We start from the raw sequence: 60,948 nt of genomic DNA on the forward strand, positions 1-60,948 counted from the left end.
AGAAACTTGCTGATGTGAGTAGTATATAACTAGTATTATTGATCTAGGCAGATCCTGGTGTTAGATTTAGACATGACATGTACAATATAAAATGAAACTCCACTGATCTACAAACACACAAAAAAATTATAGTACCTGATCATCCTCATCTACAATTCTGCAACAGCATTCCACAACAGATCATCCTCATGTTTGTCTTCTCCCTGCAAAATTGAAGTACCACGCTATATTATTGTATTCAGTTTCTAGAGTGCCTATGTTGATGCTTAAACTGAACTACATACATAGACAAAAAATAGAATAACACAAGTAACTAATGTACACATAAATAAATTTTTTCTATAGTTAGAACATAAACAACTTTCTAGAGCATGCCAAACAAAAAACCCTAACAAAATATAATACAAATAACTCAAACAACTCCTGGCAGAATCATACTTATCAAATTATCTACAGAGAGGGCTAGACATAAACTTTCGAAAAGGAGGTACAGGTCCAGTAGAATTTTATGAAGGTAATTTGTTTAGCATTTAGTATAACCGGTAGTACTTTTTTTCCTTATACTTGCAAGATCAATTAGTGTGAATTATTGATATATATCAGACAAGTGATAATATAATTGAAGTGCAAAGCACTAAGAGTTTCAACTATGGACAAATAATGACAATTACTTCTTCATAGGTAACATAAAAAAAATACTAATTGCATGTTCCATAGTTACTAATTGCAGTGTATCCCAAGTGAAATTTTTATAAATGTAATAAGTAATTTTTTATCATATATATATGTGTCTAACAATATCCCCTAAAATTAGTAGTAACACTTTTATAAATCAGTGAACAAGTAATTCAAATGGTGAGATAATACAGTCACAAGTCTCAACAAGTTATACTGCCCTTTTGCAACAAGTGAAAATATAGTCACAAGGAATGGAACATTAGCAAATAGAGGTAACAACAAAATCAATTATAAACAACAAGTGACAACATACAACTAACAAAGGCAATTTGAACTTATAAAGTGAATTACTTATCTTTTGTACCTTGATATACCAATGACCAGCAGCTACATGCAACTGCTACAAGAATTAATTGCCTATGAGGTTAGATAATCTAGTGTATAAATTCAAACAGTATGGGACAAGAACATTATGATCTATAAGTTGACATATTTTTTGAAATTTTACTTTTTCGCAGGAAAACAACTTGTACATGACAACTAGCAGAATTGATGAGCAACTACAGTTGCAAGCTGATTACCTACATAACATGAACAAAAACTTTCACCAAACATATTCACTTACAGAAGAAACATACATTGACTATGTTTCATCAGAAGCAGTAGCCGAGCAGATTTATGGATTAGAAAATGAAGAAATGACAGATCACAATGAGGGAGAAGAACCAAGAAATGAGGAAACTGACTCAGAAATAGGTGATGAATCAAATGAAGTGTAGGCTCTAGAACTAGAAAGCCAAAGCATTGCAGCAGTAGAAAGGTTATCACAAGAACATGCAAGCAAGCATGTCCCTCAGTCAGGTATGACCTTCAAGATAGACAAAGAGTCGCATAGTTTCTACAATGAATATGCATTCATAATAGGATTTTTCATAGTAAAATGGTCAACATACCCTTGTCAAGATAAGAAAGATCCAAACTATTGTAAAATAACTAGGAGGACTTACAAGTGTAACATGTTTGGAAAAAAAAATTACAGATCAAAATAATTCTAAAGCTACATGCGTTCAGACATTAGGAAAAAGTAAAAAGAGGAAGAATGCAACACCATCGACACCAAAACTAGTCCCAAACAAAAGGAAGACAAGTGCACTGATACATACACAATGCCTAGTAGAAATGATTGTTACACTATCAAGAGTGATGTGGAGAGTCACAAGGATTAATCTAGAGCATAACCACCCTTTTGTAGCTAAAGATCAAAATAATTGTTTGTGGTCACAAACAAAAATGACTGATATAGAGAAGAAACTTGTGAGAACATTCAATGAAGTGAACTTGCAAAATAGAAAGATAATGGCTATCTTGTCTTATATCAGAGGGACAACGACACCATATGACAAGAAAAATGTTAGCAACTTAAAGACAAAGATTAGGAAAGAAACATCAGATAATGATATGGAACAAGTGATGCAATGATCTCAAGTTTGTACCTTTTGTTGGAGTGACTAGCCATGGAGACAATTGCCTTTTCGGTTGTGCATTCCTGCAAGATGAGACAATTTCAACATTTGAGTGGTTGTTTTCAAAACTCTTGGAATGCATGGGAGGGAAACATCCAAAATCTATGATAACAGACCAAGATCAAGCAATGAGGGCTGCTATAAAAAACAAGTTCCCAAACACAAATCATCGGAATTGTTACTTTCACATAGCTAAGAAAGTTGAAGAAAGATGAGGAAGGACATTTGCAATGGAAAAAAATAAATATCTACACGATGATCTATTTGATACACTATGGAATTCTTTGACATAACAAGAATTTGAAGCCTTATATATAGATTTGCTAAGAAAATATGATGTCACAGGATTCAAGTATACGGAGGAGATATGGAAAATTAGAGAAAACATTGTGCCTGTCTACTTCAAGAAGGAGTTATATCCATTTTTCAACTCAATAGCTAGAAGTGAGGGCACAAATGCACTATTCAAATTGGATGTCGGACCTACGCACAACGTTACGAGGTTTATGCATGAATTCAAAAGAATAACAGCTACAACTGAGAAGAACCAGAGGACACAAGGTTACAATACAAGGAGAACAATGCCATTCCTCATGTCAGGATATGATTTTGAGAAACAAGCTACATGGTTATTGAACAGAAAAATATTCTTAAAATTCCAACAAGAAATTAAACTGGCAACTATATATATATATATATATATATATATATATATATATATATATATATATATATATATATATATATATATATATATATATATATATATATATATATATATATATATATATATATATATATATATATATCTGTGTGTGTGTGTGTGTGTGTGTGTGTGAAGAAATAGCGAAAAACAGTAGATATGCAGTTTTCAAAGCACCACAGCATAGAGAAAAAGATTTCAAAACAAGAAAGTTTATAGTGACGCTAAACTTGCCTCAAAATGATTACAGATGCATATGCTGCAAGTTCCAAAAGGATGGACTATTGTGCTCCCATGTCTTTAAAGTATTACAGAACTTGAACATCTATGTGCTGGATGACAAATATTTCATAAATAGATGAAGACTAAAGGAGAGAAAAGAAGACAATAGACAAATAGTTTTACCAAAAATAGAATTAACTAGCAACCAGCTCAGGTTCAACATATTGTTAAGAAGACTATATGGAATTGCATCTGATGAATCAAAATCAATGGAAAAATTCAGATTTGTGCTACAAGAAGCTCAAAGACTGGAAAACAAGTTGAATGAAATGATAGATGAAGAAGAAATATCAGAACCTACCATCAATTCTGCTAGTCCAGCAACAGTCATTTTAGAACCTACCATCCAGATTCAGGACCCAGATTATGCTTAAAAAAAGGGAAGACCAACAGTTATTAGAAGGAATGTCGGATTACCAGAGATTATGAGAACAAAACAAAGAATTCACTACAGACATTGCCAAGGTGACTACCATAATATAAAAACTTGTGGCAAGCTACATCTACCACCTGTACATCAAAAAATAACAAAAAGAAAAACAACAACCACTAATAAAGGTAAATAAGTAAAAGTATTTGATTAAGGTAAATAAGTAATAGTATTTGATTTAAGGTAAATAAGTAAGAGTATTTGATTTAGTACACAGCACAGAAAGCACACTAAGCTACATGAATTTGATTTGCAGGGGGCACATAACAACCACCACCACCACCAGCAGTAGCATTAAAGGACCAGCAAACAAAAGGAAGACTACAACCCAAGAAAAAAAATTTAGATGAACCATTTATATACTAGATGTAATGAAGCATAAAAGTATATTTATACTATTGCGGATTTTTCCAGTACTCATAGATTATGCAAGTTATGTCAATGATTCAAAGCAATGATAGAATATGCTACTATATCAGATTTTTGCCTTATCACCTAGCCAAAACACACGCATTGTGTTGCAGATAAGGCATTTACAAAGTCAGGATAACACTACTTACAACCTCAAAATCCTAGTACAAATTGAACCACAACTAGCAAAAAAGCCTATGAACTAACCATGGTTCAGCACAAAACAGCAAAAAGTAATTACAAGTCATCAGCAAAAAGTAAAATCGACAAAGTACAAAACAGATAAGCATAATATTTAGTACAAAATAGAATCATTGGCAATTGCATCAAAATCTAAACAAGTATATGACTAGTACCAACCATCAGTCCATCACAACACTAGAACAACATATTTACAACCAAATAAGCGTAGTATTCATTACAAAATAGGGTCATTAACCATCGCATCAAAATCTAAACTTCTCCACTGAAATGACTAAATTCATTACATCGACTTGTCTTGGAAATATTTAGCATAGACCTGCAAAAAAAAATTAAATACATTAATTTATAACAAAATTCATATAGATGGTGAAAATAGGTAAATTCTTGTCGTTAACCAAACATCAATACCTTAGAATCATATCGTTTCACTAAATCAATGGCACCATGTTCAATATAAGAATTATGAAAATCATCTCATTCATGTGCTTGATACAAATGTCTGGTATGTCTGATTGAGAAAACTTGTCATTAACCTTGACTAATGGTTCTCAAAGCTCTAGGAATTTCATGATGAAAATGCCAACATCATCTCTGAATGAAAGAAAGTGGGAAATTCTATGAAATGTCTAGTAGAGAAAGCTTGAATACATACAAGAGATGGAGAAGAGAACATACTCGATAGAATGCTACGAGGCAATAGCAAAAATAGTTTGATATCCATGGAATCCCATATCCACTTTTGCAGTCTCTTCCCAAATCTTAACGAAATTAGGAATCTAAACAGAATTTAAAAAAGTAGATACAATCACTAAGATTTTAGATTACCGCACAGATGAACTGAAAATAGTATAAAACAAAGAATAGCTTGAACTCACAAAGATGCCTTTGAATTTCCTATGGTAGCCTGAATACTCGCCAAAATCACACTGACATGAATCTAGAATAACAAATTTTCTATCCTTGAAATGCACTACAACAATGAACCAATGCCCTTCGTAGTGAATAGGGAAATACATCTGCAACAAAATATGCAAAATCAATTACATAAAACATAACAAGTCATAGAAGAACAAGAGACTAAAAGATATAAAGGCAATTCACAAATATCTATAGCTATTACATAAAACAATTCTATAGCTAGAACATATACAAATTTCTATTACATAAGGGGCAAAAATCCCTGAATGAGGAAAGAAACAAAAAACTAAAACACAGAAAATTTAAATTTAGATAATATGTAAGTTATACCAGATTTGAAGAATATAATCTCCTGGCCATTCCTGCACCCTTAAAGCAGTTGACAACATTCTCTTTAAGGTTCCCTTCTTTTTTTCATATGACAAATTATTCATCAAATAATCCTGAAGGTACAAAAAAGGTTGTGAACTAATAAGAATAATTAATAGCCAAATGATCCACACAAAAGAATATAATGCTATAAGGTACTTACACTAACTTTTGTAAAGAAGTAGTGCTTATATGATTCACGATGATGCATAGAATTGAATATCTTCTTGCACAAGGCACTGACTATAAAATACTAAATATTTCTACCAGGTTTAATAGAATCTGCAAAGGAGCTAAAGTTTACTTTGACTCCCTTATAGTCAATTGCTATTTTCCTATATCAAAAGAAACAAACTATAACTACTGACTACAAATAAATGAAAACTATATATAAGATTACACATATAAATTGAAAGAAGGAGAACTTACTGTTCATGTTGACTCTGACCTAGTCTTAAAACAATATTGTACACATCAACATCTTTGATTGATACTATTATCTTTTGACGTGTAATAATATAAGGAGGGCACTTAAATCTGCTAGGAATTTCAATTCTCTTTATAAAGAAAATATAATGACATATACTTTATAAAGAGAATAAAAAGAGAACAATCAGATAAACTAATCTCCTTCTCGTTGAGGTTATTGCACGACTGTTGTGTTGAATATCTATGCTGAGATTGACAAATGTCCATAAGTTCACCTTCATCATTCCGTGGACCTCTGATACAATGGGAAAACAAATGCCCTTCACCTTAAGGAAAATATTCAAAGCTAGTAGAAGGTTGATGCTTCAACATGAAAAATAAAAATTGTTACTAATTAAAATCAGTAAATGATGAGTATACCTAGAGCAAAGAAAGTTACAATTAAAAAACTACAAACAAAACATAGCCAATTGAACATTTACAGGAAAAAGAATACACACATTTGAAGTAGCATTAGCAGGATCCTTGAAGGTTGGAATGTTTGATTCTGAACTCTTAGCGTTCATAGAAGATGTATGAGAAATAGGGGGGCAACATAACTGATTGAACGGCTAAGATTAGAATCTTCTACAAAATTCCCAAGATCATCTTCATGATCAAATATGCGGAATGGAGGTACATATGGGGGGTTAAAATAAGGGCCTTTTTTACTTGAATGTCCTTGAAGTTTAACAAATTCACCTAAGTAAAGAAATATGTATAAAGAAAAAAGAGGACTAAAATGCAGGTAAAAGAAGAAAATGTTAACTTCAAAATAAGCAAGTGAAATACAAATCTAACCCTTATCTCTCAAATCAAAAGCAGTGGCCTTGTTCCGGGAACCAAATTTGGATACATCAATCTCATGTGATGCTACTTCAACCTTATCATTATCATGAAGATTAAAAAAAATAAAAATACACATATAATAGCTAACATGAAAACAACACTTGTGATAGTAATTTTTAGTATCATGAACAATCTCATGAGTTGATACAATAGCTAACCGTATCAGTATCATGAACAACCTCATGTGCTAGTACGTCAACGTTATCAATAACTGAACATTTGCATTAGGAGAATCCTGGGCAACCTCATTTCTCAAAGTAGAAGACGTGTCATTTTTGGCAAATACAGACTTGGACATTTCACAAACTTCATCAAATCCAGCTTATTTGCAACAGGAGTAGCACAACTTTGTTTAATCTTAGCCTTCTTAGAAATTTGACAATAAAAAAGAGGCACCTTATGGTAACAAAAAGAAAAAATAACAGATATACAAATTAGTGTCAAATTTTAGAAAAGAACTTATAATTTTAGTGCACCAATATTTGTTTTTTAGCACAATTATGTTCATCATGCATCATATCAACTTCATCTAATGCTTCTTTAATAGTTTGACACTTTTTGGGAACTTTTGAGACTCCAACAGCTGCCTCTTCAACAATAACTGGATTCTCTTGCCACCAAGCTACAGGGAAAAAAACAATTTGTAAATAAAATTTCACTAAATGAATAGAACCAAAAGGATTATATTGAAATTCACATGGACATATACATTACATAGATATAATGAAGTTCAAAAGGAACCAGCATCACAAACCTTATTGACAAGCTGGCTCAAAGGAGATTTCCTAAGTCTTTGAGAAAGTCGACGTCAAGTTCTAGAAGTAACAGATTATGAAGACTGAGGACTCAAACATTGTCTTTTACTCTTCTTTTTTGGAATAGAAACTTCACCTAAATCTGAATAAGTTATAAAAAAATAAATGATTAGTAAATTGATTTCAAAGAGTTGCAAACAAGAAACAAATGAACTGAAACAAATACTTTTAGATGTAGTGTTATTTGAAAGAATTACGACAGTAGCTTGAGAAGTACCATTATTAGCATCAGACTGAGCATATGTGCCATGAGATAAAAAGCACTTCAGTAGCGGTTGCTTCTCGCTCTTGCACTACATCTTTGTTCAAATTATCATTTGGCAAATTCTTATTTGGCATCATCAATAATATTTGGATGCCAATTACTGAAATTATCAGGAATAGATTCAGAGTTAGAAGGCACATTAACACTAGAATCATAAAGGTACTGGAACATAGCAAAAAATAAGTTGATAAGGACCATGGTCTGGAGGATGAAACTCATGATCACAAAAATCTTGGTACAACCCACAGAAATCATCTTTGACCTACAAACAAAATAAGATATTATATGAAATAAGTACTTAAGAATATATGAAAATATAGGGTTCAAAAAGATAGGAAACAAAAAATAAAATTGCACATTTAATATAATAGATTTGCACATAACAACAATAGCAATTATTAAAAGGGAAACATGCAATTTAATATTTACTATTGTAAACTATTGTAACAGTAAGTGGGACCATGCATGTCAGATTTAGTTTGTTTTTTCCATGTGACGCCCATCAGGGAGCAGTTTTTTTCATGAAGTCTGGTGATTCTGGTTGTATCTACTTATGGGACGATGCAGGCTACCGTGTTGTTGGAGTAGGTGCTATCAAAATTATGATCTATAATGAAGTTGTGTGCTTCGGGGAGTTAGGCATGTGTCAAGGCTAAAAAGGAATCTGATTTTGCTCAAGGAGACTATGTTGATAGAAGAGAAAGGTGGTCAGTTACAAGTGGAGTCATGGAGTCTGAAGTTGTAGGAATAGCAGAGTTCCTTGAAGGCGGTGAGTCTGAGTAAAACTCATCAGGAAGCTCTCGTTGAGCGGCAAAAGCGACAACTCAAGTCCGATATACATGGAGGTTCGCGCATGACGGCTTCAAGGTGGTAAATTATTCGCCAAGGTGGAGTTTGTTGGATATATGTCGAATAATTGTACGGAGTTAGTTACATATAGGACTTAGAGTTGTATTAGTGGTATATGGCGGAATCCTAGTAGGACTCTAGTGGAATCCTAGTAGGATTGCTGTAACCAGGCCTCCTCATAAATATAAGAGAAGGGCCGCTGTTTGTAACTATAACGGCATAGCGACAGGTTCACAGGGGGCAGCAAGTCTGCAGGAACCCCAGGAAGCGGCCGGTGTTGCAAGTTGGAGAGGAGCGTCCGTAGTCATACCCTGGGATGTAGACTTCGGCTGAACCTCGTTAACAAATATCGTGCCTCTGGTGTCGTCTGTGATCATGTGAATCATCTCGGTAGATCCATCCGTTACTTCCGCTTGTGGCTTAATTTTCTAACAGTTTGCACGATTTCCAACTTCTTAGACATGGAAATGTACATATATTCTTGGAGTTGAGGCACAAGAGCAACGCATAGTAGCAGTATGATGCTTGGGCTTACATGATGACGACTTTATGAAACCGAAAACTTTCAGATGGTTGGTGAATAGTATACATGCTGTGAGTTATGGTCATGTGTACACAATGCACAGATCCCTATTTAACCATAGAGTGTAAACAACACCCTGTGCATGTCCATTGTATCGAGCAGGCCAACAACCAGTCCCATCGCTTTTGCACAGAGCAGGAGTAAAAAATATAGGCATGTGAGAATGGTGAGTGTCACGAGTAATTTAGCTACCAATGTCCAATGGGATTGGGAGGCACTGAGAATACACACTGATGCTAGAGAGATGATAGCAGCAATCCTGCCTGAGAGCCGCTGCAACCAACAAACAATTTTGGGGATGCTGACGCAATTATGGCCTCAGTGACAGGTAATTTCGTAGATGAATCATTTTAACATTGCAAATTCCTCTTAGGTGGGAAACATCTGCAATATTAGATCTGTGTTGGTGCTGCTGCTGCTCCTTTTTGAGTAATTTTGCGCACCAGGAATGCTGCTTGCTGTGGCGGGCCTTCTATGGGAGGTGTCTCAAGGGACCCACAGGGTGTTGTGGCGGGGCTGCCTGTCCATGGTGACACCGCTGCTGCCACACATTGTTCCTGGCCTGTGCTGACTCCGCCACCGGCGGGCTCGGGGAAGGCTGCTAACCGCCACAGGGATGTCTGCTCTTCGTCAATGAGTGCGTTCGTGGCTGCCTCTTCGGCTCTGGAGCATGCGCCGGCACATATGGCTGAACAAGATGCGCAGAGCTTGATGGCTGCGACTCCCTTGGCGGTTGGTGTGGCTATGGTGGCGCATGAGGGCCGTGTGGTTGGCCCTGCTATGCGGTCAGGCAAAGAAGTTGCTGCATCCGGCGCGATCACGGCTTCCATGCCCGGCGCGGTGTTTGTTGGGCTGCCAGAGTCTCCTTCTGCTTCGCTAATGGTCACTCCAACGGTGAATTCGACTCTGCGGTCTTCTGCATGGCCGGTTGCCAAGAACAAACACATTCTGGATGATGGCTCTTGGCCAGCCCTACCTCTTTCTTCTTCATCTACAGGTGCTGCGATGAATAACAACAGCTGTGGTTGGGTTCCTTCTTCGCCCATGCTTGTGACTAGGGCACTTGCACACTCTCTGGTGGACACGGGTGATGTGGACAAGGGTCTCACCGTCTCTCAGTCAACCAAGGTGGCACCTGTGCTGGCCCAGAATGGTCCACGCTGAAGCATCCGCTTCAACGCGGTCTCCTCTCCAGACGATATCGCAGTAGCGGATGAAGATTCGATGATCAAGGCTATGAAGCGAGCTGCTGCTCGTAATCTAGACTCTCCGGTGTGGACTGTGTTGGCGACAGACCTGGCCAAGTCACCATGCTCTCCTATTACCACTTTAGGTACACTACAATCTACTTCAGACTTCTCTATAGCTTCTTTATCTAAGGATAAATTTACTTCCATTTTGGGTAAATTAGGTGTTTCTTTGGGTCATAGTAGCAATGAAATAAATCTTTCTATCAATACTTTGAAAAATGTAAAAGTAGATAGAATGAAGGTGGCTAAAAATGCCAAAGCATCAAATAAATTGCCTTATAATGGTCCCACAAAGGAGGTTAATATCTTTGACATAAGCGATGATGAGGACACCAAACCTGATGGTGCTTTACTCGCTCACTTGGTTAAGGACGTGTCGGAAGTTGACTGGGATGAGGCGGAGCTTGGCACAAAAATCTTTGACCTTATGGCTACTGCTAGAAAATCTAAATCATCTTTTAAAATAAAAGGGCGAAAAGCCACAACCTGCGACAATAAAACTAATAAAATTGTTTCCCAATGAAAGATATCTTCTGGAATAGCAGAGGTCTCTCCGACTTAGCTAAATATCGGTACATTGCTGATGCTATTAAGGAACATAATTTGGATTTTGTGGGCTTATTAGAGACTAGGAAGAGTGATTTGTCGAGAACGAATCATGCTCGCCTTTCAGTGGCTCTGATTTTGTTTGGATTGCCTTCCTCCTCATGGCAGGTCTGGAGGAATACTCCTTGGAACCAAAGCATTCACTATAGATTTGTCCCTGATTGCGGAAGGGGAGTTTTTTTTTTGTCAAATTCCATCTAAGCAACATGTTAGACAAATTTAAATGGATCCTAATGGCGGTCTACGGACCGGCACAAGATGATTTCAAATCTACTTTCCTAGCCGAGCTAGTGCGGGCCTGCCAACTTTTTTATGTCAACATATTGAGGAATAGTATCAAGAAAAACAATAATAGATATAATGACCGTTAGCCTTTTCTGTTCAATGCTATCATTGATAGCTTTGACCTTAGAGAAATTGCTTTAACAGGTCGATAATTTACTTGGGCAAATTCCCTTCCCAATCCCACATATGAAAAGTTAGGCAGAGCACTTATGACTATGGATTGGAAGTCCAAGTATCCGTTGGTATCTGTACACGCCCTGGATAGAGTTGTTTCGGACCACATACCCCTATTGCTTGATTCTATAACGACGGCTTTCCCAGGGAACCGGAAACAGTTCAAGGTAGAATTTAGCTGGTTCACTCGGGATGATTTTCATGACCGAGTGGTGAAAATCTGGAATAAACTGGTAAAAGGCCGTAACCATACCCAATGTTGGAATAACAAGATGAGCACATTGTGCAGACATCTCCGAGGTTGGGCGACCCACTCCAGTGGTACTTACAAAAAAGAAAAATGCAACCTTCAATTCACCATAGTTGAATTTGACATTGCCGCCGTGGTACGCGACCTGACCGACGTTGAGAGAGAGAGAGAGCAGTTGGCTCAATCTAGAGATCGGCTGGCCAGACTTCTTCGTGAAGAAGAACTCAAGTTATATCAGTGTGCAAAGGTGATGAATGTCTTACTTGGTGATAATGACACAAAGTACTTCCAGTTGGTTGCCAACGGAAAACATAGGAAGAAGCATATCTTTTGCCTAGATCAAGAGGAAGGTAAAATCGAAGGTGATACCGCCCTAAAGGCTTATATCACTAATTATTATAAGTCCTTGTTTGGCCCACCTGAGGACAATTCTTTCTTTCTCGATGAGTCTAGGACGGAAGATGTTTCTCAGGTCTCGGAGGCGGAGAATGAATTCCTTATGGCACCTTTTTCGGAGAAGTGAAGTGCGGGATGCCGTTTTTGAAATAAAACACAATAAAGCTCCCGACCCAGATGGGTTTCGACAGAATTTACCAAGATTTTTGGGATGTCATCAAATTTGACTTGATGAGTTTATTCCAAGAATTGTATGTGGGTGAACTGCCGTTATTTAGCCTCAATTTTGGAGTGATAACTCTGCTCCCGAAAATCAATGAGGCATAACGGATCCAACAATATAAACCTATTTGTTTGCTGAATGTTAGCTTCAAGATTTGCACAAAGGTGACCACAAATCAGATTAATTATGTTGCGGACCATGTAGTTAGTCCAACTCAAACTGCGTTCATGCAAGGACGAAATATCCTTGAGGGAGTCTGCATCTTACATGAAACAATTCATGAATTATACAGAGAGAAATTGAGTGGGGTTATTTTTAAAGTAGACTTTGAGAAAGCCTACGACAAGGTCAAATGGCCCTTCCTACTACAGACTCTTTGGATGAAAGGCTTCTCGCCCAAGTGGATCTCTTGGATTGAGACTTTTGTTTCGGGAGGTAGTGTAGCAATCAAAGTTAATGATGACATCGGACCACACTTTCAAACGGAAAAAGGGAATCTGACAGGATGACCCTCTTTCCCCGGTGTTGTTCAACATTGTAGGTGACATGCTAGCTGTTCTTACCAAAAGGGCCAAAGCTGACGGATACATAAGTGGAGTGGTACCTCATCTTTTGGATGATGGTATATCTATTCTACAATATGCTGATGACACGATACTCTTTATGGATCATGACCTTGAGAAAGCTCGTAATATGAAGCTACTGCTTTGTGCTTTTGAGCAACTCTCGGGTCTTAAGATCAATTTTCATAAGAGTGAGCTGTTTTGCTTTGGCGAGGCTCAAGCCATGACCGAGCAATACATCGAGCTTTTCGGATGCGACACTGGCGAATTCTCTTTGCGGTATCTTGGTATTCCTATTCATTATAGGAAACTGAGAAATGCGGACTAGAAAGGGGTCGAGGAGCGTCTGGAAAAGAGACTCAGTAGTTGGAAAGGAAAGCATCTTTCAACTAGCAGCCGACTGACATTAATAAATTCAGTGCTTAGTAGCCTGCCCATGTACATGATGTCCTTCTTTGCTATACTGAGGGGGGTCCTTAAAAAGCTTGATTATTTTCGGTCCAGGTCCTACTGGCAAAATGATGATCAAAAGAAAAAATACCGTCTTGTTAAATGGAACATCCTGTGCCGACCCAGAGATCAAGGGGGTCTTGGAATTTAGGATCTTGATTCCAAAAACATTGCCTTGCTAAGAAAATGGCTGTTTAAGTTGCTCACGACTGATGGAATGTGGCAACAACTGATACGCAATAAGTACTTGGGCTCAAAGCCCCTTTCGCAAGTTCAATGGAAAGCTGGAGACTCACATTTTTGGGCCAGCCTTATGAAGGTAAAGCGTGACTTTCTCCAGTTTGGAACCTTCACAATCAAGGATGGTACCCAGATCAGGTTTTGGGAAGACCATTGGTTTGGTAATTCAACTCTGCGAGAACAATATCCTTGTCTCTACAACATAGTTAGGGGCAAACAGGGTACTGTAGTAGAAGTCCTCCGAACCTTCCCTCCGAATGTTTCTTTCTGAAGGGACCTTATAGGTTAGTGGCGCGGAACGCTTTACTTCTTCGAATCGTTAATATTTTGCTCACTCAGGAGCAAGATGAATTTCACTGGAATTTTACCTAGAATGGGCAGTTCCAGGTGAAGTCCCACTATCCGGCCTTAGTTCATTGTGATGTTTCCAATGTAAACAAACACCTTTGGAAATTAAAGGTGCCACTCAAAATCAAGATATTCCTTTGGTACTTACCCCAAGGTGTAGTACTGACGAAAGATAATTTGGCTAAGCGTAATTGGCAAGGCAATAAGTGGTTTCAGGTCTTTTCAGATCTCGTAGCGTATCTGACATGTTTGGTACTTGGCTATGGGGCATTAGGAAAGATTTGAAACCATAAGTCCTGCTGGGGGTGGCTGCTAGTTGTTGGTCGCTATGGTTATGTAGGAATGATATGGTTTTTGATAAGAGAAATATTTCTTCTCCTTTGCATGTTATTTACCTATGTACTCACTGACTCCGTACCTGGGCCATTTTACAGAGGCCGGATTCTCGGGGTATGGTTGCATAGGCGTGTCAGCATTTGGAGCAGGTGGTCAGGGAGTTTTGTACCCAAGAAAATGAGTGGCGGTCTAGTTGGCGAATCGGCACGCTTCAGCAACTCCTGTTTCAACCGATGTCATTTTTTTTATGGTGTTTTCTTTCTCTTGTTTTGGCTGTGTGCATCTTAGATATACAGAGACCGAGAGTGTTCTCAGCCTGATTGTACCAACTCAATGTAATTAAGTGAGTTCAATAAAACCTTACTTTATTGAAAAAGGAATGCTGCTTGCTTGAGCGTAAATTGCCACACATCCTAACCAGCTCCAATACTTTGCTTGTAATTGTGTTGATACTTGGTCTAGATTCGAGCAAGGGGCTTGGATAATGTCGTGGACAGCTACTGAGATCTTCAAGGCTATTGGTCTAGATGTCTATCAGGCTTAGCTTAGTGTTAAAGAGAGTTTAGTTAATTGGTTGGTTCTCAGACTTGGCAGTCTTCTGTTTAGCTGGCTATTCTGCGTCAGTTTTTCCCTTTATCTAATTTGAGTTCCATTGTGTTATGCTAAATCCATCAATCACTTGGTAACCTGATGAAGTTCACAAGCCCGGGACGTAATATCTCCGGATTTTAAAAAAGAATCCCCGTACGTAGGTTTATGTAAAGACCGATGTTGTTCTTTTACTATATATTACAAGGTAGAAACATTCACGGGCACCCCACCATAGATACACATGATTTGTAGAGGACATTGACACGATTGCCACCTCATGGATCGCATACATTTGCTTTCCTAGTCAGACCACTTGGTTGTACATACCCGCATTTCAACCCATGTGGATGAGTAGCCTCGTACTCCAGCAATTCGAACTCACCAAGAAGTCGTCCCCGACATGAGCCGAAGCTAGATAAAAGGATATATGTCCTAGGGCCTAGTTTTATTCTAGTGTCCCAAAGGACTCTCACACGGTTGTGGTGGATAAGGCGTGCCAAAGAATTATTATTCACTTTACCCACAAATCTAGCTAGAACCGCGCATTCTTGGCCATTGGTCCATCTGAATCCGATCATCCTGCTTCTAGAAAATATACCATGTGAGAGCACAACTGATGGTTTGTGAATCATTTGCATGTTATATGCTGTGATATAATGTAGGTACACATCACCACCTCCATGGCCACCATGACAAATATGAAGCACAACTGTTTCCCTGCTGCAGGTTAGGAAGAATCCTGCAAAACAAATTGATGATCAGAGTGGAAAATGCCATGGCCATTCTCCTAGATCTGTAAGAGATCAAGTAGGAAATGGAGGCAACGGGAGTTTAGTGCAGGATCAGTGGATTCTCTTTGAGCAAAAAAGAACACTCAAATTGTAATCTTTTCCTTCTAAGGAGCATTATATTCCTGTAGTTGAGGCACATGAGCAACGGTAGCAGTCTGCCACTTGGCCTTAACAGCGATTTTACTCCAAGGCCAAAAAATTTTAGATAGTTGGTGAAAAGTATATGGTCTAGTGTAGACACAGATCCCTATTTAACCATAGATTGCAAACAACACCATGTGATGAGCACGACCATTCTATTGACCAGGCCAACAACTAGCATCTCTTTTGCACAGAGCACGAGCAAAAATAGAGAGGGAGGTTAGAGTGGCGAGTGCGGTGAGTAATTCAGAGCGATGTCCAATGGGAATGTGAGGCAACTAGAATTCGCATCGAAGCCATCCATCAGTAGTGAGGGTGTTGGCGCTATTATGGCAGGAATAAATCTATGGTATGTCATCGAATAACTGCTTAATCTACGATATGATAGTTAGGACTAACAACTTCATACATGGATCATATTAATAGTGTGAATTTCTCTTCTATTTTACATTAAATAAAGAGGTCAAAATATGCGCTTCACATTGAGGCACATATGTGATGACGATGACAATGACGAGGTGGTGGAGGAATTGATTCTTTATGGTGAAAGTGACAGTCTCTTGCTAAAGCCTGCTTCATCAATATTGCTTGGGCTTGATGTTTCATCATCCTCCACATCCACCCACTTTCTTATGCTTATGAGTGCCTTTTCTCTCTCTATTTTGAACTCTTCTCCTTAATTTTTTCCTTAAGCTTTGATGGATATATGTCGAATAATTGTATAGAGTTAGTTATGTATAGGACATGAGTTGTATTAGCTGTATATGGTAGAATCCTAGTAGGACTCATGTATCCAGGCATCCTCATAAATATAAGAGGAGGTCCGCTCTTTGTAATCATGATGGTATAGCGATAGGTTCACATGGGGGCAGCGTTTCTGTTGGAACTCTAAGAAGCGACCGGTGTTGCTAGTTGGGGAGGAGCGCCCATAATCATTCCCTGGGAATGTAAGCTTTGGCCGAACCTCATTAATAAACATCGTACCTCTAGTGTCATCTGTGATCGTGTACATCATCTCGATAGATCCATCCGTTGCTTCCACTAATGGCTAGTAACCTAACAAGCTTGTCATTTTTCGTCTTCTTGGCAAGATACGGGCAATACACAATGTAATGCTCTCTTTGTTTACAAACAATACACTTGTTGTTTCTTTGTTCTCTCCTTATGTGTGTGAAGGAGACATATTTAATTGTGATCGAGATTCCTCTAGAGATAATCTTCTTCAAATCTATCTAATTTGTTGATGATCTCAAAGACTTTTAGATCAACTTCATCTTCACTTGAATCATCATCATCTTCTTCTTCCTTTTCATTTGAAGATGATCTTGACTCTTCTATCTTGTTCATATTCATCTTTTGTTGCTTGAAAGAGACTGACTCTTGTTGCTTGATGAAAAAGTGTCGACGATTGGTGAACTATCGATCTTATAGATTTGTAGAATAAAGAGAGGATGCTTCGAGTGGATGAATCACAGGAACACACATAGGGGTTTTTATATAGGTTCAGATCTCCCTTAAGATAATAACCTTACGTCATGTTTATTTTCTATTGATTTGAGCCTATTACAAGGAGATGTATGGCTAGCCTAGATGGATCTAAACATAGTCGGTGACTTTCTTGCTCGGCTTGCAATAGCTTGTATCTCTTTCTATCGCTTGTCCTCTACAGGGTCCTGAGCTCTATATATATATGGGGGCATTGTACGTCCTCTAGAGTCTTCCTTCTATTCTTAGAGATAAACCCTGTTGATAAGATACCTTGGGCTCCTACGGGCGGTTTTCTTTCATTCAGGAATCCCTTTTTTGGAGATAAAGATACATTTCGAGAATTACAGGAAACCCTAGGATATCCGGATATAGTTGTTATCCAGTAGTCATCGTCAAGCCCCCCATCAGTACATGAAATAAGGCTTCGATAGATCAAGTATTTGGCCATCAAAGATAAGCATTTTGTCTGACCACTTCATCAAGTAAGACTCGGTTTCCCGATTAGGATGATACATCTAACCGGATTCTATTGAGATCTCGGTTCATCTACTCAGGGTTATGAATGCCTCCAAGTCCCCAAGTTAGTTCCCAAGAAAGTATTCCATCCGAGTGGGATTTTTTATTAGCCAAAAAATATCTTCCCTCCCCCATGGGAGGACAAGAATGAGAAGTATTGATACGGGTTAGGTTCAAAAGTTGGACCATCGCAACAGAGATTTCGGGTAGTGGCGAGAATCTTTTCCCTGCCAGAATATCATGATTATAGCAGCGACACAAGGTGCCGAGCTCCTCGGGTTACGGCGCCAACTGTCCTACATGCGCCAGATATTAAATACGACATGACGATAAAGCAGGAGATCATGACCTCGAGTCATGCCATGATGTTAGTCAAAGAGCCGTTTTTAAGAGCTCCTGATCTGTATAAAGGCAGAGGAAGAGCCCACTTCAACGTTCACCTTACAATCATCATTTGCTTTTAGTCATCCTCTTCGTGCTTCTTGCGCCTTTGCCTCCAAAACCTTCATTCTCCAATCCCTCCACCGCCATGGGAAAGAAGAAGATCGAGAAAGAGAGGTCCTCCACTGACGAGATGACAAGCATGATCCCGTCGTGGCAAGAGTCCAACGTTACAGAGGAGGTCCTAGAGAAGGTGGAGATCAATGAGGTGATTCCTCATCGGGCCCTGATCCCCTGCACGTCGACGGCAAGGCAACGATCCCAAGCCTGGATATGGATGGTACGGTGATCTTTCTTGATTTCTTCAGCTACGACTTCTGCTTGCCCCCTTCCAATTTTCATCTTGAGGTGCTTTGTTTCAATGGCCTGGGGTCCCTACATCCTGTTTGTTTTGTATTGATTTGAGCCTGTTACAAGAAGGTGTGTGGTTAGCCTAGATAGATCTAAATCTAGTTGGAGACTTCCTTGCTCAGCTTGCTTTGCTTGCAATAGCTTGTATCTCTATCTATCATTTGTCCTCCGCAAGAGCCCCAGGCTCCTATATATGTGGGGGCATCGTACGTCATCTAGAGTCTTCCTTACATCCTTAGAGATAAACTTCCCTGTTTACAAGATAACCTGGGCTCCTACGAGCTGTTTTCTTTCATCCAGGGATCCCCTTCTCGGAGATAAAGATACATTCTGAGAATTACGGAAAACCCTAGGATACCCAGATATGGTAGTTGGGTCAAGAATATCCCTCATTCATTTAAAACTCTAGTGCAGATAGATTCCTGAGAACCCTTGTGGGGGTCATCTCGCTTAAATATTCACGGTTGTAAAGGATGGTGATGATCTTGCCATATTTTTGACCTGAGTAGAACTTGAAGCATCTTTCTCACCACATCTTAATATTCTATTTGTGTCAAGCATATATGAAGGGATCGGTAATGTCCTAAGAAAGGAGGAGGGTGAATTAGGACACTTAGAATCTATTCGGCTCTAAAAACTACACAAGATAAACATATATCAATTTCTATCTAAATGTGATCTAAATTTATCTAGTGTGTCTACTCTACTGATCAAAGTACTTGCAACCTATCTAAGAAGGTAAATTGCAAAAATATAAATACGAAAACATAAATAAGATAGAAAGAGCAAACTCGACATAAGGATGTTTATCCTGTGGTATCGATGGCATGAATACCACCCCTAGTCCACGTTTGAGCTCCACAAAGGATATGCTCCCGGTTGGCACCCGGTAACGGCTCTTGAGCCACCAAGTCACAAAAATAAGACCTCAACTCAGATGAGCCATCAAGGCAAGGTCTCACCACTAACCTCTCTTCCAGTTCCTTACCGTCGTGATCACTTCGGAGTTTGAACCACCAAGACAAGGGTCTCCGCATCCATATACACACTTCTCGTCACCGCTCCACACCAAATCAGAGGGTCAACAAGTTTACCGGTGAGTCACCAAGACTCCGAGATACCAGCGTACTAGGAGGTCCAAGTTTGGATCACTCCTTGATCCAATCTCTAGACAACAATCACCTAGCATAATCCACTATTGCAGTGCATAATATATTACAAAAGAGTGAAGCCATGATACCGCACAAACACAAGGAGTTAGAGATACGGACAGAGTGTACTCACAAAAACTCCCACTCCGACGGACATAGATGTTTTCAAGTGGTACACCATTAGACCTGAACAACTGTGCCAACATATGGACTCTTGGATCATCCTTTGTGCATATGATCTTCACCATACTAAGGTGTTTGCAAGCAAACATCCTCCCTTTGTTTCTATACCTCTTCCCAATGCCTTTTGGATGTCAAAGCTCTTTTTGAAAGACAAAAAAATCAACTTCATTAACCCTCAGCTAAAATTGACATACTAACACATAAGCATTGAGATCCACTATGTACATGTACATACCATTTTAAGTTGAAGAAAAAGCTTCTCCAAATTAGGTGAATGCTGAAGTAAGCTAATTAATATGTCGAAGTCAGCACCTGTACTGATACACCACTCACCAAGGGCCAAAGTCTTCAAGTTGCTAAAAGTTGGACAACTCATCGATTCACTCCTCAGAACAATCTTCATATTTTAAATGGGAGTGGGTAGTTTAAAAACATATTGAAAAAATGAATAATAATAACAACACAAATGCAAGGGTATTAGCCCCTTCATGACTATCACTGTGTAAATGAATTTGTGTGTGGAAACTGTCCTGAGACTGGAATTAAGATTATAAGGTCATTCAAGTGGCATCAACCCAATATCAGCAAACCATATTAATCTTACAATTTTGAATTTTAATGTATACATAAAATGAGGATACCAGGATAAAGAGGCATTAAACAACATATTTCTTTCTGCTTGTAATCCCTAGCTATATTAATATATGCTCAGGATTGTATGCTGCACATCAAGGAAACAAAACTGTACAGATTGAATAGAAATATTTCAGCCATGAAACAAAGGACTGTACCTCTCCTGAATGACCTAATAGCTCCAGATTTTGAGCATTCGAAAGGCTACAAATAACATTTTGGCCAGATAATTTCTCGTAGTCATTGATCACATACTTTGCACTGCAACCATGATATTAACTGTCCTTACTGCAATCACGGCCAGCATCACGGTTTCCAAACTGCTTATCTTCATAGCCATTTGCAATCTCCTATACTCATAGGTGTCAGTATCACTATTGATGTCACTTCCATAATCATATTTGTCCTTGATGTTATCAGAATAGCCATCATAATAATCATCTGAAGAGCCATCATCACTGTCATCAGAAGTAGGAGCATATTTACCAATACGCTGAGCGTGCCTACTGTTGTTGTCATCATCTTCATCACTGGTTTGAGCAAATTCATCCTCCTCATGGTCCATTTTGAATTCACGACTCAATAAAGAGTCATCAAGCATGAAATTGCCTGTGATCAGCGACCCAAAGTTCATAAACAGAGGAACCCAGTTCTCTGGTGCAATGCGTCGCAGAGACACGAGGTTTGGAGCATCAACTGAGGGCTTCACAGTGAACTTGCACTTGACCATACTCAAACTCATCAGAGATGCAGATATAATCTCACTGCCCCCTACGAAGCAGCTCTTCAGCTCTAATTCTTCCAAAGAAGGGCACCGAGGAGAAAGCTGCCTGATGATCTTATCACCCAGCTCAGCATACGAAAGTTTCAAGATTTGAGGTGGCAAGAGATGAAGTCCATGTGATCCAATATCGCATACACGTGGATATCGCCGCTGAGCTGAATAACCCGAGCCTTCTGTTTGATAGCATTACGGATCCACATCTTAACATCGTCATCATCAAGATCCTCATCGTCCTTACCAGGCGAGCGCAGCCGGAGCGTGTCCACCGGCGTAACAATCTCCCGGGCTAGCAGCAGCCGGTACACGAACTTGGCGAGGTCCTCGGGGGCGTCGCTGTACCGCCCTACGCGGATGTCGATGCAGGGCGCGGATGCCCAGAGGCTGCGCCACCGCCGGGAGAGCACGCACGTGCGCACCACCTCCCATGCCTTCATGAACCGACATGATGTGGTGCAGGAGCGCGTCGGGCAGCGCGCTCAGGCGGTCCGCTGCGGTGCTCACTCCTCCTCCCCTGCGCCTGGGGAGGCGTTCCCCTGACCGGTTGACCGACACCCTCCGATTGGTGACGTTCGGGAGCATTCCGTCGAACGGGTGGACTGCGCGGCCGCGACGGCCAGGAACACCGGCCCAACATCAGAGCTTTGCGGCGAATTGTTGCAAGAAAGGTCCAGCGTGAAAAGGGAAGGGATCACTTACGGTGAGATCGGCTGCGACGGCGGTGGGTTCTTGATCCGTCAACGCAGCGGCGGCGGCGGCGGCGGCGGCGGGCGACCACGTTAGGGGTAGGGCGGCTGATCATTTGGGTTCTCCGAGGGGAATGGGATCTTTTACTTCACCCACTGGGAAATGGTAGCGATGCTTCAACGTAGGGTCATTAAAAAAGGCACAGCTTTGTAATCATCCAGGTACCAAACTACGCGATGGAAGTTGTAACCTTTTTAGCATGCAGGTCTCACATGAACTAGCAATGAACATTATGCTGCTCACTCTTTCTCTGCAGCGGCAAACTACAAATGGTGAATTCAATTATGTCCTCATTGCCAACTTACTATATGTGCACCCACATACTCCCAAAGACAGTGATCAAACAAATTGAAAAATATATAATACACTATTTATGGAGAGGAGCAGACCTTAATGCAAAGAAGCCACAAATGGCTGCATGGCACAAAGTGACTCGACCTAAGAAAGAAGGTGAGTTGGGTGTGATCAACCTCAGAGTGCAGAATGAAGCTCTTCTTCTTAACTTGCATAAATTCTTTAACAAAGCAGACCTTCCATGGGTCTTTAACAAAGCAGACCTTCCATGGGTCAGACTAATCTAGCAAAGGTATTATCCTTTTGATCAACTACCAGGAATGAGAAAGGTTGGATCCTTCTGGTGGAGAGACATATTTGAGCTCTTGGATACTTTCAAAGGCATTGCCTCAGCTCAAGTGGGAAATGGTAGCACTATTCTATTTTGGCAGGACCTTTGGGGAGGAAGAGTTTGTAGGGTGCACTTCTCAGAGCTCTTTTCTTTCTCTACAAACATAAACATCACCCTGAAGTCTCTTCTGAATCTAGAGGAGCTACATCAGCACTTCCACCTGCCACTTTCAGTCCAAGCTTTTGAGCAATTTCAAATATTCCATGACCTTGGTTATAGATTCAGATGAAGACATGTGGGCATATATCTAGGGTAACAACCATTACTCTTCAGTCAAAGCTTATGAAGTGCTCATTGGTCACGTTCAAGTGCATCCAATATTTCATTGGCTCTGGCAATCCTCGAGTCAATTAAAATACAAAATCTTTTTCTGGCTCCTACTAAAAGACAGAAAGACAGGCTGAGCACAAGAGGGCTTCTGCACAGGAAGAACATGGATCTACCCTTGCATACTTGTGACCTGTGCATTCTACAAAAAGAAGAAACAATGAAATATCTCTTCCTTCATTGCAATTTTGCCAGAGCTGGTTAGGCCTCCATCGGGTTGCAGACTTCTAGAAGAGTACAACCATTGCAATCTTTCAAATATATGAGATGCAAACTAGAAGTACCTTTCTTCATGGAGATTATCATCCTAATGTCTCGGAGCATATGGAACGAGAAATGATTGGATTTTTAATGACATAGACCTGACAGTTTAAGCTTACAGATCAAAGTACACTCATGAATTCGCCATGGTTATCCATAGAGCGAAAAGAGTTATTTCCCTCAGATTGAAGAATGGCTAACGGCGATCACTTAAAGTTTTGGTTTATAGTTACCCTCCTTTCTAACCCTCTGTTTTCTCTGTACTCTTTTTTACCTTAATATAGATTAACCAGTAGGGGCAGCCCTTCCTGTTCCATTAAAAAAACTAGCAATGAACATTCCATAATGGCAACCTATATTTCTCTTTATATGAAAGATTGGTTAATAAGTTTTACTTTTTATGTCAAGCAAATTCTGCAATATTTAAAACATTTTGCCATTATAGTGCTGAAGTAACAAATATGCTTGCCTTGATGCTGTATCAGGCAAAAAAACTTTTGGCCAAAGCCAAACAAAAAATGTCCATACAAAATAATAGAAAAATCCAACTCTAGGGTATTTACATTTTAGGACATTAAACTGTAAGTTAGGTTCAAAGTTCAGTAACAACAGTGGTGACTGAAAATGTTTTTGGACATTGAACACTTGTGCTACTATATTAGGTATTAGGTTCAATAGGATAGGCAACACATCAGTCATTGAATAGGATGGGTGTCATACTAACAAGAGTAGAAGGCAATAGAAAACACAAGAAAATTTGTCTAAGTAGCTATCACCTGAACTGCACATATCCAATAGGCTACTGAATTATTAGTAAGGAACTTCTTCATATTTCCATCAGAAAATTAAGATACGGACCAGCTGAAAGGATTCTGATTTAGGGTCTGTTTGTAGTTGTTGTGTTATGCTGCGTTGTGTATCTTGTGCCTGCAAAATTACTTTTAAACTGAGCCATACTTTTAAGAATTTAATCACCATCTAAACAACCAAAATTTCTTGTACATATCTAATTATTATATTAGCTCATTCCCATGCATAGCCATAACTGTTGAGAAGTATTGAGAAAACTAAATCCACTGTGCAGGAAAGCATATATATTTTTTTTTTTCAGAAACGGAGCCCACACTCATCTATTTGCAGAGGAAATAAACGAGCGCCCCGGGGGGGAGCGCCGGGGATCGAACCCGGGTCGCCCCCCTGGGAGCTGCCTCCAGGGACCAGTCGGGTCCGGCAGCCCCCCAATGCAGGAAAGCATATAAAAAATAGAACACATCTCTTGGACTTTTGCTCTCGCTTTTGGACTTGGAGAGGGCAACCAATTGAGGATGACAAGTATGGGACCCACATCAAATCTAACGGTGGGGCGACTTCTTTCCTTTTAAAGAACAAGTAGGGGATTTGTCTATTATATTAAAAAAGAGGAGTTACATTTTGATGGGCAATACACAATCCATGAAAGGAAAAAACACCACTTACAATAACACCCTAAGAAAAAACATATAGGGGTAAACACCGGACAACCACTAGACAACCCAAAAAGACATGATACATAGGACTATGACAAGCTATAACCACTAACAAAGAAACCCCAGCAACAATGTACCACAAAGGCATGGCCATCCAGACACAAGGGACTCTATGAGATTCTATGGCAATAGATGCTTAAGTTGATCCATGTAGCCCTCTATAACAATATCATCCAGCTCTCCATCCTCCCCAATAATGCCCAATCCATTCAACATCTGTGCAGCCCTAGATTTGACTGCACAAGCAGTTCCGCGTGAGGTGGTTCTCTAGGATGACAGCTTGGCTAGTGGGGGCTTCAGCTTGGGAGAGTGACAAAACACCTCAATGGCACCATCAACAGCGATGACCATGTGCAGGACTAGAGATGAAGACAACTGGAAAGCATCCTCCTGAAGATCCTCAAGGATAGCCTCAGCCTGCAACACTAGTGGTTGCTCGGAAGAAAGCTTCTTGTGTCAGAGGTCAGTAGGTAGCTTCTCAAAAAAAATGTAACTGGGAAGTATTCTATTGGCTCTCTGAGCCATCTTCGCAAGAGGCCTCATCTTGTGCCTAAGGATCGGTCCAATGCCGGTGCTGTTGTGTCAGATCTCCAAAGACATGTCCCATTGAAGATTTGCATCAGCGATGACATGATGCGACTACCTAGGAAGTAAGATCCTCACACAGGTGAAAGGAAAATCATGAGATTCTCACTTCTAGTTAGGACCAATGAAAGTCAAACAAGAATTCTGTAAATGAGGTATATTCCAAATACAAAACCACGCCCAAATTAGATTTTAGAGAGATAAATGGATAAATAATACTCCACTTAGAGAACAATATCCGTCACTTTACAATATTATGAGGCATAAAAACGCCACTGTAGCGGAGGTGATGAGCACAATACCGCTCAATATATCCTTCCGAAGACCTATTATAGGTGATAAACTAATAGCATGGCAGAGATTAGTGAACAAACTAGTAAACATATAGCTATCTCAACGAAGGGGTGTCTTTATATGAAACCTACAGGCATACGGACGATTCTCCGTTAGATCTATGTACCATCATATGACTAATAAAGGCATATCCTTTCCTAGCAAATTTTTATGGTAACCAAAAATCCCATTGAAGATAAAGATCTTTCTATGGTACTTGGCTAGAGGGGTCATCCTGACCAAAGATAACCTAGCAAAATGCAATTACAACGCAAATATCAAATATTGCTTTTGTAGTCACAACAAAAGTATACAACACCTTTTTTTTGTTCCTTCGCTAAATCAGTCAGGCGAGTGGTCAAAATAGCCCTAGATATTAATACACCAATTAACATTGCACACATGATGGGTAATTGTCTTAGGGGTGTTGGGCAAAAACAAAAGAACCTCATCTTTGTTGGTGTAACAATTTTATGTTGGGTTTTATAGTTATGCCGCAACGATATTACTTTTAAAAATAAAAACATTACTTCTTTTTCATTGGCACTCTTCAGAGGGACACATTGGCTTTGGAAATAGATCCTGCTACATAGAGAAGAGAAGAGGAGTGTTATATAAGGCTTGCCAATGACGAAAATCGTGACTATAAAAATCTTTGACGATAATGGATGGCAAATTAATAACAGACTTTGCGGCGCTTGATGGCACAATATTTATATTTATGTAATGGTTTATCTTTATGCTTTTCCACTACAAATGAAGTCTGCGCACCGCAGCATCTTATAATAATATACCAGGCTATGTGCACCGGACAGTGCATAGGCCAGAAACAATGTTTCCATTATCTAAAAAACTGGCATTATGCGACTCAATGGCCATATCACAAGTGCCAGTGGTGGTACAAGATCCCGACGAGGTGAGACCAATGGTGCCCTTCCAAGGAAAAGGGTCCCGGTGCTATGAGATCGATGACACTACCGTACGAGGCTTGGCTCGCAAATACCTCCACAGTGAGCGTGTCAATTGGGATGTGAAGCTTGTCATAAATTGCATGTGTAAAGAAAATAGTCATATTTGACCATATTTGTGATTTTAGTGATTAATGATAATATAGTCAATGGGACTAACATGTTTGCCAAGAATATATGTTAGTAGGTCTCATAGATGTAATACATGATGAAGTCACCGAAGTCGGGATAAAATTTAGTTGAATTGGAAAAAAATTCAGGAGAAATGAACTCACCGACTGGTCCGGTGTTCACATAGATGAACACACTGGAGCATTGTGTCCAGAGTCATTTGACCTCACCGGAAGGTCCGGTGCCAAGTGTTTGCTAAACACCAGAGTATTTCTTAGTGACACGTGTGCAAAATGGACACAAATGCTACGCCGGATGGTTCGATGCTATGGAAGTGCATACACCAGATAATGAATAGTGCAAAGAGGAAGAAGAAACAAAAGACCCCATCGAATAGTCTGGTGATTGATTTGAACACACCGGAGGCAAGCACTGGAGCATTGTTGAAAAAGGAGAGAATGCAGTGACCTCACCAGAAGGTCCGGTGCTCTGAAGATCATCTCACCGGAGTAATATTTTCAGAGAGTGTTGCACTATATCGGTTGGCCGAAGACAACCCACATGATAGTCTAGTGATGAAGATGTGCACATCAGAGGCTTCACCGGAGCAATTTGTGCAGAGAAGATGCAGATGCTCAGATAGCTCAGATAACTCACCGTAAAGTTCGGTGATAAAGAAGAAGTTTACACCGGAGTGTCTGGTGTTCACAATGGCTTGAGTGAGATTTCAACGGCTAGTTTGTGAGAGTGTACTTACTAGATGATCCGGTGTTAGTACTACTGTTCTCACCGGATCATCCGATGTTAACAGTTTTTCAGAGTCATTGGGTTAATGGCTAGTGCGCGGGACCCTTGCCTTTGTGGCTCAAGCTCTGAAGTGATCATAGCGGCGAGGAACCGAAAGAGAGGCTAGTGGTGAGACCTTGCCTTGGTGACTTGGTGACTTGGTGACTCATCCGGGTGGAGATATTGTCTTTGTGACTTGGTGGCTCAAGAGCCGTGACCAGGTACTAACTGGGAGCATATCCTTTGTGGAGCTCTAACGTAGACTAGGGGTGGCATTCATGCCATCGATATAATGGGGGAAAAAATCCTTATATCGAGTTTGCTCTCTTTATCTTATTTACGTTTCTGCATTTACATTCTTACAATTTACCTTCTTAGATAGGTTACAAGCTCCTTTGATTGGTAGATTAGACATACTAGATAAACCTAAGCACATTTAGATAGTATTGATATAGGTTTATCTTTTGTTATTTTTAGAGTCAAAATAGTTCTAAGTGTCCTAATTCACCCCCTCTTAGTCATCGATCCCTACAATTGATATCAGAGCTAGAGCTCACATCTAACTCTTCAATTTGTGCTAGAGCTTTACACCTTTCACAAGGTTTCGTCAGTTCAAGTGGCATTTGAGCCTTAGTCTCATTGTGATTGGTTGGGCTTCACCGCCTAGTGAGTTGTGACGTTCGGGATTTGGGATGGATTCCTATAGTGCTCCACTTTTCGATAACACAAATTTCCCGCGCTGGAAAATTATAATGTCTTGTTATCTGCAAGCGAGAGGCTTAGATGTTTGGAGAGTCACTGAGGAATGGATAAAATCTCGCATCACCAACAAGGAGAGGCAATTAGATGCATTGGCAAAGAGTATCTTTTTATCATCTATATGTGTTGATGCATTTAATCGTGTTTATTCTCTCACCAATGCACATGATATTTGAACTAGTCTCATTGAAATACATGCAGGCACAAAGGATATGCATAATGAGAAATATCATGTGCTTGTTACTAAGCTTAATGACATCAAGCAACTACCCCATGAAAGTGCTAATGATATGTATTTTTGTTTGAATATTCTTGTTAATGAGATCAATGGGTTAGCTTTGACGTCAATTGAAGATGATCAAGTGGTGAGAAGAATACTTCAAGCTCTTCTTCCAAAGTACAAGTTGATTGTCTCCATCATGTATAACAAAAACGACATCAAGAAGATGACTCCAAGCCAAGTGCTCGATAAAATCACCGCCTATGAGATGACAATGAACATGGGGGTGAAAGTTTCTTCCTCATCCAACGCCAAGAACTTTACTCTCACAAGCAAACAAGCTCAATGTCAACACATGAAGGCAAGGATGAGGAGACAAGAGCAAGAGTCAAGTTAAGTGAAGATTATGAAGATAAAGATGAAGAGAGCTATGAAGAAGATGAGAAAAGCACTTCAAGCGATGAATAGATGGATCCCGAAGTCGCCAAGCTCATCTCATAAGTGAAAAAGAACATCAAGAAGATCAATGCCAAGATTGATCACCTAATCTCCATAAAGGACTTGATCAAAACAATTGATCATATCAAGAATGAGAAGAAAAAAGACCAAGAACAAGAGAAATACAAGGGAAAGAGCCTAGGCATTTTCAAGCATAGGAAGATGGTAAAGCGAAGATGAAGAATCAAGCTCAAGTGATGAAAGCTTCACCATCCTCTCATCCAAGAAAAGCTCTTCCTCAAGGTCATCATCACACAAGTCATCTCGCAAACCATCTCACAAGTGCCTTATGACCAAAGGTATGAATAGCAATGTAAGTGATGATGAATCCGATGAGGACTCTCCCTCCTATGATGAACTCCTTTCTTTGATCAATAAGCAACAAAGGGTCTTAAAAAAACAATCTAAAGAACTAAAGAAATTCAATGCTCTCAATGATATTCTTGCTATCTTTGTTTCCAATTATAAACAATTGTTGAGCAAATTTAATTGCTAAACAAGGAGTATGAAGAGGTTAAGGATAAATTTGAGTGCATTAAATCTCAAACTAAGGTCACTTTGAAGCGATATACCTCTATTTTTAACTACAATCCTAAGGTAGATGCTTCCACTTCTTGTGATAATTTATATATTTTATCTAGCTCACCCCTTTGAAATGAGATTTGTGTTGAGAATATTGTTGTAGAACAAATTAATAAACTCATTGCATAAGAGAATGATGATCTCAAGCGAGAAGTGGAGAAGCTCAAGGAGGACTTAAAGGGCAAAGGACATGTCCAACCTCCTCAAGATAACTTTGCTTTCATGGTGAAGAAGCTTACGGAGAGGTCAACCATGACATGCTTCAAATGCCATCAAGAATGCAACCTTTCTATGCAAGCAAGTGAAGAAGAAGACTAAGGAGAAGAAGAAGATGACGAACCTCTCCAACAAGACCTCCAAACTCTACACCAAGACCAACTAAAAAAAAAGATAAAGAGCAACACTACAAGCTCAAGAAGAAGGAAGATGGCAAGGTAGTTGTACAAATGATTGGGAAGAAGGATCGGAGGTGGAACCAACCCATTTGGGTGTCCAAGGAAGTCATCACCAACATAAAACAGCCTCAATCAGTTTGGGTTCCAAAGAAGACTTGAAATCCTGAAACGACTATGGGAATTTAGAGACTTGGCTCACAAGATGAAGTAAAGTTCAAGCAAAGAAGCCAAGTGTATAAGATTGGACGCATTGATGAAGATAATGAACATCACATACCTAAATCCCCATTCAAAGGTAAAAGAGATAATAAAGTTAGATGCAAAATTCTTTTATTTGACATAGCTCTTTTTACCTCATTTAGGATTGCATGTGCTTATTTTTAATTTATTGCAATGCTTAGTGTAAGTCTCATATGGTAAGTTGCTTGTGTTTATCTTTAACTCATGAGCAACCTATATGGTTTATTAGTGGTAGATTTCTTTTATAGCACTAGTTTTACAATTGATATCTTTTATGTGCCATGATCCAATCCATAGGATAAAATTTCCATTGTCATCAATAACAGATGCATATATCTCATAAGTATTCAACATTTGTATGCACACATTTAGAGGGAGTGTATCCTATAGGTTATGATTTTGAGACTAACATGTGTTGCTAGTGACATCTTTTGTAGTATAATGAAGCAATCAACTTATCCCCGGAGGTACGCAATGCTCAAACTCTTCAATTGGTATCATTGTCAAATCTTTGTTCATTTAAACTACCTCCATGCATAATATAACTTAAACTTCCTATCTTGACATATTGTTTAGTTATGCATATGTTATATTCTCATCATATGTATGCAAACATATATGGGGAGTCCAGACTATATTGTGTGAGTTTTATAAATTGTGATCCATGTGCTTTCATATATTACAATTGGTATCATACCCTACAATTGATATCATTCATTTGTAATGATATCTATTCAACTGGTATATTTTCAATTGGATCATGATTTGTGAAGCACTCTCCCATGTGCTCTAATGTTTTTCTCTTTGAGTTCAACATGTGCATATAGTCCTTTTTAGAGATTATTGATAAAAATGGAGAATTTGGACGACCAAAGTAAGAAGCAAGTAACAAGGTAAAAGAGATTGTAGCAACAAGTAATATGGTCTAGGAATGCTGAAGTTGATAAAGAGAGAGAAGAATAAGATGCTAGAAGCAACATAAGACGCTTAGATCGATAAAAGAGAATCTCTTGCATAGGTCGATTAAGGGAGATAGTGGCAATAAAGAAAGGAGGAGCTACAATAAAAAGGGGCTAATTGGTAAGAACATACATCCAAGCAATATGGTAAGACTTTGTGCTTATTTATGATCTTTACATTTTGTATCATTTGTTATTTGCCATTTGCTTTGTTTGTATTGTCATCAATCACCAAAAAAGAGAAGATTGTAGGGAAAATAGTCTTATTAGGCTATTTTTGTGATTTTGGTGATTAATGAAAACATGTTCAATGGGACTAACATGTTTTCCAAGAATATATGTTAGTAGATCTCATAGACGCAATACATGATGAAGCCATCGAAGTCGGGATAAAGTTTGGTTGAATTGAAAAAAGTCTTAGGAGAAATGAACTCGCCGGATGGTTTGATGTTCACATAGATGAACACACCAGAGCATTATGTCCAGAGGTATTTGACCTCACCGGAAGGTCTGGTGCCAAGTGTTTGCTAAATACCGGAGTATTTCTTAGTGACACGTGTGCAAAATGGACACAAGTGCTACGCTGGATGTTCTGATGCTAAGGAAGTGCACACACCAGATAATAAATAGTGCAAAGAAGAAGAAGCAGAAGACCCACCGGATAGTCCAGTGATTGATTTGAACACACTGGAGGCAAGCACTGAAGCATTGTTGAAAAAGGGAAGAATGCAGTGACCTCACCGGAAGGTCCGGTGCTCTGAACATCATCTCACTGGAGTAATATTTCCGGAGAGTGTTGCACTAGGTCGGTTGGCCGAAGACAACCCATATGATAGTCTGGTGATGAAGATGTGCACATCAGAGGTTTCACCGGAGCAATTTGTGCAGAGGAGATGCAGATGCTCGGATGGCTCAGATAACTCACCATAAAGTTCGGTGATGAAGAAGAAGTTTACACTGGAGTGTCCGGTGTTCACAGTGGTTTGAATGGGATTCCAACGGCTAGTTTGTGAGAGTGTACTCATCGGATGATCCGATGTTAGTACTATTGTTCTCACCGAACTATCTGGTATTAGTACTATTGTTCTCACCGAACCATCTGGTATTAACAGCTTTTCAGAGCTATTGGGTTAATTGCTAGTGCGTGGGTTTGAGGCTGTAAATACCCCTCTACTCAGTCATTTGAAGATGTGGCATGCAGCTGGAGTCTAGAAAAGTTCATATGTACCTGAGAAGACATCCAAACCACCAAAGTGCTTAAAGTGATCATTCAAGGTAATTAAGTACAAGATTAGGGAGTGATTAGTGCTTATAGACCTAGAGAGTGTGTTGCTAGGTGATTGCTGCCTAGAGGTGGATCAAAGAATGATCCTAGTTTGTACCTCTTGGTACGCCAGCACCTTAGAGTCTCGGTGGCTTACCGGAAGGCTTGTTGACCCTCTGAATTGGTGTGGAGCGGCAGCAAGGCGATTGTGCGGGAACACAGAGACCGTTGCCTTTGTGACTCAAGCTCTGAAGTGATCATGGTGGCGAGTAACCGGAAAAGAGGCTAGGTGAGACCTTGCCTTGGTGACTTGGTGGCTTATCCGGGGGAAGACTTTGTCTTTGTGACTTGGAGACTCAAGAGCCATGATCGGGTGTCGATCGGAAGCATATCCTTTGTAGAGCTCCAATGTGGACTAGGGGTGGTATTCATGCCATCGGTACCACGGGAAAAAATCCTTTTGCTGAGTTTGCTCTCTCTACTTTATTTACGTTTTCGTATTTAAATTATTGCAATTTACCTTCTTAGATAGGTTGCAAGCTCCTTTGATTGGTAGAGTAGACACACTAGATAAATCTGGAGCACAGTTAGATAGTATTGATATAGGTTTATCTTGTGTTGATTTTGAAGCCGAAATAGTTCTAAGTGTCCTAATTCACTCTCTCCCCCTCTTAGGACGTCACCGATCCCTACAACATGAACAACTCCTTCCACAAGAATTGGCGAGCTAAGTCCATCAAAAGGCAGCAAGCATGGATCAGATGGTGGCGATTCTTTCATCCTCATGAGGCCTCTTTCTCTGAAGAAGAGATAAAAGAGCTTGTTTTTAGCTGTTATGTTGAGGGAGCTCTAGGCCCTGATGGCCTGCCTCTTCTTTTTTTATCAGAAATTTTGGGACGTAGTGAAAAGTGATCTGGTAAATATTTTTGCAAATTTCCAAAGAGGTAGATAGGATCTATATAGGTTAATTTTTTCTATGTTGACCTTGATCCCTAAAGAGAATGATGCCAGGAACATGAAAAAATTTAGGTGAGATGCAGTTTTAAGATTTTCTCTAAAATTCTAACTATCAGATTAGGTAAAATTTGTCACAGATTAGTTTCTTACCAGCAGAATGCCTTTATAAATAGGCATGTATATATTAGAAAGTGTGGTGTAGTTGCCCATGAGATAGTGCATAGCATTAATAAAAGTATGAAACTTGGAGCAATTCTAAAATTAGACTATGAAAAAGCTTATGATAGAGTAAGTTAGGAATTCCTTTTTGAGACTAGAGTCTAGGGGTTTTGGTCCTATTTGGAGGATAAATTGGATCAAACAAATAGTGAAGGGTGGTTCCATAGAGTCGATATAAATGGTGAGGAAAGCAGCTTCTTTAAGACTGAAAGGCTTTAGGCAGGGGGATTCCTGTCTCTCCTTCTGTTCAATCTAGTAGGAGATGTGCTAACCAGAATGCTAATTAAAGCTGCAAACAATAATTTGATCAAAGGTTTGTTAAATGATTTTAAACCTGAGGGTATCATTTTCCTTACAATATGCAGATGATATTGTGATTTTCTCTGCTGCTGCTGATTTCTACCTTAGAAATCTGAAATGTGTTTTGGTTTGGTTTGAAAATCTCCATGGTATGAGAATTAACTTCCACAAAAGTGAACTGATACCTATGCATTTAGATGAGGAACAAATTCATGGAATAGCTCATATTTTTGGGTGTCCTTTTGGGGCCCTTCCTTCAAATATTAGGTGTGCCCCTACAGTATGACAAGCTTAGGAGAGAAGATATCCAACTACTAGTAGACAAGATCATAAGAAGGATAGCAGGTTGGAGGGGGAGATTGTTGTCCTATAGTGGTAGATTAGTGTTAATCAAAACCTGCTTAGCAAGCATTCCAGTTTACCTTCTGTCTGTCATTAAGTTCCCTAAAATGGGTTATGAGAGAGGGAGGAATGTAAACTACCAGTACAAAATGGAAAAACAGCATCCAGCAGGTGCACCTCAGTGCCTCACTCATCAGTCATCACACATATATACAACAGTCAAATTTCAAGAACAGATTTATTCAGTAAGAATTACTCCATATGCATTGCTCCTCAGCAGAGGATATCTGGAGCTTGTGTTCTGAGTCACTAAACATTCTGAATTTTGGGTCAACCCTTTCCATGCAACCCAGTGCTGAACACATATGCAGTCATACCTATACAGCTATACTGAAATGTTGATGCACCACAAGAAAATGCATCACGAGTTCTGCCACCGTTTTTTGTTCAGAATACAATCTAAACTAGGCAACTCACTGACACGGTGAGACAGCAACAAGCTGGCCCAACTCATCATCTCCGCCAACACAATAGCAGGATCACATCAACTGACCCCCATCACCTTTACCTCAGCCGGGGCTTCCTCAGTCTCCTGCCTTCCTCTGCTTTGCTTCTCTCTTTTCAGCTTCACTTTGCGCCTTGCGCTTCGGCTGGGAACCTGCACCTCCATTGACATTACCAGTGCTGGCAGTTCGACGGACAGAAATCTTCCCATGCGGTATGCTATTTGCTCTGAAGAACTCAGCCAATTTGTGGACTATTATATCACGCTTAGAGCATGTGATCTTCACCATCTTCAGGTGGGTGCATGTGAATGAACTTCCCCTTAGATTGATGCCCACTCTGCTCTTGTAGGCCTAATGGAAAGCATTTAACTTGTTTTAGGGATTGATCATGCGCTTACAACTATCTGAACAAATATTCATTGGGTATGCGAACTTATACGCACCATGTCTAGGTGAAGAAAAAGGTTCTCTAAGTTTGGTGAGCGCTGAAGTATGGTTGCTAATACACCAAAGTCAGGAGTTATACACCATTCACCAAGGGACAGAGTCTTCAGGTTTTTGAAGTCAGTGCATGATTCCAATTCCCTCCTCAGCACCATCTGCACATTGTACACAAAAGTGCATTGTCAATTGCATTAGAAATAATTCAGTTATCCAATGCATTTGTCCTACCACAACAATCAGATACATGAGTTACAACACTATACAGCGATACTTCAACGTAGGGTCATTAAAAAGGCACAGCTCTGTAATCATCACAGGTACCAAACTATGAGATGGAAGATACTAACCTGTTTAGCATTCAGTTCACACATGAACTAGCAATGAACATTCCATAATGGCATTTCTCCTGATATGAATGATTGGTTAAGTCTATACTTTTGATATGAAAGATTGGTTAAGCTTTTTCTTTTTTTTTTTTACCTCAAGTGAATTCTGCAATGTTAAAGAGATTTTTCCATTATAGTGCTCAACTAACAAATATGCTCACCTGAAGCTATATCTTGAAAAAAAAAATTGACTGGCCAAAGCCAAAAATATAATGTCCACACATAATAATAGAAAAGATAACTCTATCGTATTTACATTTAACGATATCAAACTGTAAGTTAGGTCCAAAGTTCAGTAACAACAGTAGTGATTGAAAAGTTTTTGGACTTTGAACACTTGCGCCATTAGACTATGTTAAGTAGGATAAGAAACATAGTAGTAATTGAATAGGATGGTTGTCATACAAAGAAGAGTAGAAGGCATTAGAAAATACAAGAAAACTTGTTCGAGTAGCTAACTGTATTCACTTGAACTACACATATCTAATTGGCCACTGAATTATTAGTAAGGAGCTTCTGAATTATTAGTAACTGAAAGGATTCTGATTGAGTGGAGAACAATGCAATATCTTAGACCTGCAAAATTACCATTCTTCCATACTTCTAAACTAAGCCACATTGATTTAAGAATTTAATCACCGATCTAAACAACCAAAATTTCTTGTACATATCTAATTATTAAATTTGCTCATTCCCATGCATAACCATAACTGTTGACAAGTATTGAAAAAAATATTATCCACTGTGCAGCAAAGCATATAAAAAAGATGATTAAACTGTACCTCTCCTGAATGAGCTAATAGGTCCATTGTTCTCACATTTGATAGGCTCCTAAGCATACCATTGCCACCTAAATTAATACAGCCCTCGCCCCCAAACTTTCCTCCACAATCATTGCTGGGGTCATCCTCACTCTGATTATGGCCTTGGTTGACATACCAGGATGGTTGATCTTTATACTCCTCTGCAATCTCACCATAGCCTACAGTACAGTCATCGTCCTCTTCATCACCAGGTTCAGAACAACCAGGATCATAGTAGTCATCAGTATCACGTTCAGGATCAGATTTATTGTCGTTGTTATCATCAGAGTCTTCAGCGCCAGAATGCGCAAAAATGTTATCATCATGATCAGATTCATCATCGATGTTATCATCAGATTCACCATCGCTGTTATCATCAGATTCCGCAGCGCCAGCATAAAAAAAGTCACCATCATGATCAGATTCATCTTGGTCATGCTCATCCTGTGGCCATTGACGATCAGGAGGCAAGCAAGAGTCATCAAGTACAATACTTGCTGTGACTAGGAATTCCATGTTCCGGATCCAAGGAACATATTGAAAAGGTTTGATGCAGCGCAGCGAGACAAGGTTTGGAGCATGAACCCCAGATTCAATAGCGAATTTGCAGCTGTTCAGAGTCAAACACCTCAGCGAGGTGGATCGAATCTCCCTGCCGTCCACCAAACAATCTTTGAGCTCTAGTTCTTCCAAAAAAGTGCACCTAGACCAGAGCCGCGTGAGGGTGGTGTCATCCAGCTGGACACGCGAGATCTTCAAGATCTTGAGGTTGCAAGAAACGAGGCCGGGGCAGTCAGGGTACTTACGTGGTGCCCGTTGCTTGATATTGTCTGCTCCTAGTGGTCCCAAGTTCTCGATCCAGGGAACATATCCAAAAGTTCTGCTGCACCAGAGCGAGACAAGGTTCGGAGCGTAAACTAAGAGGCCTCTGGGGATTTCGCACCTGATCATGGTCAAACGCTTCAGCAAGGTTGACTGAATCTTCTTGGCCGGTATGCGACAATCCGTAAGCTCTAGCTCCTCCAAACAAGAGCACCTAGAACAGAGCTGCGTGAGAGTGGTGTCATCCAGCTTGAGATGGATAAGCTTCAAGGTCTTGAGGCGGATCTTGGTGTAGTCGTCGCAGGCAATGAAGCTCATGTACTCTGGCAAAGGGTACACGGCGTGATGCTTCCCGGAGAGCTCGATTTCCTTCGCGCCGTGCCTGAAGGCGTGGGCAATCCAGGTGTTCGCGTCGCCGTCGTGGGCCTCGTGGCTCCAGCAGAGGCGGAGCGCGTCCAGCGGCTGGAGCGAGCGCCGGCGGAGCAGCAGGTTCTTGACGAACGAGGCGAACGCCTCTGTCCGGGGCTCGCCCAAGCCCAGGGCCATGGGGCTGCGGCAGCAGCACGGCTGTCGGATGTCGAGGCGCGACGCATAGGCCCACAGGCCGCCCCACCTCTTCGAGAGCGCGCACGTTCGCACCGCCTCCCACGCCTTGAGGTGCGACAGGATCCGGATGAGGGTGCGGTCCGAAAGGCCGCTGAGGCGGTCGCTGCAGCCGCCCCCGCCGCTGGACGCACCCTGCGCTTCTGCGTCTTTCGGGGGCATTTCGTCGAACGGTTTACCTGCGAGAACACGGCGACCGGCATGAGCACCTCGGGATCAACAAAAAAAAAACTCCGCAGCGGGCGCGAGAAACCAAGAACCGCAAGCGGCTGGTGGCATTCCGTCGAAACAGATTCACATCCAAGAACAAGAAGAAGGGGCCGCAAGAGAATTTCGCACGGATCAGCAATGGAGCGGAGGAAAGAGGAACTAACCGATATGTTGAGGGGGCTCGCCGGATCGACGAGCGAGTTCTTGGCTCCTTGCTGCCTCTTCGCCAGAAGCAGAGCAGCCGCTTTGGATTTGCGTCTCGTTTTCGTTGGAGGAGGGAACCAAGGAGGAAGTTGACGCCCAAATGGGAGAGGCGGTGGCCACCTTGGGCCGGAAAGTGGTAAGGGCCTTATATAACTGATTTTACGGGTAAACTGTTAAAAATACGATTGCAATGTCAATTTTACTCCCTGAATTCCCCTTTCGTGGAAATGATCTAATCGACCTACAAGTATCCTTCTGGCTAGTTCTTGAAGAACATGTGAAGCCAATGGTGAAACATTGGGTAGGGAAGGTGTCGCCAAAAGTGTCCTCAATGTTACCTGCCACGGATTTAGGTGGTACTCCTTGGGTTTAGAGGGTTAACTTATAGCGTCTTATTTTAGAAAAATATTATATTTTAAAAGTATTTTTTTAAAAAATCTACACGTATAATTTTTATGTTTTTAAATTAAATATTTTTAAAAATTATCGATGGAAATTTTGACGGATTCTCGGTTAAAACGATAAGTATTTACTATAAAAATGTGGATTAACAACATAGAACTAAAGATGGAATGTTACATATGCCCGATGTAGATTTGGAGGGGAGCAGCCAATAGGCACCTAAGAGATGGAGGAAGGTGGGCCCGTGACAAATCTGAAGGGAATCAACTGTCACACAGCAGGATTCGTATCCTCTGACTTTGCTTCGGCAAAGTTAGAGGTGTCGCTACGAATTACTGTAGCACCTCTGACTTTGCCAAAAGATACGGATCCCACGCAGCAACACAATGTCGTCCATAGAGCTTCTATCGGAAAAGGCCCTTCTACGACGGACTATCGGTCAGAAAAAAATTTACACGTAGAAAAAGATCCCGGTCTAAGTCTTGTCAGAAAAGGTTTTACCAACCAACATATTTTTGCCGACCGATAATATGAAAATATTCCTATCACCCAATTGATTTTTGGTCCACAGATAATTTGTTGCCAACAAAAAAAAGTAGAAAAAAAATCTAATTACTCCCCTAAATTATTCCTAGTGTCCGGATAACCATTCAAACTTTAAAACAGTTTATTTAATCTTCAAACTTTAAATATCATATCACATAACCTATTAGAATGATTTTTTTTAGGTGGTTTTGCTGATATGACGATGATTTCACTGATATAGCAGCCTACGATATCATTTTCGTTGACTTAGCAATATACACGTGGCAAACAGGCTCACATGTCATATTTTTCTTGGGCACCCTCTCCTGCCAGCCTCTCTCTCCCTCTGGTCGGCCTCTCTATCTGCCTTTCTCTCCCTCCTACTGGCCTCTCTCTCCCTCTCATAGTCCTTTCTCTCAGACCGGACGACTCATAACATATGCGATGAGCTCTGCCGGTACCCAAGCTAACTCGGTTTCAAAATATGAGAGAGATGACGTGATAGCCACATAGCAAAAATAGGTGATGTGATAACCACGTCATCAAAACCGTTGTTATAAACTACTTTAAGAGGTTATGTGATCTGATATTTAAAGTTTAGATGTTAAATAAATGGTTTTAAAGTTTAGAGGTTATCTAAATATTAAAAATAGTTTATGGAGTAATTTGAACTTTCTCAAAAAAAAATAATGACGCGACATGTTTATCAAGTACTCATTAATCAGTAGTGCTTAACCTGAATATGGTAGCAGGTTGCTTCCTCGAGCTCCGAGACAGACGGCTCGGTGTCGCCATCGATCGAGGTGTTCCCTCCTCACGCCGGAGTTCAACCCCAAACCCGTCTGCGTCGTCATCGACGTCAACGGCCTCGTCGCTCAAATCCTCATCATCGACTAGCATCAGCAAGGCGGTCGCCGCGATTTGATCATGTGTGTGTGTCCCTGGTGATCTTTTTATGCACGCAAGCTCGTCTATGCATGATTGTTCGATCGGTCTGCGCCACTTGCATTGCTGCATGGTTTGAATAAATATTGCCATGTCCTCTGCTCAACGAGTCTCACCGGATGTTGGTGGGCTCTGCCTGCCCTCAGGTACTTGGGACGAGACGCCAACAGAATCAGAGGGATATAAAATAGTAACTTTTCTAGTGAACTGACAATATAAGATGACCTCGTGGCCTAATGGATAAGGCGCTCGCCAACGGGGCGGGAGATTGTGCGTTCATTGTGGTAGTGTCTATTTTTTTCTTCCTTTTCCCCTTTTATTATATAGTCCCGGCAGTTAGGGTTGTCCATATCCTCACCATCCAGCACTGTATCAAAAATACAAGCTAAGTGTTAGAAGAAAAGAAATACATATATTAATACGACTCATTGTACATATAATGGCCAGTACAAAATAAAGAGATCGGTCCTCTCTCTCCTCTCATTTCTCCCACCGGCTCTCTCCTCCCTCTCACCTCCTTTGACTATCTTGTTCTCCTCTCCATAGTGCTGAGCTTGCCGCTGGCGAGCCGGTAAAGAACCATGCAAGAGGAGGCGGCACAGATCCATGGTGGCCACGGCTGTCCACAGCAAGGCCAGTACAAGGAGATTGTCGTGGGCCATCCATGGTGAGGCCAGTACAGGGACCTCGTCGTCGGTCAGATCTGCACCGCCTCCTCTCCGTCAGCCATCGCCAGAGTACCTGACGGCCAGATCCACCCCTCGCCTTGTCGGATCCGTGCATGGACGGATTGGCTCCTCATCGGTTGCCATGAGGGAAGGCTCCAACGAATTCATGCAAGACAGCGTACCAGTCAACCAGATCCACCCCTCCCTCTGTTGAATCCGTATGGGATGAGGTGGATGGGGACTGGATCCAGCGAGGTGAGGGACATCGCCAACTTATCCCTTTCTCCCTTCCCACTGCAGCGCTCCAAGCTTCCTGCTCCCATGGCATCCCCGCACCACACGTGACCTCTCTCTCCCCCTCCTCTCCTTGCCCGGCCTTGTCTCCTCTAGAATCCGAGGTGATCTTTTTGGGAGTTTCCTTGCCGGGCATGTGGTTCTTGTTGGAAAATAAGGCAAATTTAGATTTAATTTAATCCATAAATAATTCATGGGTAAACTGATATGATCATATCATCAAAACATAATCTAAACATGTATACGAAAGCACAATATATGACTAGATCTACTATACTCAAAATTAGAAATAACAGGAAATAAAGTACGAGTAATATGGTTTTTACGTACTGGTCCTGCGTTGTGAAGGTTGCTGAAGATGCTGGTTGCACTGTGTTGACGACACGATTGATCCTGCTGGTGATGCGACAAATTTATTGATGATGACGGTGGGCAACGCCTAAGCGACTAGGAAGACGACCCGTGGCGAAGAACTTGAGCAGTTGCACGGAGCGCTTCCAAAAAACCTTATTCACCTTCTCCTGATATAAGATCTCAAGAGCGAGGGTTTCGGAGACCTGCTCTCCCATTCGTCGGTGCACGCCGACGCTAGGATGGAATAGACTACAGCGGTAGCACAACTAAGAGAGAAAAAGGCAAAACTCTAACTCTTATATAGACTCACGTAATAAGAGCATTCCCAATTTTAGAGTTACTCTCAATTAACAATCTATGTTGTATGCGTACCTAATGAGGTGGGGTCCTTACATATATATAGGGAGAAAAACCCACTACCTCTACCGCCATTAGCAATATGATACAAATAGAGGGTGGGCCTCGAAATGGACCACCTCTTCACAATATGGGCCTTTAAGATTTATTAGGAATTATTACATGGACTAGTCCCAATAATTCTAACAATCTCCCACCAGATCTCAAAGTCCTATAGAGAATTGCCAGTTTCTCACTATTGTTTGATATACCGGTGTTTCAGTGGAGACTGTTAAGTTGAACATCCAACTAGAACATCAAGCTACACTCATTCACATCTTGAACAATGGACTATACCTTAAATTGCAAGTTTTGTGTAAACAAGTTTTACTTAAAGTGATAACTGATACTTGGCTACCAGTAGGCTACCCTGCGGGTGGAGCATATAAGTCCTACTCTATGGTCTCTTCATGAATTTACTAGAGATCACCCAAATCTCATAGACTGTGACCAACAGTCAGACTCATATAGGTGTGTTCTTTTAAGAATACCTTGTAGGTCAGCATCTTAGCTACTTAAAGTCAACAAAACACATTAAGGCAATAACTAACCTGCCTTACAGATTTCTGAGAGTATTGCATCTTCACTCGAATGGATCAAACAACAAAGGTACTCTCCTCTAGTTAGATCAATAGCTTGTTCTTCCTAGGTCCTAATTCACGGCATCTCCGATCACATAGGTTGGGTTACCACTATGGTATAACTCACATGGGTCTTATACACATTTCATTTGATGCATTATCTATCACACTCCGTGGTAGTCCCTTTGTAAAGGGATCTGCCAGGTTCTTATCTATTTGGATAATCCAAGGTTATCACTCCGGAATCCCTCAATTTTTTGACCGACTTCAATCATCTCTTTACATGCCTTGAGGATTTGTTATTATCCTTATAACTGTTTACTTTGATAATAACTGTCTGATTATCACAGTTCATAAGGATAGCCGATACTGGTTTCTCAACCAAAGGTAAGTCTATCAACAACTTATGCAACCATTCTACCTCAACAGTGGTTGTGTCTAATACAGTGAGTTCTGCTTCCATAGTTGACATCATCAAGATGGTCTATTTGCAAGACCTCTATGACACAGCAGCACCACCTAGAGTGAATACATATCCACTTATAGCGTAAATCTCATCAGCATCAGATACCTAGTTTGAATCACTATAACCCTCAAGTACCGATAGGTACCCAGAATAGTGAAGATCATAACTCATAGTACCAAGTAAATAGCGCATGACTCACTCAAGCGCACACCAATGTTCATCACCCGGGTTAGAAGTAAAATGACTCAATTTGCTCACAGCAAATGACATGTCAGGCCTTATAGCACTAGCTAGGTACATGAGTGATCCAATAATCTAAGAGTATCTCAGTTGGTTCCTGCCACTTTTCTTATTTTTTTGAAGTATCATACTGGGATCATAAGGTGTTGGAGAAGGCTTGCTATCCTGGAAGCCAAAGTGGCTCAAAACCTTCTCAATATAATGAGCTTGTGTAAGAGTAATCTCATTCTCTTCTTTGATTAACTTCATGTTTAAAATTATATCAGCCTCACCCAGATCTTTCATATCAAAGGTTTAAGATAAGAAAGATTTGACCTCATTAACCATATCAATGTTTGTCCCAAATATTAGTATGTCATCAACATACAAGCACAATATAACCCCTCACCCCCACCATGATGATAGTACACATATTTATCTGCCTCATTGATCAAAAAGCCTGCAGATGTTAAAGTTCTGTAGAACTTCTCATGCCATTGTTTAGGAGCTTGTTTAAGGCCATGCAAGGACTTTAACAACTTACACATCATGCCTTCTTCACCTTTTACTACAAACCCATCAGATTGTTCCATATAAATTTACTCGTCCAACTCTCTATTAAGTAAAGCTGTCTCAACATCCATCTGATGAACGATGAGACCATATGAGGCAGCCAAGGAAAGTAGCACTCAGATAGTAGTCAATCTCACAACAGGTGAATAAATGTCAAATAAGTCTTCACCTTCCTTTTGGGTATAACTCTTGGCCACAAGCCAAGCCTTGTACTTTTCAATAGTACCATCGGTCCTAAACTTCTACTTGAACACTCACTTGCAACCCACATGTTTGCAACCATATGGTCGTTCTGTGATCTCTCAAGTCCCATTTACGAGGATGGAATCCATTTCACTTCGAATAACCTCCTTTCAGTAGTCTACATCTAAAGATACAAACGCTTCTGAAATAGACTTAGGAGTGTCATCCACAAGATTTACAGTGAAAACATCACTAAAAGACTTTGCAGTCCTTTGTCTCTTACTCCTCCTAGGAGCATCACTGTCATCCTCCTCGGGATCTTGCTTATGTGTTTGTTCAATAAACTCAATAGGTGGAGTAGGTTCAGAAATTATCTTAGAAGATAGTCTAGATATGCTATGTAAATCTTTCATAGGAAATATGTGCTCAAAAAACATTGTATCACGAGACTCCATCATTGTATTGATATGCACGCCAGGTACCCCAGATTTAACTACTAAAAACCTTTAAGCAATGCTCCTATAAGCATATCTCAAAAAGACACAATCCACTGTTTTAGGTCCAAGCTTGTGCTTTTTAGTTATTGGTACATTGACTTTCAACAAGCATCCTCAAGTGCGCAAATAAGAAAGTGATGGTTTCCTCCCTTCTCATTCTTCAAATAGGGTTTTCTCCTTATCCTTGAGAGGAACTCTATTCAGGATATGACATGAAGTCAATAGGGCATCCCCCACCATGCCTTAGATAATCCCACAATGTCTAATATGGCATTAACCAAGTCAGTCAATGTGCGGTTCTTCCTTTTGGCAACCTCATTTAACAGGGGTGAATAGGGAGGCGTCCTCTTATGAATAATCTTATATTTCTCATAGAATAAATCAAAATCACTAGAGAAATACTCTCTACCACGATCCGATCTAATTCTTTTTATCTTTCTCTCTAGTTGATTCTCAACTTCTGCCTTATAAATTTTAAAGTGATCTAGAGCCCCATCTTTCGTTTTCAACAAATAAACATAGCAATATCTAGTCAAAGCATCAATCAAAGTTATAAAATATCTTTTTTCACCCTTCAACAACACGTCTTTTATTTCAAATAGATCTAAATAAATGAGTTCTAGAGGTGCCAAATTTCTCTCCTCGGCTGCCTTGTGGGGCTTACGAGGTTGTTTTGATTGCACACAACTATGACACTTACAACCTTTGACCATGGAAAAATTTGGAATTAAACTCATGCTGGAAAGTCGAGTCATAGAACCAAAATTCAAATGACATAACCGCGAATACAAAACACTAGCATCATCGTTAACATTGCCACAAATATGGTTCACAGACTTATTGCTGAAATTAGAAAGGAAAAAACGAAACAGGTCTCCGCACTCATAGCCTTTACCAATAAATTGTCCATGCTTGGACACTACTACTTTATTAGACTCTAATGCCACCTTAAACCTGTCTCTACAAAGAAGAGAGCTACTAACTAGATTCTTATTCATTATAGGGACATGCTGCACGTTCCTCAGCTGCATGATCTTTCCCTAAGTAAACTTCACATCTACTGTGCCAACACCATGAACTGAAGCATGTGACCCATTCCCTATTAGGACAGAAGAATTATAGATGACCTAATAAAAAGAGAACATTGAGATATCAACACACACATGAATATTGGCCTATGTATCAATCCACCAATTAGTAGATTGAAATACTGAAAACATTAAAGGTAAATTTTTATACCCCGTAGCTCCATTTCAGCTTCTCCAATGACCACCACATTAGCAGTCTTTAAGTTCTATTTTTGTGGAGCCTTTCTTCCTTTGCGGTCTAGACAATCTTTAGCGAAACATCCAATCTCACCGCACTCAAAGCAAGACAATTTTACTGTATTTATCTTCTTCTTCTTGAATGTGGTAGTTTTGTTTGGCTCATTATATTTCCCTTTGTTGTTATTGTGGAAGGGTTTTTACACCATATTGGCGCTAGTCTGTCTCTCGCCTCCTTTTAGATTCACATCTTTAGCCCGAGCTTTCTTCTCAACATCAAGAGTCGCGATCAAACTCTCAAAAGTAATCTCTTGTCTCTTGTGCTTTAGAACAATGGAAAAGTTTCTCCACGAAGGAGATAATTTGGCAACGATGTCTCTAGCCACAAACTTGTCGTGTACATTGATCTTGAGGAGATCGAATTTCTTCACGATGCACTGAACCTCATGAGCCTGCTCGATAATCTTGTAGTTATGATACTGCTCCATGATATACAGTTCACTTCCTATATCTGATGCACCAAATTTAACATTCAGTGTATTCCACAGCTCATTCACGCTTTGTATGTGCATGTACATATCACAAAGACGGTTACTAAGAACGTTAAGAATGCATCCTACAAATAGTATATTGGCATCTATGAATGACTTTTTCTGCTCAGTAGTAAGGATTCCTTTCGGCTTACCATTAGCCACCCAGTAGATATTCATGGCTATCAGTCATATAGTGATCTTGACTTACAATCTCTTAAAGTGCACATCAGAAAACTTGTTTGGCTTTAGTGCATCAACAAATCCAGCTATTAATAAACCTAAGTGCCAACAATAAGGTTTTTGAATTGTTGGAAAAATAAGGCACAATTAGGTTTAATTTAATTCATAAATAATTCATGAGTAAACTGATATGATCATATCATCAGATCATAATCTAGACATATGTATGAAAACATAACATATGACTAGATCTGCTATACTCAAAATTAGGAATCACAAGAAATAAAATACGAGTAATATAGTTTTTATGTACTGGTCCTGTATTGTGAGGGTTGCCGAAGATGCTGGTTGCACTGTGTTGACAGCACGATTAATCTTGCTGCTGACGCGTCGAATTTGTTGACGATGATAGCGGGTAGCGCTAAGCGAATAGAAAGACGAGTCGTGGTGAAGAACTTGAGCAGTCGTACGGAGCGCTTTCCAAAAACCTTATTTACCATCTCTCGATGCAAGATCTCAAGAGCAAGGGTTTCAGAGATCTGCTCTCTCATTCGCCGATGCACGCTGACGTCGGGATAGAATAGACTATATCGACAGCACAACTGAAAGAGAAAAAGACAAAACCTTAACTCTTATATAGACTCACGTAATTAGAGGGTTTCTAATTTTAAAGGTACTCTCAATTAACAGTCTATGCTGTATACGTACCTAATAAGGTGAAAGTCCTTACATATATATAAGGAAAATACCCTCTATCTCTACTTGTATTAACAATATGATACTAATAGAGATTGTGTCTCAATATAGATCACCTCTTCGTAATATAGACTTTAAGATTTATTAGAAATTATTATATTGGTCAGCTCCAATGATTTTAACAGTTCTTGCACTGCTCCGCTGCCGCGCCGACGATGCGTTGCGTCGCGTGTGAACATGGGACGCGTTCCTCGTGTTGTCCATTTCACTTCCTTTTTTTCTTTCTGTTCTTGGCTTGCCCTGTTTCCGATTAGATCTGCTTTTCTTACCTTGTGTATCTTAATCCCTGCAGATTTCCTCTAGGGAGGCGATAAATAAGACCAAGTAAAAGGAGAAGTCCTGTTCTTGAGGCGATTGCGGCCAGGAAAGCCAGCGGCGTGCTCGCTGCGTCCTCGGCGATGAAGTACGTCTCCAGGCCGTACTTCGTCCACTCCTCGACCGCTTCGGCACCCTCGGGTACGCATCCGCTTCGTTCCTGCGCGATTCTAGTTCGTCTTGCTCTGAATCGGTTCTTGACGGGCTGGGCGTGGCTGCAGGGTTGTCGTCGACAATGAGACGCGCGAGGACTGCACGCTCGTGAAGGTTTGTTCTCAGAACAGGGTACAACATGGACAGAATCGGGTCAAGATGGGTTCTTTCCTTCTTCTTTTTTATTGATTCTTCGTGTTTCTGTGGCTTGGTTCCTGGTCTAGGTTGACAGCGTGAACCGGGATGGCAGATGGTGCAGCTGCTCACCGATCTCGACCTCGTCATCTCCAAGTCCTACATCTCTTCCGACGGCGGCTGGCTCATGGATGGCAAGAACTGGGTTTGACTGGGCATGCTGACTAAGCATGTTTGGCCGATGTGGCATGACACTTTAGCGGATTTACTGACGTGGCAGGGAGAGGTGGCATAATGATGTGGCTTCAGTGCTAACTGGACTTATGTTAGACACGTGGCAAACTTGTATTGGCTACTGAAAGGGTACAAAGAGATCTAATCTTGACCATCGAGTATATATCAGACGGCTCACCTTGCTTCTTCTTCTCCTGAACGAAGATGACGGTGGCGGCGGCTTCCCAAGTAGCGGTGACTCGTCGGAGACAGGCCGGAATCGCGTCGCCTACCTCCTTCTACTCCGGCGAGTGGCGGAACTCGGACTCCAGCACCTTGCGAACTTGGTTGGGTTACGTGTAGTCGTCGTCGGTCCGCAGTTGAAGCTAGCGACGGCGGGCGGCGGCTTGGAGCTTCGGCTCTCGTCCACAAGAGCTCTAGTAGTCGATTTCTCGACAAAAAGCTGTGGAAAAAGCTCGGGATGATTTGAAGGGAGGTCTAGGGGCACATATATATATATGCGGACGGCTCTCTCATCTCCAATTCGAGTCGGATTTGAAAAGGGGCGGCGGCGGCTATCCGAACTCGGTTCTAGCGACTCGAATGCGCTCGAGACTCTTCTCTTGGGCAAAAGCTCATGTATACCTCTTGGATTTTTTCCTCCTTTGATCCATAGCTTATCTCTAACGCATACTCGTGAATTTGATCGAGTTTCCATATGGCTGGCGGATGAACTCACGTGCACATCTTGTGATTGGCTCGGGCTCTAGCAAAATTGACTCGAGCTCTAGCTTCTAGATGCTTGGGTGATCCCATTGGGTAGTTGGGAGGTCACTCTCCGACTCGAACATGGCAATGACGGCACAGGCGGCGGCCGGCTGGCTGAGCTGCTGCTGCTGCGGGTTAAGATGGAGAAGAGAGAAGAGAGGGACAGGAGACACAGTAGGCTCGGTTGGGCCGGGTTTGGTTGGGTCGGATTGGAGCAGGGAGAAGAGAGGGAAGAGAAAAGGTGGGCTTCAGCCTTTTAGGACATAGAGCATTTTCTTTTTCTTTTATCTATTTCCTCTCATGTACATACACACATGTGTGTATATATATATATATATATATAGACACACACACACACGTAGAGCGTAGACACCACACATATATAATATATTAGCTCACATACTCAAGCAATCAAACAAACAATCAAATCATATATATTTAAAAATATTATTTTTATAGAAAGAAAAATAGCCCTCAAAGTATATGTGTATTTATACACATAACACACATATTCACATATATGCATAAACATATATAAAGACACACACACTTAGGGATTTTATTTAATTTTGCAAAAACTCTTTTATTTTCTTTGATTTTTTTTAATATACTTGGTTTTGAGAATTTGGGTTGTTACAATAACCTTTGCTATACAGCGATCAGACCGATCGTTCCAGCAGTCAGACCGTCACAACTCAGAAACCCCCCAAAGGTCGTCTTTCTTTGATTTCTCTTAAACTAAATTTCCCACTCTATATGAAATATAAGTTGAGCAATTGTGGCACTATAGATGTTTTAAGTAAACGCATATCAGACCCTCTTAATAGTATGGTACTTATCCTATCAATTCGGTCAATTTTCTTCTCTAATCTCCTTTGACTGGTAAAAAAAAAAAGCTCTACAATTATACCGTTGCCTTGAGCGAGCTATTTTCATATTTTCCATACATACTTCTTCTAAATTCACAATATCTTTGTGACTAGCCTTTTCATAACTCAAATAAAAATATTAGTCCATAAGTTTTTTATTATCATTAATTACCAAAACACAAATTAGAGACCTAGATATTTCAAAAACAAAGACAGAAAACTTGGAATCTGATATCAGATGTTATGGCTTGTGGATTTAAGAAGCTAGAGGAGGTGCTCACACAAGGAGGAGACTATGCACCTCCTCTCCCCAGAGCTGCAGATGGAAACCAAGAGACTAATAGGAGTTTTAACTTCTTGCTTGCATTATTTCTCATGCCGCATCCTCTCTATACAGAGGCGAATGGCAATGCTTAACAAACTAACAAACCGAATAATTAAGCTAACAGATTCGATATTTATCTACTAAACAAATCTGGTTGCTAATCCAAACTAACTAGATGATAAAGCAAATGATAAATCTTGAAGATATCGCCTACGGCGTAGTTGGCACGGTCTTCACGCGACGCCGTTCGTAGACGCACCCCCACATAACAGTATGATTGTGCTGCGCAGTCGATATACAATGTAGCTGGTGGTTATGTAAAGATTGCTTCTTTTTTGAAACTGATGATATGGCAGCTGCATATTTATCTATTCAGTATCATGTTCCTCCCAAAACTAGCTATTACTGTTAGTGTATCTCTGGCAAATAGCAAGGAGAAAAAAGTATGTTTATTTCTACTACTAGCATTTTTTGCAATCACACTCTAACATGGATCTTGACTGTCACCATTCAACGTGTTTAGCACTTGGAGCTGGCTATTCTTTCGGATTTAGTTACACTCTGCTGAAATATTCATTTTTAACTGCCATCAGGTGCTACTATGAGTTCACACACGTCAGTAAAATCATAGTTATAACACGTTTCTGTTTCCTGTAAGATCCTATAGGTCGATCAAAATATAATGATAACCGGTTATGGCTGTATACTTATGTATACTTGCATTCACTGACAATAACTTATGTGGCAATAGCTTGAGGTTGGCTCTTGGTTTGTTAGGGATCGATGATTATCCTGGTGTGTCCTGTAGATTGCCATTACTGATGTATGATTTTCCCCTTAAGATCTTGCACTTGTTCAGTCTGAGTGTTAATAATCTAATACAATAAGCTTTTTAATCTATCAAAGTACTGTTACATGCACAATTGTTCAAATTGGTGTTTCACTAAAAAGAAAGCTATTTTTGGTTAATAACTTCTGAGTTCTGAGACTATTTTAGGCATTTCTTTTGAAAAATGCCTCGAATGAGTTTTTAATTCATAAAAAAAAAGACCTAAAAAGCTTTCAGTGCACTTTTAAAAGCGCATCGAAATATGCTTCTTTCACTGCGATTTCAGAAAATGCCACAAATGGTTTTTTTTCCTATAATGATTATTTGTGTTGTTTCCGATAGTGCTTTACAAACTTTTTGATGCATTTTTCCATCTAAAGTATGTTATGCGGTACATACGTTCATGTCCATGTGATGCAAGCTCGAGGATTAATGGAGCTCCACTCTAAACGTATGATAAGTCTACACTTGCTTGTCCCAGATGGATGGAACTATTTACCGTACACCCCCGGTGACCTCCGAAACCAGAATAAATTTTAGAAAGTTTTTAAAAAAAACTCCTATCGGATAGTTTGGAAAAGGACAATGTTGGCTTGGATATTCCTGGGATAATATCGGCTTGGAAATTCAACGTTTCTTTTCGAAAAATAAAAAGTGGTTTTTGTCGGTTACGAAAATGGAATCAGCTATCGTGGCTAGCACAACAGATCTTCTAGAGACCTTGACTTTGTTTAGAGTCCATCCTGGACAAACAAGTATTCCAAATTATATCTCGTGACAAGATCTATAATTAGTGTAGCTGTTGAAGCATCTATTTAGTTCACCTGAAAATTAAAATTTACATCTAACTACATCATTTCAGGAGCTCATTCTCAGGTTATGTCCAAACTTACTCCTACCTTTGTGGACTGGGTTTGGTGTCTCGGTTAATTCGTTGGGCTCATGATCTAGCAGGTTTAATAGGTAAAGCTGATCCATTTTAACGATACTACGGTGCTTAACTTGCAAAGACCTAATCAAGTGATACATGAAAGACATTTGTTTCCTTTTATTATGCGATTCAGTAAATGTATCCATGGTCCAATACATTGACTATCCCTTATAGTTGGTGCTGATTTTTCCTTTAGAATCAGTTGTAACTTGCCAGATTCGGTGTAGTAGCTTTTCGCCAAATTTGGTGTGCATAAAATAGATTGTATGCTTTGGGAAATATGATGGCACATTACAGTACAGCTCTCTGTTTCAATCGTATCCATATATGTACAATGATTTGTCGTCACAAAGAACTTATATTATGGATTCTCGAGGACCTCTCTTTTAGATAAGACTCCTCCAAAAACAGGAGTACGCTGCTTGATGTGACAAGGACACTGTATTTCTTTAGTAAAAGACGAAAGAATAGTTCGCTCTATGTTCACCACGCAGCTCCATGATCGAAGCAGAAACCTTGTACATCATTCATTTTATTGCTCTTCGTCACTGTGCCGTGAGCCAGAGGTAGCGGTACGGACTAATCTCGTCATTAATAACTTTATTATCTCCCTCCTGCAAGGGCCCCTTGGAATAGATTGCAAGAACAACCATTCTAAATTGCAAGAACATAAATGTATGTTGCTTGAAATAGATTGCAAGAACATAAATGTATGTTGCTCGAAATAGATTGCAAGTCGAATCCATTCCAAAAAGATGCCCAACCAAAAAAAAATGCCCAAGGGAAGTGGAATCAATTGCTTTCGGTGAGATACTTACATTGTTTTGACTTCTCCAAAAAAAAAAATTACGTTGTTTTGAGGCTGGTTTGTGATTTGTCCCTGTCCTCCCTATCTGCTTTGTCCCAGTATTACTGACCCTGTAAGACTTCTGTAGCTTTCTAACAGCTGGGTCAATGTCTGTGGCGTAAAAAAAGAATTTTTTTTTTGTCAACATCACCACACATATGGTTCTAAATGTTATTCCAGCAGTTTGATTTTGGTTTGCATACATTTCCCATATTTTTTCCCACTTGATTTTCCTACACCCAATGGCACGATTATATGAATGAATTACCATAGGTCAAGTAAGTAATGTAGGCACGCATTTACCCATTTGAGTCCACTTTTGATTGGCATAAAGTTCACTGCAGTATCAAACCAAACTAGCACTACTAACCATTTGACACTTCCATTGTTCTGACTTCTCCTAAAAAAAAGTCCATTGTTTTGAGGCTGGTTTGTGATTTGTCCCTGTCCTTCCTATCTGCTTTGTCCCAGTATTTCTGACCTTGCAAGACTTCCTTAGGTTTCTAACAGCTGGGTCAATGCGTGTAACATGCTAGGATCATCATAAGCCCGGAGCGCTATTAACCTACCTATGAGTCTGCTAAACCATACAAATTTCGGCAACACTTTTCTTATACTAGAAGTATAACTGACCAATCACCACACAAAGAGAGATAACTATATATCATCACACTAGCAAAATTAACATCCTAGCAAAACGAGAAACAAGCCTAGATCAAACATCCATACCACAACGAGTCAGATATATAGCACAACAACGAGTGGAGGTGATTTGTACAAAAGTCATAATGCTATATCACCGCAATGCGCACATGAAAAGATAGCAAAAGTGAGATTCAAAAATCTTAGCAAGTAAATTGCTTTAACAATCTATTGAGTTACAGCTGATTAAACATTCATCTTTAACAAAGATATTAAGCTGAACATGCTAACATTATCTGAAAAAACATAAATAAGTCTGACGATACAACATCCACATGCTATCATCCGTCAACTAAGACTTTATTTTAGCAATATCATCCAAAACATATTAAAGACTTCTTGGTATCATAAGATTGGCATCGATGCATTTAAAGTAAATGCATCCATATGAATGGATATGTACGCACATACCATGCTCTTCCTCACCTAAACCTCTCTACGGGCAACATAAGTGTGTGCACCGTATTCTTTCTCAAGTAATACACGGTGTTGTACCGGTACGATCGCAAATGCTGCATGACATAACTTCCAATGTATGAAACAGATATATATATGACATGCTTCATGCATAAGTAAAAACATAACTTCCAATATAAAATACTTACATGAGAATGTGTATGGATGCACATGCTATGTTCTTCCTCATCCTTACCTCTTCTCGGATAACATACAACATTGTACCGGTATGATCGTGGCTAAATGCGGCGACCAAACTTCCTATGCAAGATGTCGAGCTCATGAGATGCTTTATGCACAAATGAAAGAAATAACTTGGGTCAATTTCTATGCAAGATAAGGGCCATTTAATTTTTTACCACCCTAAAGAAGCACCCCTTCTCCTAAGTCCCTGACATGTGGGGTTACCTTAGTCACTGACACATGGGCCAGGATGGCAAATCCTGAATTTTTCCAAATAACTTCCAACATATGAATATACTTCAAGTATTACATATAAAGAGTATGAACATCTGCAAGTAAATAACATATCCTACTACTTTTACCTCATAATCCATGAAATCATCAAATCTTTAGAAGGTAGACAGAAGTAATATGCTTACATTCAATTTGAAAGATTATTAGAGAGTGGGACAATTAAAAGATGGAGGTAAAAAAATAATAAACTATAGCATAATACAATAACTACATTCACTTGCCTTCACCAATGATAAAAGCGGAAACTAGATACGTCTCAGAGCAGCAACACCAAAACAAGTACATAAATTAGCACAAAAAATACTGCAACAACAAAAGTAAAAGGAGGCACACTCCTAAACCCAAAAGCCCTTAAACTTGACAACCAAGTGCTACCAATATACATCTACCACTAAGCTTGTAAGACGCTAAGCGAGAACTTCCAATAACAGGGTCAAAGACCAAAGAACAAAGCGATGACATGCTGACTAACTCTTGCCGGGCAACAACACCGATTTAACAATTGCTCTCAAATCGCTTAACCAAAAAAAAAAAGACTAACACCAATGGAGAGCTATTGACATGGCCTACAACATTAATTTTTAACCATATGGTCAAATCCGGCACCTATTAAACCTCAATTTCCAAATAATCTCTACACGCTAAACGAATCATCGAAACACTAATCTGAAGATGAAATCGATCGTACCCACACACATCTATAAGTTTCTGAGGACTATGAAGAGGTCACCTTTAGAGTGAGATCATGAATCAACAATGAATTCATGAAACCTCTTCTCTTTTGTTTTTTTCCTCCTTCCCTTTCCTCTTCCTCCCTCATCTTCTTCTTTGTTTCCTTTCTTCTTTCTTCCTTTATTTTCTTCTCCTTTCTTTCCTTTTCTTTTCTCTTTCTTTCCTTCGGCAAGCCCCTCCCCTGCCCAGCTCCCCCTTGCCCCCCTCCCCGGCTAGTGGCCTCCACTGGCAGGTGCAGTGTGCCAACCGAGTTGCGGGCACAGTGCGCCAACCGAGTTGCGGGTGGCTAGAAGGCGCTACGATGGTTGGGCGCGACAAAAGGTGGATGCGGCTGAGGTAGCGGCCAGTGATAGTGGTGGTCGGGGCGACAACCGACGATGGTAGGTGGCAACAGTAGGGACTGCGCGACGTGACAAGTGATAGGGGTGGCGTGGCCGACGGGCGACCATACCGGTATAACGTCATATGGTACCTGACATCCAACCGATGGTTGAGGTATTACAATGCCGGTGGCCTAAAAAAAGATTTTTTTTGTCAACTTCAACACACATATGGTTTTAAATGCTATTCCAGCAGTTTGCTTTAGGTTTGCATACATTTGTCATGTTTTTTCCCACTTAATTTTCCTACACCCAATGGTCTGGTTCTGCTAGCTTTTGCCATTCAGAAGCAGAAAGTTGAACCAAATATCTGTTTTTAAAATGGCTTCTTAGAAGCAAAAGTTGTCATTATTACTTGAAGCTAGAAGCTGGTCTAAAAAGGTTGTGTAGTTACATATATTATATATTTTATTCGCATCAAAAACCAATTTAGAAATACTTTTTTAAAAAGCTTTAGCTCAACCAAACAGACTCTAATTAATGTTGGCATTTGTGCTCCGAACTGATGCTCTAGATTCCTCGAGCCTGCGGGTGCGGGGTGGCGGATTCGAAGGTCAACGGTGGGGGCCGGGGTTGCGGTGTAGGACGGGAACCTGGCATAAAGTTTACTGCAGTATCAATCCAAACTAGCACTACTAACCATGTAAAAGCGTGTGGAGTGATGGTGCCAACTTGCCAAACTGGTTTCCACTAAGATTTCAGAAACGTGTCCATAACACTCTCACTACAATAAAGCTTGATCAAGACGAGCCGGCGCCGGTTCTTGCCGGAGCCCGGAGTTGTGAATGTTCAGCTCACACCTAGCTACCTGGTTCACATCGCAGGCTAATCTCATCCTGTGTAGGCTTGTCAAGTTGTGCCGCGCATTGATGATTTCTTGCATGCCGTGCTCGTTCCCCGGCAAGAAATGCTCGCCAATGGAGGCGGCAGCGAAGCGCGTTTGGTCGCCGTCTCCACCTCCCAGGCCTGCATTCTTCACCTTCCTCCTGCTGAGCGGCGCCTTCTTGGCTGTTGCTGCCTTCGCCAGGGACACCATTCTCCCCGGCGAGTGCATCTTGGGGAACGAGACGCTGGTCTCCGAGAACGGCGTGTTCGAGCTGGGGTTCTTCTCCCCCGGCCCGGGCATATACCACTTCCTGGGCGTCCGGTTCAAGCAGATGCCGAGCACCAGCCCCACATTCTGGGTCGGGGACAGGGTCTGCATCACCGACCTGCCCGGCACGTCGCTGGTCCTCTTCGGCAGCAGCCTGTACATCAAGGAGGCCGGGGCTAGCCTCTGGTGGTCGAGCGTGGCTGGGGACGGGTCCCCGCCGGCCCTCGCCGTCGCTGTTCTCCTTGACAACGGCAACCTGGTGGTGAGGGACCAGGCGAACTCCTCGCGGATGTTGTGGCAGAGCTTCGATTACCCCGGCGACTCGCTGCTCCCCGGCGCGAGGATCGGGTTCGACAGGGACACCGGGAAGAACATCGCGCTGACGTACAACAGTTCCTGGCACAACGGCAGCCTCAGCGTCGACGAGCGCAGGAGGAACGGGTTTGTGCTCACCACCGACGGGCACGACCGTCTGGGGACCTTCCCGGATTGGATGGTGTCATCCCAAGAAGACAACGGCAGCTCACTGGTGTTGAATCATCCTCAGAGCCCAAATCTGACCGAGTTCTTGCAGCTCCATCTGGGGCAAGTCAGCTTGAAGCAGTGGTCGGAGGATTCTGCAGAAAATGGTAGTGGTTGGGTGGCTCGTTGGACCTTCCCTTCAGACTGCAAATCCGGCGGCTTCTTCTGTGGTGATTTTGGTGCCTGCACGAGCAATGACAAATGCGATTGCGTCGATGGATTTGAGCCTTCATACCCAGCTGAGTGGAGACTTGGATACTCTGCTGCCGGTTGCTCGAGATCTCTTCCATTGAGCTGCGAGACCAACGGCCAGACTGAACATGATGACTCGTTTATCCCGTTAGACAAGCTGCAGGGGCTCCCTTACAACTCTCAGAATGTTTCAGCACAAAGTGATGAAGATTGTAACGAAGCATGTTTGAGCAAATGTTACTGCGTCGCATATGCGTATGATTCTGGATGCAAGCTATGGTACCACAACCTGTATAATCTGAGTATAGCTTCTAGGCCTCCATATAGCAAGGTTTATGTTCGTATGGGTTCCAAGCTCAGGGCCAAAAATGGCTTACACACAAGAGGGGTTGCATCCTTGGTGGTCGGGTTGATAGCACCGATTTCTGTGATACTGGTACTGGTGCTTCTATGGAGATACTGGAGAGATTGGTTTACTTGCAGAAAGTTTGAAGTAGAAGGTTCTCTTGCTGTCTACTCTTATGCACAGATCAAGAAAGCTACAAGGAATTTCTCTGATAAAATCGGCGAGGGAGGTTTCGGAAGTGTTTTCAGGGGAACAATGCCAGGACCAACTGTTGTCGCTGTGAAGAGTCTCAAAGGCCTTGGGCACGCGGATAAGCAATTCAGAACTGAAGTGAAGACAGTTGGGGTGATTAAGCACACAAACCTAGTCCGTCTTTTGGGATTTTGTGTGAAAGGGAATGCAAGGTTGCTGGTCTATGAATATATGTCTAATGGTTCTTTGGGTTCTCACCTCTTCTCGGAAGAATCTAGTCTACTGAATTGGGATCTTCGTTACCGAATTGCACTCGGTATCGCCAAGGGCCTAGCCTATCTTCATGAAGAATGTGAGGACTGCATCATACATTGTGATATTAAGCCTGAAAATATTCTGCTTGATGCGGAATTCTGCGCTAGAATCGCTGACTTTGGCATGGCAAAGCTTCTTGGACGAGAATTCAACTCCGCATTGACCACCATCCGAGGAACCATGGGCTACCTTGCACCAGAGTGGATATCTGGACAGCCTATCACTAAAAAGGCAGATGTTTATAGCTTTGGCATCGTGCTCCTCGAAATAATCTCAGGTAGAAGGAGTACTAAGAGATTGGAATTCGGAAGTCATCGATATTTCCCTCTATATGCAGCTGCTCAAATGAATCAAGGAAATGTGTCGTGCTTACTGGATGGTAGGCTGGAAGGAAATGCTAATGTCAAGGAGCTTGACCTCGTCTGCAGAGTTGCATGTTGGTGCATCCAGGATGAGGAGAACGACAGGCCGTCAATGGGACAAGTTGTTCATATGTTGGAAGGCGTTGTAAACACTGAAATTCCTCCGATTCCATCTTCCTTTCAGAACCTTATTGAGGATGAAAACAGCGGTAATGTTTTTTCCTCTAGAGTGGACAAAATTGTTTATAGAGAGTAGTAAATTCCATTAGGTACTAGGATTGCATGTTTGCATCATTTCAGGAGAGCAGGAGCCATATGTTTATAGACACTGTTTGGCAGAGTTCCATCTTTCAGCTCCACGTCAGATTTAGAATTTGTAAGCTAAAATAAAGTGGTTTAAATCTTTGTTTTTAGTCTAAAATAAGAATAAGCTTGCTCACCCAAATATTCTCAGTGTACACATAGCTCCAGCTCCACAAATTTTTGAAGCTATCAATACCCAGCTCTAAAAATTTTTAGAACTAGAGCTCTACCAAATAGACCCATATATCCTCCAAAATGCTCTATTAGATTCACTGTGGGTCTTGTAATAATGTTATTTTTCAATATTTGTTGGTAAAAAAAATTATCTTCCACGAACAAGGTACGGTGAGAATCGATCTCACTAGAGCCAAGCTTATAGAAGTAGTTGAATGGAAGAGGATGCCTATGATAGTTCTTAGAAATTTCTATCCGCGGCACCATATAGTTACAGACCTGTCCCTACCAGCGGTAAAGATACAGCGTATGGTTACAAACCTGCCACTACCTACAGTAGAGATATGAGCTACTACTTGTACAACCGGGTTACAGGGCTAGTTTAGTAATACATCGTCCAGACCAGATGCCAAAATATCAACACGTTGATGACATCACTCAACCATGGCAATCACTGTGGTGACGAGCGGCCACTATGTTTGGTCGGTTGCCAAATACGGCGTCAGTCTTGTCCGACGTGTCAGGGCGGCCACCACTTGCACCAGCGCGTCAGGGTGGTCGCCACTTGACTGGCATTAAATGCCAGTCACATCGTGGCAGATACCACGTGGTCGGTAGGCCCGACCCTACTAGCCTTATTGGGGGACCTTGCCCCTCCCCAAGCCTCTAGAGGTCTATAGCCTCCAGTGGTTAGCGGCCTCCAGGCCTCCAGAAGGCTCCGAAGGCTTAGGTCACGGGACCGCTCTGGAGCCCAGGGGTTCCGGAGGAGTCCTGAGTTTGATGGTCTTCAATCTTAAGCGGGCGGAGTTAAGGGGCAATAGGGGTCCTTGATGGCGACCCCCTAACAGCAGCCCCTCGCGAGGATGGCCAGCGTAGCGGCCATCCCTATGGTCCCCGAAGTAGGGCCTCAGGCGATCCTTGGCTCCGTTGCTATAGGGCCCATGTCCCTTCGTTTGTTTTGAGCCATTTAAAGCGCCAACTCAACGGTCGAGTTGAAACTCCTAATGTCACCTGCGAAAGAGGGCATTAAATGCAACCTGCGGTTAGTGATGCTATCACGTCCTGGCGTCGGTAGTGGGACACATGGTGTCCCAGCATTGGAGGGTCGTGGGGGGCTGGGGGCGGTTATGCTTCCCCATGATCATGGGTGATAGGACGGGGCGTGCGCACGTGCCCCTGAGGAGGCAATTAAAACTCCCTTAGCTTTATAAGGCGAGGGTCCCGGTCAAGCGGCAGCTTGATCCGGCGCTCTTGTTTTTCAGCTGTCATCATTTTAGTGAGCGCGTGCCCGCTAAACACTGTGCTCTCATCTTCCCTCGCCACCTTCAAGGATCCTTCATGGCTCGCTCTAGTGCTCGCGACGGAGCCAGTTCTCTGGCGAGCGGCCACGCAACATCAGGGGACCCCACTGCCATGTTGCCAACTTCAGCAACTGCCTCCCACCGCACGAAAGTAGCATCCACCTCCATCAAATAGAGTGTGCCGGCGATGAGCGGGGCCACTGACGTGCAAGTGTCGGCAGAGATCATGGCGGCATCGGTTCCTCTGCCGCTGCCTGGGCCACCACCGAGTGCGGAGCTCCACCGCGCCAGCAAGAAGTACCCGATAGACCCGTGCGCTGGGGGCGTCCACCGTCACAAGGGCCGAGATCGACTGGATGGTTGAGGAGGGGAAGATCTCCTCAAGATCTATCACTTGGGCCCCAGGGGGAAATGGTTCCGGCGCTACGGGGCCACAAGACCGTGGTCTTTGAGGCCTTCTTCAATGTGGGCCTTGGTTTCCCAACCGTCCTGCTCCTTGAAGGTGTGCTTCATCACTTTTACATGGAGCTCCCTCAACTCTCGGCCAATGCTATCGCCCACCTAGCCATCTTCGAATGGGCCATGTGGGTGGAGGGCTGTGA

At 41.1% G+C, this 60,948-nt stretch overlaps 2 protein-coding genes, 1 long non-coding RNA gene, 1 other non-coding gene and 1 pseudogene across 5 annotated transcripts; 2 read left to right on the forward strand and 3 right to left on the reverse strand.

Annotated features, from left to right (window-relative positions):
• Positions 1-17,650: 17,650 nt before the first annotated feature.
• Positions 17,651-22,746, reverse strand: LOC133896451 (putative F-box/LRR-repeat protein At5g41840; annotated as a pseudogene).
• Positions 22,747-34,829: 12,083 nt separating this feature from the next.
• On the reverse strand, positions 34,830-38,666 carry LOC133896450 (putative F-box/FBD/LRR-repeat protein At5g62970). 2 transcript variants are annotated; one of them, XM_062337058.1, is made up of 4 exons: positions 38,538-38,666; positions 36,718-38,342; positions 35,549-35,704; positions 34,830-35,456 (listed from the first exon to the last, which is right to left on the reverse strand). In XM_062337058.1, the coding sequence occupies exons 2-4, from the start codon at positions 38,323-38,325 to the stop codon at positions 35,184-35,186; spliced, it is 2,037 nt and encodes a 678-aa protein (XP_062193042.1). In that variant the 5' UTR covers positions 38,326-38,342; positions 38,538-38,666; the 3' UTR covers positions 34,830-35,183. The 2 variants fall into 2 exon arrangements, with proteins under 2 accessions (XP_062193042.1, XP_062193043.1); XM_062337059.1 differs by lacking the exon at positions 34,830-35,456 and adding an exon at positions 35,897-35,955 and having other exon boundaries at positions 35,570-35,704.
• A 2,247-nt stretch (positions 38,667-40,913) lies between these two features.
• Positions 40,914-48,343, forward strand: LOC133896418 (uncharacterized). Its single transcript, XR_009905751.1, has 4 exons — positions 40,914-41,372; positions 47,707-47,870; positions 47,951-47,996; positions 48,107-48,343. It is a non-coding gene; the product is annotated as an uncharacterized LOC133896418 (long non-coding RNA).
• Positions 48,344-52,329: 3,986 nt separating this feature from the next.
• LOC133896541 (U5 spliceosomal RNA) lies at positions 52,330-52,448 on the reverse strand. Its single transcript, XR_009905794.1, has one exon. It is a non-coding gene; the product is annotated as a U5 spliceosomal RNA (small nuclear RNA).
• Positions 52,449-56,315: 3,867 nt separating this feature from the next.
• LOC133896014 (G-type lectin S-receptor-like serine/threonine-protein kinase At2g19130) lies at positions 56,316-58,892 on the forward strand. The gene has a single exon (XM_062336529.1). It carries the CDS (start codon positions 56,332-56,334, stop codon positions 58,822-58,824), a length of 2,493 nt encoding a protein of 830 aa, XP_062192513.1. The 5' UTR covers positions 56,316-56,331; the 3' UTR covers positions 58,825-58,892.
• Positions 58,893-60,948: the final 2,056 nt, after the last annotated feature.

This window comes from Phragmites australis, chromosome 16 (assembly GCF_958298935.1).
Source record: "Phragmites australis chromosome 16, lpPhrAust1.1, whole genome shotgun sequence".
In the NCBI taxonomy this organism is placed as follows: domain Eukaryota; kingdom Viridiplantae; phylum Streptophyta; class Magnoliopsida; order Poales; family Poaceae; genus Phragmites; species Phragmites australis.

Bases quoted from the DNA above. Each gene is read 5' to 3' on its own strand.
- LOC133896450 (XM_062337058.1), bottom strand. From the start codon at position 38,325: ATGCCCCCGAAAGACGCAGAAGCGCAGGGTGCGTCCAGCGGCGGGGGC. The intron at 35,705-36,717 runs GTACAGTTTAAT...TACAATGTGCAG, and splicing joins TATTAGCTCATTCAGGAGAG to ATGGTGCTGAGGAGGGAATT. The intron at 35,457-35,548 runs GTGCGTATAAGT...GCTTTCCATTAG, and splicing joins TTTTTCTTCACCTAGACATG to GCCTACAAGAGCAGAGTGGG.
- LOC133896014 (XM_062336529.1), top strand. From the start codon at position 56,332: ATGTTCAGCTCACACCTAGCTACCTGGTTCACATCGCAGGCTAATCTC.